The 60,948-nt window shown below is 47.6% G+C and overlaps 2 protein-coding genes across 4 annotated transcripts in view; both read right to left on the reverse strand.

The window, feature by feature from the left end:
• The window catches only part of Chaf1b (chromatin assembly factor 1 subunit B), a 16,993-nt gene extending 1,478 nt beyond the window's left edge, over nt 1–15,515 (reverse strand). Inside the window, exons 1-12 of the mRNA XM_005073801.4 lie at nt 15,434–15,515; nt 14,829–14,984; nt 13,944–14,076; nt 11,715–11,832; nt 10,777–10,880; nt 10,258–10,354; nt 8,536–8,620; nt 8,024–8,117; nt 4,587–4,656; nt 4,416–4,507; nt 3,344–3,506; nt 1,359–1,790 (exon numbers count right to left, since the gene is read on the reverse strand). Coding sequence (XP_005073858.2) covers nt 1,359–1,790; nt 3,344–3,506; nt 4,416–4,507; nt 4,587–4,656; nt 8,024–8,117; nt 8,536–8,620; nt 10,258–10,354; nt 10,777–10,880; nt 11,715–11,832; nt 13,944–14,076; nt 14,829–14,954 — 1,514 coding nt within the window. The 5' untranslated portion in view covers nt 14,955–14,984; nt 15,434–15,515. The remainder of the gene's footprint in view (nt 1–1,358; nt 1,791–3,343; nt 3,507–4,415; nt 4,508–4,586; nt 4,657–8,023; nt 8,118–8,535; nt 8,621–10,257; nt 10,355–10,776; nt 10,881–11,714; nt 11,833–13,943; nt 14,077–14,828; nt 14,985–15,433) is intronic.
• A 3,341-nt stretch (nt 15,516–18,856) lies between these two features.
• On the reverse strand, nt 18,857–57,277 carry Morc3 (MORC family CW-type zinc finger 3). 3 transcript variants are annotated; one of them, XM_040750436.1, is made up of 17 exons: nt 57,129–57,277; nt 49,128–49,200; nt 47,218–47,350; nt 46,345–46,559; nt 44,304–44,451; nt 42,270–42,417; nt 39,871–39,999; nt 39,175–39,294; nt 37,638–37,735; nt 34,268–34,372; nt 31,546–31,668; nt 31,363–31,437; nt 28,816–28,858; nt 26,736–26,899; nt 23,231–24,113; nt 21,414–21,571; nt 18,857–20,158 (listed from the first exon to the last, which is right to left on the reverse strand). In XM_040750436.1, the coding sequence occupies exons 1-17, from the start codon at nt 57,165–57,167 to the stop codon at nt 20,005–20,007; spliced, it is 2,808 nt and encodes a 935-aa protein (XP_040606370.1). In that variant the 5' UTR covers nt 57,168–57,277; the 3' UTR covers nt 18,857–20,004. The 3 variants fall into 3 exon arrangements, with proteins under 3 accessions (XP_040606370.1, XP_040606369.1, XP_040606371.1); XM_040750435.1 differs by having other exon boundaries at nt 28,816–28,861; XM_040750437.1 differs by lacking the exon at nt 49,128–49,200 and having other exon boundaries at nt 28,816–28,861; nt 57,129–57,249.
• Between the last annotated feature and the right edge of the window lie 3,671 nt (nt 57,278–60,948).

Raw genomic sequence — 60,948 nt, forward strand, 5'->3', positions numbered from 1 at the left:
GGCGGATCTCTGTGAGTTCAAGGCCAGCCTGGTCTACAGAGTGTGTTCCAGGGCAGCCAGGGCTATGAAGAGAAACCCTGTCTAGAAAAAAAACACATAATGTATCCCATGGGAACACACGGTTATAATGTGCTAATCAATGTATCCCATGGGGACACATGGTTATAATATGCTAATCCATGTATGTATGGGAACACACAGTTATAATGTGCTCAGCAAAATCAAGTAAGGGGTTGGGGACCGAGCTCACTTGGCAAGGTACTTGCCTAGCATGGACAGCGCCCTGGGGTCAGTCCCCAGCAGTACATAAACTAGACGACCCCAGCACTCAGGAGGTCAGGACAGGAAGACTGCGGAAAGTTCCAGGCTAGCTTAGGCTCCATGAGACCGTGTTTCCATGTTAAATAATTACAAGACTCGATGTTTACGAAGGAGCGTGCCTACAATGGTATGGAGAGCCTAATTCAAAGGCCGTGTAGAGGGTCCGTGGTGACGGGAGGGAGGCCCAGGGGTCACTGTCAGGTCACTGAGGGTGCCCTGGAGGGGGACACTGGTTCCTTCTTTCCTGTCCTACCCTCCCAGCCTCTGTGAGGAGCCTCCTTTCCTACCACCCTGTAGGACGCAGGCCCAGAGCAAAGAGACAAGAGACTGTGCACCGACGCCACGGAACCCATGGACCAGGCTTCCCTCCCTTCAGCGTGGCCGTTTCTGGCATTCGGTCAGTGTGGGAAAGCTCCCTGATGCTGCGCTCCCTGGTGCCACTGAGCAGGCCTGAGGTGAAGAGGACACTCCCTGTCCTCGTAGGCTTATAACCCGAGGGGCGCAAACCCCTGCTAGAGAACGCTACCGGGGTCGGGGGTCACAAGGCCAGGACGACAGAGGACACATTCAAATGGGTCTCAACAAGATTCTAGTGTCATCAGGAGGAGTGGGTATCCAGGGCTTCCCCAGGAAGCAGGCACGAGACCTCCAAGGGCAGAAACGCAATAGCAGAGTCGGGAGACTTAGAGGAAAAGACCCAGGCAAGCCACCCAGCACACAAGGCAGGTGGAGAGAGACAGGCCACCCAGCACACAAGGCAGGTGGAGACAGACACACCCAGCACACAAGGCAGGTGGAGACAGACAGGCCACCCAGCACACACGTAGCAGGTGGAGACAGGCCACCCAGCACACACCGCAGGTGGAGACAGACAGGCCACCCAGCACACACACCGCATGTGGTACCAGGGGCAGAATCTAGGCTTTACCCCTGGGTAGGAAACACAGATCTGGAAGGAGGGTGGTGGCACCTTCAGCATTTGCTGTGCTGGGGCTCATTTCACAACGACACTTTCTTATTCTGCCACATGCTCTTACCGGGGAGTTGTCTTGCCCCAGGACTGCAGCGTGTTCAGTGTGACCCTCCGAGGTTGGGGGGCTTTTGTGTTCTGACTAGCAGGCTGCAGGGTCTTCTCCTCGGGAGGCCGTGGCAGGGAGCTTTTGCCAGCGGGGGTGGCTGAGGGACTGTCCTTGACGGCAGGCGGGGCTGCAGACTGTGTTGTCGGTGACGGGGTGGCACAGGGACTGTTGGGGTCTTGGGGTCTGCAGGTGGGGGTTCCTTCGACCGATCTGGATCCTGGCGAAGACCCCTGGTGTGTCTGGCTCTTGGTTTTTTTTGCTGTGTCGGGAGTTCTTATGTTCAAAACTGGCTTCTCTTTCAAAGCTATGCCAAGTTCACCCTTCTCAAAGGTCACAAACGAGCAATAACCATCCGTGGAGGAGATGGCCAAGAAGGTCCCGTCACTGGACCTGTGTTCCCAGAACAAGGAAGAAGTCGGTTACTGGCATCTACAAACCACACTCACGCTTGCACGACCAGGTAGCTAGAGCCAATCACAAGCTGTGTTTGTTTGAAGGCAACAGTCAGAGCAACGGCACAACAGCCGTTGTGAACAAGCTCTTTGGGCTTGTAGCGTCCTTTCCCAAGCCCATCTCAGTCTCCGAAGCCACCCAGATCTATGCACCCTCCTATCAACTTCACCTGGATAAATGTGAGGTGATCTCGTCTTTTCCCAACATAAAGAATTAAGTTAGGGCCAGCGAGACAGCCTAGTCAGTATAGGTGCTTGCTGGTCAAGCTTGAAGACCCAGCTCAGTTCCTGGAAGCTGTGTGAGGTGGCAGAGGAAGCCGACTCTACAAAGATGTCCCCTGACCTCCATATGTGCGACACGGCACACACCCCACCCCACACTAAATAAAACAATTATATAGAGAAATTCAGAGAAAAGCAAAGGCCCTACAGAGATAGTTCGGTTGGTAGAGTCCTTGCCCAGTGTGTCCAAGGCCCTGGGTTCAGTACCAAGCATGAACCGGGCTTGTGGATAGACTCGTCCCAGGGAGCTGGGTGGGAGGGATCAGGATTTCCAGTTCCTCCTCAGGCACAGGGTAGAGTTGAGGCCTCCCTAAGCTACATGACGCTGGGGGCGGGGGCAAGACACAAGGGTGAGCGGCCAGCCTCACTAGAGTAGAGAGAGTCCAAGGGTGAGCAGCCAGCCTCACTAGAGTAGAGAGAGTTCAAGGGTGAGCGGTCAGCTTCCCTAGAGTAGAGAGAGTCCAAGAGTGAGCGGCCAGCCTCACTAGAGTAGAGAGAGTCCAAGGGTGAGCGGCCAGCCTCGCTAGAGTAGAGAGAGTTCAAGGGTGAGCGGTCAGCCTCCCTAGAGTAGAGAGAGTCCAAGGGTGAGCGGCCAGCCTCGCTAGAGTAGAGAGAGTTCAAGGGTGAGCGGCCAGCCTCCCTAGAGTAGAGAGCCCAAGGCAATGAGGCTGGCCGAGACCTTCGGGTCAGAGTAAGGGCAGCGTCAGTGACACTGGCAGGTGAGGTCTTTGACCAACAAGTCCCCGGGGCTTCCCCTCAGCTTCTGGGAATCTGACTGACCCCACAGGGCTGTGTGCGAGGCGTCAGAACTCACTGCTGGGCAGAGAGACAGCTCGTCAGGACCGAGTATTTGTGTGCAAATCCCATGGGCTGAGTTCAGGTCCCTAGAACCCACGTGGAAGGACAGAACGGACTCCTGCAAGTTGTCCTCTGACGTTCACACGCATGGCACAGGTACGTACACACACACACAGACACACACATGCACAGACACACATACAAACACATACACACACACACACACACACGCGCACGCGCACGCGCGCGCAACAAAAATGGCTCCCATTTTAATACACGGTCTTTCACAGGAACTGGTGAACAAGACCAAGTTGGAGATATGTGGAGACAAAAGAGCCCCGGGCTCAGAGGTCCGTTGAGTGGAACAGAGGCGGCTGCCTCCTCCACACCCCGCGCCTGTTAGCTACTCACCAGGAGATGTCACTCAGTGTGTGGTAATGGATGTTAGACACATAGCCAAACGGGAAAGGCTGCTGCGTGTCATACAGCATCACAGAGTCTTCCGAGGCCACGGCGAACACCATACGGTAGGGCAGGCTCACCAGCTCGGGGCTGGGCTCCTCTGACGCTCTCTCTGTAGGGAGAGGACACGCTGGCTGAAGGCACAGAAACCGAGCTCCCAGGGGAGAGGACCAGTCCTCCCCCCTGGATTTGGAAGGATACACGCCGTGTCACTGAAAGCTAGTTGACTATAAGCTGTGCAGAAGATTTTAGTTCCTGGGCTGGCAAGATGGATCAGCGGGTAAAGGCAGCTGCTACCAAGCCTGCCAAGGTGCGTTCCATCCCCAGGACCTAAGACCTCAAAAAGCCAAATAACAACAAAAATCCTAGTGGAAGAGCGGAATGAAACTAGTTAGTACTAATGTATTCCTTTTTGTTGTTGTTGTTTTCCGAGACAGGGTTTCTCTCTGTAGCTTTGGAGCCTGTCCTGGAGCTCACTACGCTGGCCTCCAACTCACAAGTATCTGCCTGCCTCTGGGATTAAAGGTGTGCGCCGCCACCACCCGACTAGTACTGACGTATTCTTAATGTTGCTGTAGATGAGAAAGTGTATTCTGGACGAGGAAAAAGGCATACTTTGCATTAAAGGACACTACAAAGGAGTATGCATATATCCAAAAAGATATGGGACGGACTCTTGATGTCTTCATGGCAAACGTAAACGGTGAAGAGATGAGACACACCCTGATTTAAACATTTCATTATACACACACTGAAACATCCTAAGAGATGAGCCCTGATTTATTAAACATTGCATAAAAACACACTGAAACATCCTAAGACACACGCCCTAATTTAAACACATTATTATACCCACACTGAAACACCACAGGATGCCCCCAGAAGGACATCACTTCTACATGTAAAATGAACAAAATTACGAATCTAAGTCATTCCACACAGCTTTCTCCACAAGACAACCATCAAGTCCCCCTCCAGGGAGAAAGCACTCGCGCCCGGCACGATGTGGTTCTGATGGTACCTGTTTCTGCCACCGGCCTCAACTCAAAGTAGATGGGACAGCAGCGGACAGCAAGAGTCGCTTTCCCGGGGCACGGAAGGTGGGCGATGGGCCTGCAAGGTGGAGCACAGGTTAGCAACGGGCCCTGCTGCTCGGCCAGGGCAAGACTGGGGCCCTTGTTCAGCTGCGTACCTCTTCAGGTGTTTTCTGGAGAACACATACGTTGTGTTTGCCACGTTTTCACCGGATTCCACACACCCAGCTGCGGAGCAGGGGGGACGGAGCGGGGGAGGGAAGAGACATGGTTATACTGCTTCCCAGCAAAAGATCCCAACCCCTCCAGGCCGGCTTGCAAATACCCCCCCCACCCCCTCCACCCCCGTGGTAAACTGACGATACTTCGGTGACAGAAACAAACACAAATGTTCCTGCCGTCTGGTTCCCCTGTGCTCCAGGGTCACCTCTGCCAGAGGCCCCGGGACCTGGGAGCCCGAGGCAGGAAGAGTTGAGTGGTGAAACCCTGCAGAGGCAGGTGCAGCTGACGGAGCCCACACGACCCTGCTGCCAGCTCCGCCTAAGAGCCCCCAGGTCTGTTCCCAGCGTTCAGACTGTGGCTGTTTCTCCAGACCCACCCTGGGTTGTCTAGAGACCCAGCCCACGCTTTGACCTGCAGCCTCCCGCAGAACCTCAATGTCACGTGGTGTAGAACACACATGCTCGCCATCTGACATGCAACCAGCCATTCTAGAACTGTGAGGGAGGGCATTAACTCTTGTTTTTGGGCTTAGCCCTGCCCACCTCTCTCCACCCCGCTGTGACAAACCAACGCTTGCTCTGTCTCCCTGGGCACAAGTAACCGTCCATGACAGCGCAGGCACACACACTCCCACAGGTGGTCTTTCCAGGGCATTTGTTATAAGAAACAAAAAATTACACTCGCCCTGTCAACAACTCCTAAGTCAGCATATGGGGCACTAAGCCTTTTTTGGTCACACCACAATATTTACTAGTAGAAAACTACTCTCCTCTGTTGAGAGCTACTGATTTGGGGGCTTTAGATTTTTTTGGTTTGGGGGGAGGGTTGGTTGCCTTTACTTGCTTTGTTTTGGTATGTTTGTCTGAGGCAGGGTCTCGTGCATCCCAGGCTGGTCTCGAACTCACTATATAGCCAAGGATGACCTTGAATTCCTGGTTCTCCCACCTTCCAACACCCAGTGTTGCATTACAGCCAAGGGCCACCACATGTGGCTGACATACACGCCTAGAAATTCCTATGCATCTCCTTACTTAGGAATTGGGTCTCAGATGTGAGACATAGGGGCTGGGTGGCGTTACTGTTACCAGACTGCATTCGAAACACACTAACAAGCCCAGCAATATCCTGGCAGCAGTAATGGCAGCTGTTACTTTTTTCAATCTGAAGACAATAGCAACATCTAAATGTCTGGACAGCTCAATTCTGCATCTGCTGTCCTGGGCATCAGAACCTGTTCTTGGATGCAGTCTGTCCCCTTCCTTCATTACTCATCTGTTTATGGTGCTAAGGGCTGACCTCAGAGCCTCACATTAGGCGAGCACTTGCCCAATGAGTTACATCCGGTTCTATAGGGCTTTCTTCTTTAGTGTTTTGTGTTTTTGCCAATTGAGAAGAACACTGCACACTGGATACACTTTATCAAAAGCACCAGATGTCACTTCATCATGTGTCCACTGACACCTTTACCATATGAAAGCTATAGAGCCAGGCCTGGCGGTGCACACCTATAAACCCAGCAATCGGGAAACAGAGAGGGGAGGGTCAGAGATTCAGGATGGGAAACAGAGAGGGGAGGGTCAGAGATTCAAGATGGGAAACAGAGAGGGGAGGGTCAGAGATTCAGGATGGGAAACAGAGAGGGGAGGGTCAGAGATTCAAGATGGGGAAACAGAGAGGGAGGGTCAGAGATTCAAGATGGGGAAACAGAGAGGGAGGGTCAGAGATTCAAGATGGGGAAACAGAGAGGGAGGGTCAGAGATTCAGGATGGGAAACAGAGAGGGGAGGGTCAGAGATTCAGGATGGGAAACAGAGAGGGAGGGTCAGAGATTCAAGATGGGGAAACAGAGAGGGAGGGTCAGAGATTCAAGATGGGAAACAGAGAGGGAAGGTCAGAGATTCAAGATGGGGAAACAGAGAGGGAAGGTCAGAGATTCAAGATGGGAAACAGAGAGGGAAGGTCAGAGATTCAAGATGGGAAACAGAGAGGGAAGGTCAGAGATTCAAGATGGGAAACAGAGAGGGAAGGTCAGAGATTCAAGATGGGAAACAGAGAGGGGAGGGTCAGAGATTCAAGATGGGAAACAGAGAGGGAAGGTCAGAGATTCAAGATGGGAAACAGAGAGGGGAGGGTCAGAGATTCAAGATGGGAAACAGAGAGGGAAGGTCAGAGATTCAAGATGGGAAACAGAGAGGGAGGGTCAGAGATTCAAGATGGGAAACAGAGAGGGAGGGTCAGAGATTCAAGATGGGAAACAGAGAGGGAGGGTCAGAGATTCAAGATGGGAAACAGAGAGGGAGGGTCAGAGATTCAAGATGGGAAACAGAGAGGGAGGGTCAGAGATTCAAGGTCATTCTTGGCTACATAACAAGTCCAGGGCTAACCCGTGCTAATAAGCAAGACCATGAACAACACAGAGCAAACAAAACAAGTTCTGGGCTGGAGGTACAGCTCAGTTGGTAGAATGCTTGCCTAGCATGCTTGAGGTCCTGGGTTCAAGTCCTGTCTAGACCAGGTGTGTTAGTGCATGCATGAGGTCCTGGGTTCAAGCACTGTCTAGACCAGGCGTGTTAGTGCATGCATGAGGTCCTGGGTTCAAGTCCTGTTTAGACCAGGTGTGTTAGTGCATGCATGCCATCCAGCACCTGGGGGTGGGGAAAGGAAGGTGGAGTTCTAGGTCATCCACACACACACACACACACACACACACACACACACACACACACACACACACACAGAGAGAGAGAGAGAGCGAATTCCAGGTGTGTTAGTGCATGCATGCCATCCCAGCACCTGGGGGTGGGGAAAGGAAGGTGGAGTTCTAGGTCATCCCCAGACAGACAGACAGACAGACAGACAGACACACACACACACACACACACACACACACACACACACAGAGCGAATTCCAGGTCTGCCTGGGGTGAGTGAATAAATAGACAAAAATTAGATGGAAGGGAATATTTAAGTACTAAGACTCTTCTAAGCAAAATTTGTCTTGGAGGAGATACCACTCCAAGCTTTCAACTCCCAAACTTTTTTTTTTTTTTTGGTTTTTAGAGACAGGGTTTCTCTGTATTGTTTTGGAACCTGTCCTGGAACTCTCTTTGTAGACCAGGCTGGTCTCGAACTCACTGAGATCCGCCTGCCTCTGCCTCCCGGGTGCTGGGATTAAAGGTGTGCGCCATCACCGGCCAGCATCAACTCCCTAACTTCTGTGAACATCAAAACCATCGCATCATCCAAGGGCCAAGGTGACTGTGTCTGATGTTCCAGGGTGCGGACAAGAACCACGTGTGAGCTCTGCTCACGCTCGCCAGGGCTGAAAAGTGTCACAAATGGGAATGCAGATGTTCCCGTGTTACCACACACACCTGGAGTGAGAAGCAACGATCCGTCTGGAGTAAAACTGAGTCTGCGGAAGAATGACTTCATGCTGTCATCGTGAAACATCCGGAAACTTCTTGCCTGTGTACACAGAGCCTGGAGTCATTCCAAACCATCTCGCCCTCCGTGAAGGCTCACCACTTAGAACACCCATCAGGAATAACTACCAGGAAGACAGATTTAAATCATTCATAAGACCTGGTCGGCCAATAAGGCAGTCCAAGAGGAAGCCTCATTAGTTTGTTTATGAACTTGTGGGTCTGCAAGGGATAGGAGTTCCCAGACCTCAAAGTACTGTGAAAAGGGAATGGCGAAATATTTTATACTAGGTTGGCAAAATGGCTCAGGGGGTGAACGGCACTTTTGGTCAAGCCTGTTGACCTGAAATGCTCCCCCAAGATCCACACAGTGGCCTGAGAGATCTGACTGCTGACCTCCACAGGCACATTGTGACGTGTGCCCACGCACGGATGAAATTATAATGAAAAGTCCTTCCTACCTCTCCTTCAGACCCTGGTCCAGACAGCATCTTTGAAACGTTGAAAGCCACACGCTTCTTCTGGGTGTTATAGACCCGCAGCACCCTGGAGAAAGAGAAGTCTGAGTGTCACCCGACGCAGGGCCAACAGCCTGTCTGTGCACGCCACACGCTTCAGCAGAACGGATCTCACACAGTAGCAGCCTACTGCCAGACTTTCACGCTGCGCGGCTTCAGCAGAACCGCATGGACCACCAGACTTCACTGAGGATCCGGAAAGGAAGCTCCTAAGCATGCACCTAATGCGACGCAGATTTATTTTCACTTCATCTCCCCCCCTTGCTTCTCACTGGATAAAACAACTCTGCTCCTCACACGAGGAGGTTCTAATTTCTGAGCCATGATGTTTGGCCCAATGCCAACGCGTATGACTACAGTAACTCACATGTGCAATTCCTGCACATGGAAGGTGAGGCAGGGGGATCGCCGTGAGTTTAAAGCCTGCCTTGGTTACAGAGTAAGACATCGGGAGGCTGAGGCAGAAGGATCTGTAAGGCATGGCTGTGCTCCCCTCGCCCTCTAAAAGGGCAAGGATGGAAACGCCAGAGAATGAATCTTGCTCCCAAGTCACATTGTTCCCACTGACCAAGCCGTTCTCTCTCACGTGCCTCAAGGAGACCCTGGGAGATGCGTGGCCGTCAGGACCGTCTACAAACCCTAACGCTTGCACAGTGTTCTTATTCCAGGGCCACATTAAACTCAGCTTTTAAATTAAAAGCAGTTGAGGACCGGGGATGGAGTTCCATCATCAGTGTTAGCCCAGCCTGCCTGACGCCTGTGTCCCCTCCCCAGCACGTCATAACCCAGGGCATGGTGGAGCCGGCTGAAATCCCGCACTCGGGAGGCAGAGGCAAGAAACTTGAAGTTCAAAGACAGCCTGGGCTACGTAGAAAGTTTGAGGACAGTCTGGGCTACACGAAACATTGTCTCAAAACAACAACAAAAAACAGGTAAGGGCTGAGAGCTGGCCCAGCGGATAAGAGCACCGGCCGCTCTTGCACAGGATCTAGGTTCAATTCCCAGCACCCACACGGTGGCTCACAACCACCTGTAACTCCAGTTTCAGAGGGTTTGACTTCTGTGGGCACGCATGTGGTCAAACATTCACACACATAAAATAAATAAACCAAAAAATATATATACATATACATGTCACTACAGTAGCAAACTATGATCAGAAGTATAGTGTGGGGTGTTTGGCCTAGCACCAACAAAGGTTCTGTAAAAAAAAAAAAGTGAAACGAACATCCCAATCCACCCACTACCTTTATTAGTTTGTCTCCTTGAAATCAAGCGTGATTCAGTTTGTTTGACGCTTAAAAAGCTCTTTCTAACGGGGTGGAGAGACGGCTCGGTGACTAGGACTCCAGTTTGTTCCCAGCACTGACGACTCACAGATGTTTGTAACCCGAGTTTCAGGGGATCCAATGCCCTCTTCTGGCCTCTGAGAGCGCCAGGCACCCGCATGGCGCATGGACACACATACAGGCAAACACACGAGCTCTTCCTACATCGATTCACCCATCCAATGGTGACTCACTGGTGTCAGCGCTGCGTAAGGCACCTGGCCTAACTGGTCTCTAATTCCTGTCTTGTCAGAATGAGCAAAACGAGAGCAAAAGAGCCAAAACCGGACTGTCAGTCCCCTCAGCAAGGCTGCGATAAGATATCCCTGTTACACACCTGTCGCAACTCAAGGTCGCAATATATTGACCCAAAGGGTCCCAGGTAACTCCTTGCACGTAACTTTTATGCTCATTGAAGATGGAGATCTTCTGTCCTACAGAGAAGCACACAAGAACATTATCAAGACTACAGAGAAGCACCTGCGTGAAAGGACACTTCCCCACCATCGTACATACACATACACGTATACATACATACATGCCTAATTCTAATAAAACAAATATTGCTGACCTTTGCCGACATCCTATATGATACTAACAAATATAACCGCTCACCTCTGCTGACATTCTATATGATAACCATGTTTTCTAATTCTAATAAATATATCGCTCACCTCTGCCGACATCCCATATGATAACTGTGTTATCTAATTCTAACAAATATATCATTCACCTCTGCCGACATCCCATATGATAACTGTGTTATCTAATTCTAACAAATATATCATTCACCTCTGCTGACATCTCATATGATAACCGTGTTATCTAATTCTAATGAAACAAACGTATCACTCACCTTTGCCGACATCCCATACGATAACTGTGTTATCCACAGAGGCAGAGGCCATCAGAGTCCCATCATTTGCCCAGCAAATGTCACACACATCTTCTAAGTGGCCCCTAGAGCCCAAAGGCAGAAGAAATAACGTTATTACTGCAAAAGAGGAAAGCTGTCCACAAGTTCGTAGTCCGGGACCATGCATTCAAATGAGATGCTGGAAATCCTCAGTGGATCTGTGTGGACCCTGGTTATAAACAGGGTTTTCAAGGTTATCTGTATCTAAAATAGTCAAAGGGCCTCACAGGCCCACGTGGGTAATCTCAGCACTGGGAACTTGGGGGCAAAAGGATGGAATTCAAGGCTAGCTTGGGCTACAGAGCTAGTCTGCCTGGCTCAAAAATGATTTCTTTTTTTAAACCGAGGAAAATCTCATATTAGAAAGAAAAATATTTTTTATCTGTTTTTATCCTTTATTATCTTATAAAGAAGGCAAAAGTTTTAAGTTAGGCACATGGACTTTTTTGTTGTTTTCCAAGACAGGAAATATAGCGCTGTGTACAGCGCTGGTTGTCCTGAAACTCACTCTGCGGGACAGGCTGGCCTTGAACTCAGGGATCTGCCTGCCTCTGCCTAACAGTGTGCGCCACCACCGCTGTGCAGACACATGAACTAAAGCATTTGGGGTATGAAGAAGAGCCACTCCAGCTGGAACTGGAGCGCCCTTGCCGCTCTCCCAGAGGGATCAGACTTGACTCTTGGCACCGAGAGCACCACGGTATCCCTGTGCCTCCGGCTCTGAGGTGCCTCTTCTGACCTCTGCGGGTGCCCTCAAGACACAATGGCACGCACTCTCACTCATACACATAAATAACCACAAATTATAAAAGGTAACCCAGGTGTATCTTCAATATAGAAAAAACAAACCAGTCCCCCTGGCGGTCCCTCCTCCTCACCTCAGGGTTTTTATCACAGTCCAGTTCTCCTTGTTCATCTGAGCCTCATCCTCATCCTGAAAGGCGATCGGCTCCGGCTCCTTGTTATCATTCATCTTCCACAAGAGAACCACAGCATCTGCGGAACGAATCACACGGTATGAGCAAGGCCTGCCCGCGCTCTCCTTCGCCTCTGGAGTTTCAGGGTGTTTTGTAAGGTTTATGTTGCTCAGGGGACACTCTAGCCATGAATACCAGTCACTTCTAAGAATACGGACAGACTGAATGACAGTGTGGACCTGTAATCCAGCCTTGGGGAGTCTGTGTCAGGGAGACCAGACTTTCAAGGGCTAGCCTCGGCTACATGGTGAGTTTAAAGCTAGCCCGGGCTACATGAGACCCTATCGCAGAAGAACACAAGGAATTTGGGCAAGGAAAACACAAAGAATTTGAACAGGACAAGTAAATTTGCCTTCTTCACTGAAACAGAACAAAAACGAAACCAGTTCATGATAGACCCAGTCTAGGGTCATATAACATACGGGTTCTCTGGGCCAGCAAAATACCACTACAAAGTAGCTGACTGCACGGAGCAACCAGAGAAACAACTTACAGACAGCTGAGGAGGAGGAGGGAAGGCCAGGGCCTACAGATCATGCCTGTGGAGGGGTCATCTTGCTGCGTACCCATCTCACAGGGCCCTTACGAAGCATTTACAACACGGTGGCCTGGGCAGGGCAAGCCACTCATGGCTGCCACCCATTCATGCCATTATGGACACGTTAAGAAACCTTAGCTTGACATTAGCAATGGCCTGAGCCTGATGATTTCTCCCATGCTGACCATACGCTGCGATCCGTCTGGCATGCCCGGGAAGGAGAGTGAATGAGCGAGCAGGAAACAAAAGACAGCTCACTCGAAGCCACCTGGTGTCCCAGCTGCACAAGCTGGAGATGAGGTGGGCCTGGAAAGATCAACACTCTCCATGATGGTGACAAGAGGGAGGCTTCGGTCCTCGAGGCTAAGGGACTTTGTAAATGGGGAACCGTCCGGGGTCACTTCATAGGAGACAGCCTGCAGCCTCCTCAACGATGCCCTACTTACCACTTTCCTATAAATGTGTGTATGCATGGACACCGTATGCATGCACACCGTATGCATGGACACTGTATGCATGGATACTATATGCATGTTCACTGTATGCATGGACACTGTATGCATGCACACCGTATGCATGGACACTGTATGCATGGATACTATATGCATGTTCACTGTATGCATGGACACTGTATGCATGTTCACTGTATGCATGTTCACTGTATGCATGCACACCGTATGCATGCACACTGTATGCATGCACACCGTATGCATGTTCACTGTATGCATGGACACTGTATGCATGGATACTATATGCATGGACACTGTATGCATGTTCACTGTATGCATGTTCACTGTATGCATGCACACCGTATGCATGCACACCGTATGCATGTTCACTGTATGCATGTTCACTGTATGCATGGATACTATATGCATGTTCACTGTATGCATGGACACTGTATGCATGGACACCGTATGCATGCACACCGTATGCATGTTCACTGTAAGCATGTTCACAGACACTCACACACCACACCTTCTGGGTATTATCACACAGAATCCAAGCATTCCTCTTTTTCCAAACAAAATCTATGATTCGTCCTACTTTGTGCTGTCCTCTAGAGTATTTAGCAGTGTGTGGTGTAAAGCAGACTTTTTCTGTATTCCTTTTTCTCATTACAGCAGTCAGACAACACAAATCAATCTGCCGCAAACAGCCACAAATTATGGGAAGGTCACATAGAGGTGTAGGGCCCACGCCAAACACCATAAACAGGCCCAGCACCATCCCAGGGACAGTGACAGAACTGTGCCAGCTTTTCCGACCACGCCCGACCACCCTGAGGGGGACAAATGGAGAAGGGAGCTATTTTCGGACATATCTTCTGAGTTTAGTGCTGTCTCCTCCATCTTCGCACTGATACACTCCAAAAAAAAAAAAAAAAGTGAATTAAATGAAAGGCATACAGGGAGGGTTGATGACACCCGAAATGGAAGACTCAACCTGCTCGGATCTCCTTATTTGACTTTCTTTCTGTGACAAAATCTTGCTATGTATCCCAGCTGGCTCTTCAGTCCATGTCACCCAGAGCTCAAATGTCACCATCAGACAGGAGATGCCCAAGAGTCGGGTTGCCGGACAATACTCACCGTCACCTCCAGACGCTAAGATCTCCCCAGACGGAGAAAAACGCACAACATTGACAGCTTTGGTGTGCCGAGCCAGGTTGGAGAGAAATTCCACGATGGCTTTCCCATCTGGACCCCTCTCCACCTTCCAGATCTGTTGACAGCAAAATATTCACTAGACAAAGACAGTAGACACCCCTATCTCCCTCCCATTAGACACTATCTGTCTTCCGGTAGAAAAAAAAATGCAATTTTCTTTTTGAAAGGTTGCAAATTGAAGGAACTGTTAGCAAAAATGTACAGCAGCAGTCCCAGGACCTGTGACTTTCCCTTCCAGTTCTTTCTAGAGAAAACAAACGGGCACAGTCCAGGAACTATTCTCAGTATTTTTGAGACAAAGGTCTCACCTAGGCCAGGCTGGCCTCAGACTCACTATGGCTGAGGATAATCTCCAACTTGGGAACCCTCCATCCTGTACCTCACAGGTGCAGGAGTACATGCCTGCCCCAGAGTTCTCAGTGCTTTAAGATAACTGGCAACCCGTTAGTAACAAAGCGGAGGATGTTAATTAAGAAAGCCAGTATCGCCGGGCGTTGGTGGCGCACGCCTTTAATCCCAGCACTCGGGAGGCAGAGGCAAGCGGATCTCTGTGAGTTCGAGACCAGCCTGGACTACCAAGCGAGTTCCAGGACAGCCTCCAAAGCCACAGAGAAACCCTGTCTCGAAAAACCAAAAAAAAAAAAAAAAAGCCAGTATCTCCAGCATTCCTTGCTTTTTACCCCAGGCCTGAGAATTTAGCCTTCTGGGCAAACGGACTGGCGGTGCTGGCTTCGGTTTCAAACGAAGGAATGGAAGCCCTGGACCCCACACAGCCCTTCCCCGTGTCCTCCCCTCCTGCCCCTTTACCCTGACGGCGGTGTCCACCCCGCCGGACGCCAGCCTGTGGATCTTCCAGGCTGCCGCATGCTGGAAGTCCAGGCTGTACACCGGCTCCTTGTTGTGCCAGGCGATCTCACACGTGATCAATTTCATCCTCCCGAGTCTCCGCCGGGCAAAGGGAGGCTGGAAACGTGAGCAAAGAGTTGAACGGCGGCGCTCCCGGAACAGCCAGGGCGAGCCCGGTAAGCTGCGGTGCAACGCAAGCTGCGAGCGACGCGGACGCCGTCTGCAAAGCCCCGGCTGCAGCGCCTCACAGTGACTCCCGCCGCTTCACTTTCCGGAAGAGCAAGAAACCGAGCACCCGAGGGGGGCTAGCGCGAGCCGGGGTCCTGGGACCGGGAACGGGGCAGTCACCCTGGGGAGCGGCCTCCCGGGAGCGGCGCCAGTGGCGAGGGGCGCGGGGTCGGGCCTGGCGGGAGGCGCGCGGGTCCCGGTCCCGGTGGGGACTGCGGCCTGGGACGGACCGGCCTCCGCCCGCGCCCGCGCCGCGATCCCGCCCCCGCGGCCCCGGCGAGCATCTGCAGCCCGACCCGGCCCGGAGGCGCGGAAACCCGGGATCGGCCGGAACCTACCTGCAGAGACGCGGTCCTCACGGAGCCGCCACCGCCCGCGGATTCCCGCGCGCCGGAGACCACGCCTCCCGGAGGGCGGGGCCGCGGCCGCTCCTCCTCCGAGTAGGCGGGGCAGTCTCGAGGCAAAGGTTCTGGCTGGGCGGGGTGGGGGGGGCCTGGGCGCCCCTCCTCCTCGTGGGCGGGGCTGTCGCGACCCGGCGGCTTCCGGTGGGCGAGTCTCTGGGCGCCCCTCCTTCCCGTGGGCGGGGCTGTCGAGGCCCTTGGCTCCTGCTGGGCGGGACCCGGAATTCTGCCCCCGCCTCCGGAGCCCAGGCTGGTCCTCTCTTGGGGTGCTAACCCCACCGTTCCGAAAGTGTTTTTCCAGGCTTCTGCCCGCGGGGAATTTACCGCCCGGAAGAAAAGCAGGGCTAGAGACGCGGTCCAGCCTACCGTGCAGGGTCCCATCACCAACCGGATCCTGACTGTGATCCGCAGCACTCGGGGGGGACCCAAAACTCAAGGTTATCCTCAGCTACATTGAGAGTTCCTGGTCAGCCTGGACTACTTAAGGCTATAAACAGAAACAAAATATAACACTTACAGGACAGATGGGAAACTGGGACTCATCCACAGTACCAAATAGCATCCACCCACGTACTGAGTATTTGACAGCGGTCACTCCACACCAAAGATCCCAGAACGGAAAGTGTTTCCCGCCCTCTCCTAGCTATGGTGCCTGGCTTAGTTGTTATGATACTGATCCCAGCATTCAAGAGGCTGAGGCAAGAAGACGACCAGGAAGGAGTCCAGGAGTCGCCTGACGACCTGCCAAGTTTGAGGCCAGCCTGGACTACGAGAACGTGAGTAGAAAATCAAGTTATAACTCCCATTCGGATTATTTAATGGCTAGCTAATTCATCCTCTGTGACCTTCTCAATAATTTCACATATTTTTAAATAGCAAGACTCTTGTCTCCTACGGTCCTTGACTCCTTATAGGACAGCATATGAAAAATTACATTTTTATAAAGAATTAAGTTCAAGACCTGGAGGGATGACTCAGCAGGTCATTTTTTTTTTTTTTTTTTGATCATTGGTGTGTCTGTGTGAGGGTGTCAGAGGACCTGGAGCTACAGTTACAGACAGGAGTGAACCACTATGTGGGTGCTGGGGTTTGAACCGTGCTCTTACCCACTGACCCCCATCCATCTCTCCAACCCTGCAGATCCATCTTTGAAGCACATGCTGCTAGACAGAGGGCCAGGGTTCAGTTTCCAGCACCCACATGGTGGTTTACAGCCATCTTTAATTCCAGATGATCCACCACCCTCTTCTGACCTCCAAGGGCACCAGCTGTATGTATGGTGGACATACATACATAACATACATACATACATACATACATACATACATACATACAAGCAAAACTCATACACATAAAATTTAGAAATCTAAAAATCATAATCAACCTCAGACAGAATAGTATTTACATTTTCAGGTTTTAGTTTTGTTTTTGGATACCGGGTCTCTTGTATCCCTACACACAATCCTCCTGCCTCCACCTCCAGAGTGCTGGGATTACAGGTGCGTACCACCTGCCCTGGCTGGTTTATGCTGGGAATCAAACCCAGGGCCTCGTGCTTGCAACCTGAGCTGAACTACACCCCAGCCCAAAGTTACACCTTTAACACTAGAAATACAGAATATGTTTTACAACAAAGAAAAATACACAAGGCAGGAAGGACCAGCAGTAGAAACTCAACTATCCATTCTTTTTGGTTTATTTGTTTTTTGTAGCCCTGACTGTCCTGGAACACTCTCTGTAGACCAGGCTGGCCTCAAACTCCCAGAGATTTGACTGCGTCTGCCTAAGTGCTGGGATTAAATGGTTGGCCACCACTGCCCGGCATCCAACTCTCCATTCTTGATGCTAGGTGTGGAAACTATGTGACAGAAAGTTACATCATCTTAATCTGATTATTCAAACTACCGAAATATTTCTGTGTCATTTTGCCTGAGAATTCATTTGGCAGCATCAGCAAATCCAAGCCATTTTTATTCAGTTTTTGACATGAGACACATGGCATCCTGGTTTGCACTTGAGGAATATATTCTTAGAGTTGTCTAAAGGCTCCACTTACTATCAGGAACCCAGGACTCTGAAAATCCAGAGTTCATCAATTTTTGAGTCCTCATGGTGAAGTGGTTTCTCAGCTGCCATTTCTGCAAATATACCTGTGGCTCCAGAAATCTCAGTGTCATTCTGCTTGAGAATGCATTGAGTAGCATCAGTGAATCCAAGTCATTTTTATCTATCCAATTTTTTGATCAAATCGAATCTATTTTGATGATATCCATAGCTTTTTTCTCTTGTAGAAACAAAAGCAAAACCCCTTCCCCAACATAACAGTCTTGAACAGGCCTGGAGCGGTCAAGGACCGAAGTGTGAATGTCAAGACCTCTGAGCTCATGGGGCGGTGTCACAGAGGAGCTAGGCCACAGGACTCTGAAGTCCAACAAGGGCACAGGGATACACACATGCCACACCACGTCTACCCTGCGTCATGCTCATGCTCACCCACTCTGCAGCCTCAGCTGACTGAAGTGGGTGGTTTGTGAAGACTGTATTGTTGCGGCTGGCTTCCTTGGTCTCTGTGCTGTCCATTGCTCGTCAATCGGGGAGATCGTTCGTCTAACCCCACGCACCCATGCATGTCTCTGGCTCCACCTTTCAGCCCCTTCTGTAAAAGGGTGAAAGCTGTGAAGACACTTCAGAGAGCCAGTTTTACAAGCAGATCACCTCAGGGATTCTATGATTTCTCATGAAGCCACCTCGAGGCCATATAAAATACATTTTCAAGGGCAGCCAACCAAATGAGAGATGGCATCTTTCAAGGACCCTTGTGTACCACACTCAAACACTCACAGAGCTTCCATGACTGACTAAGTCAAGCAAGATGAATGGTTCACACAAGAGCTCTCATTTTGAACTGGAATGTGTGGTTCAGTGGTACAGCACAGGGCCCCAGGTTCACCCCCAGGACCCTAGAAAACACTGTCTTTCTTCTTCTTCTTTTTTTTTTGGTTTTCTGAGACAGGGTTTTTCTGTATTGCTTTGGAGGTTGTCCTGGCACTCACTCTGTAGACCAGGCTGACCTCAAACTCACAGAGATCCACCTGCCCCTGCCTCACGAGTGCTGGGATTAAAGGCGTGTGGGCCACCAACACACGGCCTGTCTTTCTTCTTGAGCACATAACTCACCCCCAAGAGCAATGGGCCTGGCCTTACTGAAGGGAAAGTCAACTGAGGAACCAGTGGGTATGTGTTTAAATATCTGAAGTTAAACTGACTTCTTCAAAAACACCTGTGAGGATATGTCATTATATATACTTAGCACAACTGAAGAGAAAATCAGCTTGACACCAAAAATAACTATCACCTTTATCAAATAAAAACAAAAACTTCATTTATTTGGCAATTTCCAGATGATAATATACATAAAGATTCAATGTTGTATACAACAGATATGTAACTAACCACACACACAAAATGAATATGTACTGAATTTTCAGAAACAAAAATTAAAATAAATAGCAACAATAAAACTTTGGGAAAAAATAACACATTTTAGTTGTGGAAAATATGATTCTTAATTATATACAGATACATATGTAATAAAAAGGCCATCTCCTCTTTCAGATTGCACAAGACTGGGACCAGTAAAAGCATATCTTACAGCATGTGACACTATAATCCCAGAGCTGTTTGTGATTAACTCCAGGATGAAAACACTTACATTCATAATATAGTAGAAGATGTGCAGCGCTGCTTGAGAGAGAGTCCATTCTCAGATCACACTGACCTGCAGTAACCCTACAAAGGCTATACAGGAAATTTCACAAAAAGAAATCTCAGATAATTATTGTGCCCACTTCATCCAATGGCCAAAAATGGGCTTCAGAGTAAACATGGTTGTCACTGGATAGTTTTAACACTTTAAGGATCTTTTCTTTGTCCTGGAGAACACTTTTTACTTAATGACTAGCAGTCTCAGCACAAGAAAAAGCCAGGTGAGAAGAAGCTAGCTTTGGCTTCCCTCTGTCCTATGAGCAGAGCTACTGCAGAGACAGAAGCTTAAGAGAAAAGCTCTGACCCTAGTTCCCTTGGAAGCAGACCTCAGCAGGAGCGTCACTACATTATTGAAAACCTTACTCACGCTCATTTAAAAGAAACAACAGTAGCAACATATCCATTTACATTATGGCACAGCCCTCGATTTTGAGAAAAATACATTTTAGGGAGCCAGAAAAATTGCACAAACCGTAGGAACAACCTGAAAACTTCCTGGTGAAAAACACCAGTCTCCAGGGCAATAAAAAAATACGTGTGGGCTCAGTACAAATATTTACACTCAGACAGAAGCTACGGTAGCATTAAACTGCTCGACCCCAGCCAGTCACAGGTTATGTCACAAGTGTCCACACAACTGGACACCAGAATGCATAGACGACAGTAACGATCCGCTTCTTCAGTCTGCTGCCTGCTACACTCCACTGACGCTGTGGAAGCTCCCGCCACCACACGCCTCCACCTTAACTGCTGCTGATCTCACTCATCTGCTCCACTACTTGTCCCAGAATCTCGTCCACAACGTCAACATCATAGTTAACTTGCTGAAGGTCCAGGTCAGGCACGATCATGGCAAGCAGCTGTCCTACATTGACTCGAAGAGAGCGAAGCTTGAGGCTGCAAATACAATAGTGACCCATTAGCAGTGTATTGCAATATAATATAAATGACTTCTCTTAAGGGACTTAAAAATTAAAAGTGAAAATGCAAAAAGTCTCTGTAGAATGATACAGACTAAAAAGAAAAGTACAACCTCCCTCAAAAACTGAGTTCAATAACCAACTGATTCATCAGATGGTCGGCTAATGCAAGTATAATATCTCATAAGCTGGTGGCTCGAGACGCCTGGACCAGAAAAACACACATGTTAGATGTTTCCAGTCTGCTGTCACCTAGGAAGACAGCACTATGCTAGTGAGAACACTGAGAACTGACACACTGAGCTCTCAATTCACATCCCTTGGAAGAAAATCTGAATTGCTCCTTAATTGTGGTAGGCTTAACTGTCAAACTGGTACAGCCTAGTCATCTGAGAGAAGCTGTAACAGCTCAAGATGGTCTGTCAGTGTGTCTAAAGTCCACGCGTCAGGATAGAAGACAGCATCAGCCGTCAGCCTCGCTGCCTGTCTCTAGCTCCTGCTGACCCCCTCTATGCTATGAAGGGTTACAACCTGGAAGCATAACCCAGACAAACCCTTACTCCCCGAGTTACTCTTGGCCACAGAAGCCAATTGAGATAGGGCAGTAGCTGACTTATTGCTCCGACTTGCAGCTCGTACAGAGGACCCAGGCTCAGTCCCCAGCACCTATGTAGTAAATAGCTGAGACCCTGTGTCACAAAGATCAAAACTGGCCACCACCACAAAATCTAAACAAACGCCCAAACCTCAACACACAGCTCTTTCTCGGGCAGGGTAATTATCCATTGTTATCTCAGTGCTAACAGTGTGTCCTGGCCACTTTATTTATTTACTAATTTTGGTTTTACGAGACAGGGTTTCTCTGTATTGTTTTGGAGGCTGTTGGACCAGCCCGGCCAGCCCAGCCTGCCTCTGCCTCCCGAGAGCTGGGATTAAAGGTGTGCGCTACCACCGCCACTTTATTTAATAGAGACCTATATCATGGTCATGATGAAATTCACCCAGGTCTCAAAACATTCAGCCAGTTCTCATTTTTTACCCAAGTAACCCAAACCATTTTTTACCCCCTAATTTAGCAACTTGAAGCAATGTCCCTTCCCTTCACCTTCCCCATCAGCTCTGCAGGGACTACAATCCTGTCAGTGACTTCAGAGAACAGTGCCTACTGAGCATGTGAGAATGAACGTAATGCGTGTGCTCACAACACCGGCTTGCAAAAAAAGCTTCAATACCTTTCTCCATCCACGTAATTGACGGCTTCGTCAGCATTGCTTGAAGTTGAAACATCGGCTCCTGCCTGTTGACTTGTAGATTTCAACTGCTCAATTTCAGTTTTGAGTTCTTCACACTGAGAATGAACATGTGACTTCTGTATTTCTAATAAATTAACCTGACAAAAAATAAATTTTAAGCATAGAATTTTAAAAATACAGTCCAAGTGTAAGTGTGTAAGCTAAGAAAAGAACATCCTGATAAACTTACCAGCTGCTGAAGCACCAGACCCCCCCCCCCCCAGCAAGGCTGTCCTTTTTCTCTCAGGAAACCATCACTGAGCTACATCCCAACCTCAGCAGCCTTCCTTCCACTGAACAAGTCTCATTTGCTTAGATTGTATAGTGAGGAAGAGTTTTCCATTTCACACGCTCTAAGTGGACCCTGGAGCAGTGAACCAGCAAGACACTGCTGCTGTCGTTTAGAATGGCTCTCATTTCATTCACGTACTATCACTAAAGTCACAACAAAAGCTTCTATTATTACTGCCTTATGTCTTATCACTCAACACAAGACAACCTATCATTCAGAATGCATGGAGGGCTGGTAAAGATGGCTCAGTGGTTAAGAGCACTGGCTGCTCTTCCACAGGATTCCAAACTAGCTGCAGTTTCCATTCCAGGGGAACCCATACCCTCCATGGGCACCAGGCACCCACAAGGTACAGACATGCATGCAGGGGAAACACCTACACACATACAGTAATAAAACTAAAAACCAAACTCTACACTGGATGTGTCTGTCGGCACACCCCTGTAAATGCAGCATTTAGGAGGCAGAGACAGGCAGATCTCTCTGAGTTTGTGGCCAGCCTGGTCTACACATCGAGTTCCAGGACAACCAGGGCTACATAGTAAGACCTTATCTTAAAAATAAAATACTTTGCAAATACTTTGAAGTAGGACATATGCACAGACTGCCTTTACTATCCTGGGAGATAATGTTTTTCTTTTTCCTTAGAAAACCCCCTCAATAACCCATTTTCCAGGTATCAATTAGCCTGGCAGAATATAAACTCTCTTCCTGTAGCCTGGAAGACACAAGTGCAATTGGCTGAACCTGAGGAGCCGTCTCAGATCATACTGAGAAGTAAACCAACAATGTACAAGGAGCCTATCTGTGTCTCAACTGCAGAGTTGCCCCCTTATTCGGACGTTACTATGTCACCTGCACTCAGTGGCTTCCTCCATAAAGCGAGGGCACTACTGCTACCTCCCAAGTTGTTGAAAGGTGTATTGCTTTTACACGCCAAGTTCTGACTATACTAACTCATTCAATATAGGACATTCACCACGCCTAGCCGTTGCCCTGTTTACTAGTACTCTTAAAATTTTTTGGGGGGTGGGAGGATGGGCAGCCAAGGAGGGGAGACATGGTCTTATGTAGCCCAGGCTAGCTTATGTAGTAGCAAGGATGACCTAAAACTCCTGATCTTCGTCTCCAAACTGCAAGTGCAATACACAGGTATTTACCCGACACCTGGTCTAGGATGCAGACTCATGTGTTTATACACTGGTTTACTTAACTGTTTACTGGTGTGTGCGTGTGGAGGCCTGAGGCAGATACCTGGCGTCTTCCTTGCTCACTGACTCTGCTCTCGTTTACTGAGGCAGCATCTCCTGATGACCCCAGAGAAGCCGCCACACCCACAGGGCTTTCATGTAGATGGTAGGATCTCAACTTCAGTCCCCATGCTTATAAGGCAAGTTTATTAACAAACACAATTCCAATCACACAGTGGCGACCGCATGCTGGAGGGAGTCCACGGGCAGCTCACCTCACTTTTATACTGGTCCCTCTCCACAATGCACTTGTCCAGCTGTCTGAACACGTCGTCGAGCTGCACGGCCATCTCGTCCATCTCCCTTCTGCTCTCGCCCGCGGAGCACTGGCTGCACTCGGTCTTCACGTGCTGCAGGGCGCTGCACTGCTTCTTGAGCCTCTCTATCTCCTCCAGGGCTTGCTGATACCGAGACCCGGCGTGGTCAGGGCTTTCACATTTACCATTCACACTTTCAAGTAGGAACACGGCATCCGTCTCAGTAGACTGGTGGCAAGTCTCCTTCTTAACGCACTTGTCATTCATCTCTAATAGCCTCTGCTGTAAGACTTTCATCTGGTCACAGTACACGTGACACTGTCTCTTGTAATCGTCTCTCTCCTGCGTGACTGACAGCAGCTCCCTTCTTAGTTCCTGTAACTGGCGGCCAGCATCGTCTGCTGACCTATCCAAGGTGTCCTGCACCTTCGCCTCTGCATCCACGCAGGAGGGCAGTGCCACTCTGTCCCTCGTGGCGCCCATCTCGCTGTCAACACTTTCCTCCTTTTTAACAACTAAGCCTGGTGCTTCAGTCTGAGTGGAGACAGCGGTGCCCTGGTCACCCCGAGAGGGAGCCATGCTTGCTGAACTGGTCTGGGCACAAGGTTCAGGACGGCTGCCGCCAAGTTCAACCTGAACACCACTTTGTTCAGTGCGGCCCTGCTCTGACTTCACTTCAATGTCGTGATCGACTGCAGGTTTGGGGGTGCTATTCTCTTCTAAAATGATGACATCTTCATCATCATCGTTTTTGTAAGATGGATTTTCAAATGGAGCATTACTTGGTCTCTGAATTTTTGCATTCACAAATGATGAACGAGTAGGAAGTCTCCGTTTCAGGCTGGAAGAAATTGTGTACACAAATGTAAGTTTGTAGAACACAGGCATGACAGAACACCACTTTTCTTGTCGCTGTGACACAAACTAAGACAAAAGCAACTGAATGACGGAAGGGCTCATCTGGCTCACGGCTGAGGACACAGTTCATCACGGCAAGGAAAGCGTGGCAGCAGTTCGATAGAGATGGAAATGTACCGTGGGGTGTGTGTGTGTGTGTGATGCTCACACCTTGTCAGAACAGGCGGCAAGTAGGGCCAGCCACACACCCTCAAATCTATTCCCTAGTGAGGTACAACTTCTTCAGTTTCAGTCTTCTAAAACAGCCCCACCAAGGACCAAGTACTCAAACACATTCAACTTGAATGACTTTGAGGTCATTATCCTAACAAAGGTACTGTAACAACTCTAATTATCTTAAGAATCAAATAAATGCCCAGTTTGACCTTTTCATTTTTTTTCTTTCTTCAAGACAAGGTCTTCCTGTGAATCAGTCTTGGCTGTCCTCAGAGACCCACCTGCCTCTGCATCTCGAATGCTGGGATTAAAGGTGTTTGACACCACACCCAGCTGACCATTGAGATCTCTTCACCTGTGGACTCCCATCACTATAATAAATATAAGCCCCAAACACAACGCCAACCACCCAGAGTCCTCCCAGAAACTGTAAGGGAATGGTAATGACATTTTCATGTGATCATTTTTCCCAACAGCAATCAAAGGCTACTCTGATTCCAGACTCCTTGAAACTGATGTATTCAGAAGGAATGTAGTTCCTCGTTTAAAATTGGGAATGAGCTTGGCAGTCAGTAATGACCTGGGGCCAGGAGGTTAGGGGGCTGTGGATCCTGAGTGTCTAATGCTTCCCACTGTACAGGGTTATGGCCATCAGTGCTCAGGCTGCTGTGAGCTAACCCTGTATGTGTTCCCCTTATGTAACCCTGCTAGACTAGCTTCCTGCTTTCCCTTTCAGGAAAGTCTGTGCATGAGATGCTGTCCTGAGCCATGTGCTTGCTTGGATAAGACACAGTTTGTGCACGACCTCCTGACCTCAGCTTCCCGATCTTCCTCACCTTCTCATCTGCTGCTACCTGCACTGAGGACCTCACCACTGAGGGTGACCTGCTGGCCCAAGTCAACACAAAATGATTCCCCAAAATTAGAAATTGTCTTCAGGCTGGGGAGATAGCTTAGGAGGTAAGAGTACTTGTTTAAGAATGAGGACCCAATGCTGGGCGGTGGTGGCACGTCTTTAATCCCTGCACTTGGGAGGCAGAGGCAGATACATCTTTTGTGAGTTTGAGGCTAGCCAGGACTATTACACAGAGAGACCCTGTCTTGAAAAACAAAACAAAAAGAAAGGGAGGGAGAAAGGAAAAGAAGGAGGGACAGAGGGAGGGAAGGAGAAGGGGAGGAAGGGAAGGGAGGACCTGAGTCCACATCCCCAGTATCCATGGGGAAAGCAGAGCAGGTTCTGCAACCCAGCACTGGAGGGTGGAGACAGACCAGGAACTGATCTAGTATCACACTGACACTGTGATAGTTAACACCAACCTGACAGGCTCTTGGATCACCTAGGAAACAGTCTCCAGGAATACCTATGAGAATTACTAGTCAAGTTCAATGACTGGGAAGTTACCTAGCAGTGAGAGGCTGTCCCCTGGGCTGTGTAAAATAGAATGCTCACTGAGCAATGCATTTACTGCATTCCTGGCCTGACCTTACATGCCATGTGACCATATGCAACAAGTTCCCACTACCACCGCTCCCTGACAGTGGGCTGAGCCACACAGTAACCCTTCCCCTGCCTGCATTCAATAGGCTCAGAGTCCCTGGGACGACACAGGTGGTTGAGAGCCGGGCACCCTCACTGGGTCCAAATGGGCAGATAGTGCTGAGCCACCTCTCTAACCCTTAGGTGGCTTTCATCAGTGTTGTGTGACAAGGACAGGATCAGTAACTGAGACAGACACTTGATAAAGGCAATGATTTTATACTATCTGCTGTTAATAGGCCCCCAGACCTTAGCACAACTGACACCATGCAACTCAGCACAGCGGCCCCAACACCTGTCAAAACAGGAGCAAAAGGCCTAATCCATCAGAGACTAGGTCCACAGCTCCGGGGTCTACCGTAGTTCTGCGTCTTGCTAACTATACTTGCTAAGTGAAGTGTAGCAACCAGGGTGCCTTGTGCCTGACAGGAAAGTGCTCCCACAATTAAACTATAGCCCTAGGTCTCCCATGCTACTTGCTTTGAGAATTCTCTGTAGCTCCAAGGAGACCTTGAACTAATAAACTTAGTTACCCAAGGAGCTGGGATTATAGGCCCCTGCCAACAACCCAGCAAACCACACAATACATTACACACACCCCCAAGTGCACATAAAATCTTGTTTTTACCCCCAAACAAGAGTCTTACATAAGCTGGTCTTGAACTCTCCATAAATAAACATGAACTTCCTGAGAGCTGTGATTACCAGTATGTGCTATTACAACTGTCAGCTAACGGTTTTTAGCTAACTTAAATGTAGTTGAAGAAGGCAAGAAGCATCCTTGAGGCTTTTCACATTCATAGCTGCCATTTGTCAGGGTGGCACCACTGCCACAGAAGAGTCACCACTCACCTGCTGCTCTCCGGTTCAGACTGAGGTGAAACAATGTGGTTACTTAAAAGCCTTGTTGTGAAAGGAGTCCCAACCTCTGAAAGATGTGGTCTTGGAACACTATCCTTCACAGGGGAAAAGCTCCGACTTGAAACACCCGTTGGATACAGTAACTCAGGACTGATCTGTTGGTGGGGAAAAAAGCATCTTAAAGGAACTATTTTACTGTAACTGTTATCAAACATAAGATACAATCTATTTTCCTTTTACCCCAGAAGATACTGAGAATTGTCCTAAGCATGTGGATTTTTTTAACAGAAGGACTGTAATGCCATACATACATATATATGCACACGCGCGCGCACACACACACACACACACACACACACACACACACACACACACACACGTATGCCTTCACGCCAGAAGAGGGCACCAGATCTCATTACAGCTGGTTGTGAACCACCATTGGAATTGAACTCAGGACCTCTAGAAGAGCTGTCTCTCCAGCCTCACGTATGAATTTCTTTTGCTAATGAGAAATGGGTAAATGGATCAGTGATCTAATAAGCCTTTCACGCAGGTAACATGGTTTGTACGTGCACATGTTTGGTTGTGTGTGCATGCGTGCACCTGTTGACTCAAGCTTGTAAAGCGAGAGGTCACTGTTGGCCGTCTTCCTCACTTACTCTCCACTTCATGTTTTGACATAGGGTCTCACTGAACCTATGGCAAACCAAGAAGCCTGCCCATTTGGTTGGAATTGCTGGCCAAAAACCTGGGATGCACCTGTCTCAGCTTTCCAAGCACTAGGGCTGCAAACACTCACTGCAAGCAGTTTATATGGGGGGTGGAGTGGGGGTGGGAAGGGGGTGGTACCGAGCCTCCGCTCCTCTTGCTTATATTCTATGCCCTTGGTCAACGGAGCCATCTCCAGACTCCAGTATGACATTATTAAAGGGGATGAATAAAACAAACATGCAAGACAGACTGTAAGTGGATCACAAAGGCAAAAGAGATTTACTATGCTATGAACCTAATAACCACATGACTTAGAAAATGAAAAAATATTTGAGAAACTGGAATGAAAGTGAAAATAATCATAAAGATAGCACTTTCAAAACCAAAAGTAATCCCACTGTTCTTTCTCCCACAGCCCTGGACTCCCCTTAACACCACACTGGAGAGCACTGCAATGCAATTACAAGTAAACATATACCACCCCCAAGGCAGAGCAAAACTTCCTGCCCAAGAAATACTTACATTCAGCCAAAGTATCCCACTCACCCTACTCACAGCTTATCAAAGTGCCTGGTCTCCACCTCAAGACTCCCAGGAAAGCCTGCCCTCCCTCCCACAGCTCTCTAATGATAACTCTTTTAATCCAATCCTAGCTGTCCATACAAATAGCTCCCAGGGTGAAGAGTATTAGCGGCTCTTGCAGAGGGTGCTGGTCCAATTCCCAGCACCCACACTGCAACTTGCAACTTACAACTGTAAAACTCCAGTTCCAAGGGATCCAACATCCTCACACAAACATACATACAGGAAAAACACCAATGCACATAAAAAACTAAGAGAAATCAAAAGTGAAGAAAAAAAGAAAAAGAAAACTGAGTCTCTCTGGTACACCAACCACGGACACGCCCCTCCCCTTCAAGTGGGATGCTGAGTAGTCAGCCTGATGTGACTGACAGTAACTCCTCTCCTCCTAGCCCACTGGTCCTCACAGCACTCCCACCACGTCTTCGCTCGTGTTCCCTGAACTCTGGGGGACAGGTACAATATCCATGTCCCATTTATGGTTGTGCACCCCACAGAAATTTTTTCTCTTCATTTCAGCAATTTTGCATTTCTGAAAAGATTCGTAAAAGGCTGCCTTACCTCAACAATACCCGCTAAATATTAATCAGACAGTCTAGAGAAGTTGTTAGGCTAGGAAGACGTGGGAAAAGAGCCAAGAATAGGTAACAAGAAAAGAGTGTGAATTCAACAAGTTCCTTTCAATTGGTTATAAAAGTCCAAAACTTTAGAATTCAGCACAGATTAAACCAAGTACTTGTAAAAATCAAGACAGACATAAAATAGAAGGATCCATTACCCGAGGGACCACATCCAGTTGTTTGATCCTGTATTTCTCCTTGCTGCTTGAAAAGAAAGATGAAAAATGAACATCTTGATATTTACAATCAGACAAACATATACACAGAAGGACATCCCCCATCATCTCCTCTTTCCTGTCTAAATAAAAAGGTTTTAACTTTAGCATAGTAAAATATATAACAAGGCAGTTATTAAGCAAGAACTATAACTACAATATTTAGTCCATTAACATTTAGCAAGATTTAAAGAAAATATCTATCCTATTTTTGTGAGTTTAAAGTCTTATACATAGCTTATCTTTTATCATAACTAAGGAAAACTATAACCATAACTATGTTTCTTTAACTCCAGCAAAGACCACAGAAGGATAATATATAAACTCTAGAATTGACAGAGACATCTTGCTGCCTAGACAGTCACCCAAAGTTCCTCTGTAACATTGGGGCATCCATCTTCATCCTACAGGCCGTAGTGTGTCTGGCAGACTTCTAAGCAAAACAGGAAATTTTAAACTGTCCATCTGCATTGGCTGTTTGTCAGTCATTTTTCTGTGTCCTGCAGAATGCCTGGAAGACTCTTCCATGAAGCAGGAACCCTTTAGGACTGTCCATCTTGTTTTGTAAGTTCAGCAGTCACTTTCCTGTGGGTCCTGTATGTTCAGGTTATATAGCAACAAACAGTCCAGGCAAGAGCAGTTTCTTGCCCAAATGGCTAATCTTGCCATGTTGAAAGTAAACTCCATAACGAATGTCTTTGATGCCCATCTTCCTCTCAGACATAATTGGTGTGCCAGGAGTAGTAGTGTCTCACTATTATGAAAAATCCTAAACCATTTAAATGCCATATATTCTGTAGGTCTTTGAAAGGTTTGAAGAATATCTAAATATCTTAAATACATCTCTGTATATCTAAAAAAAACCTAATTTAACTATAAGTTTTGACTATTATAGATAACTATCTATAATCTGTACTTAATTACATATTTCATTTTTAAAGAGTTGTATAAACAATATTTGTATCAATAAATGAAAATCTATACCAATACAAAGCATTCAAAGTACTCCTTTTTTCCCTTTAGAAACCAATTAGCTGTAATCATTGACATTTATAAGCAACCCCATTTAAGTGAAAACAAAAATTTATAAAACAATATTTGGGAATTTGGGCATCACTCGTTCCAAACTGCTTCCTTCTGGTTGGGGGCACTGTCCATACCCTGGGGATCATGACAAAACACAGAAACCTGGCCAGGTCCTTGTTTCTGTAGTCTGCATGGCTACATCACCTCAGCTGTTTTAGATGTTGGATCACATGGCAACTCACTACTCTCGACTACATTTCCCAGAATGCTCCTCGACTCCTAGTCCCACCTATCTTGCTTCCCTATTGGCCAACAGCGCTTTCTTTATCAACCAATGAGGCAACATATACACAGAAGGACTTCTGCCATCACCCCGGTAATCAGATTGATGGAGGTCAAGATCATGATGGAGAAATCTACAGAGACAGCTGAACCAAGTTCATGGAAACTCATGACCTCTAGATCTCCAACTGTGGAGGGACTCCAGGGGCCTGAAGTAGGTATATGGGAGACAGTTGTGAAGCTTGAACTAGCTGAGGAGTCCCTGTCAGTAGGACCCAGATACAAACCTGGTACCTGAGCTACCTTATTGTAGCCCATTCCTTATGGTGAGATGCCATGCTCAGTGGCAGCAGGACCATGCTACAATCCTGGACACAAGCCAGCTGGTTGGAGTCCATTCCCTGTGGTGGGATGCCATGCTCTGCCTTAGTGCATGGGAGAGGGACCAGGCCCTGCCCCAACCTAATGAGTCAGACTATGCTGACTCCTCATGGGAGCCCTTACCCTGAGGAGGAGTGGACTGGGGGTGGGTTGAGTGGGAAGCGAGGGGGGACGGAAGGAGGGGTAGGAGGGAGAACTGTGGAACTTTGAAAAAAACTTAATGTGCCTTGCCTGGCCAAGTCAAAAGCACCCCTCCTGCGGTTAGCACAGGACTGTGCTGTCTACATGCAGACCTCACCCGTGTTAGGTGTGGATGTCTGCCTGCATGCGTGTCTGTGTGCCACCTGTGAGCATGATTAAAGGAGTCACAAAGGATGCTGGTCCTCTGAGAATGGAGTTTCAGGTGGCTATAAGCTCCCACATGGATGCTAAGAGTCAACTCTGGGCACTCAGAGAACAGGTTTTTATTCTCTGAGCCGTCTCTCTGGACCCAGGCCCATCAACTTCTCACTATTAATATACACGCCGGCTTTTCTGTCAAGACACAGGCTTGTAACAGGAGTCTTTCTACACAGCTCATCTAATACAGCTCCGAAGACCAAATTCTTGTTAGCAAATGTGTGCGGTTAGGACAGCAATCGATGCAGGTCAGGAAGCACGGGTCCCATGGCACAGGCTGACACAGGTGGCACTGCTGTGCTTGCTACAGCCTTCCCTCACGCCTGTGCTGCTCAGACGGCACCACTGTGGAAACATTATTGATCTGAGGATCCTGCCTTACCACACTCGTACAACACTCACGTCTTTTTGTAGGTTTTTTCATAAGTGGGATGTACCAAATCCTCATCTTCAGGTTCTTCAGGAACTTCACAATTTCTAGACAAAAAAAAAAAAAAAAAAAAAAATATCATACAAGAACGACACATAACCAGTCTAACAGTACTTTCTGCCTTTCCAGAAAGGGCGCTACCAACTATATGGTACCTGAACTGTGGGTCGGGATTATTGTAGCAATACCATTTTTCTGGAAGTTGATCTATTCCATCTGGTAATTTTCGCCACTTTAGACAAGCATCACACTGAACCCATGTCTGATCAGGACGCTTCCTTTAACAAAACAAGAACAAAATATTAAAATGGAATTATGGTCTCAAGTATTTATTTTCTACATCGCTTCCACATAAAATATCTGCTTATTTCCAATCTTGAAAACTGCCTGATAAAACTATTTAATGTATAATTAAGTTTTTAAATGTTGGCAACTTTCAAGTTAAGGCCACATAAAAATGTCTTCTTTAATCCCAGGCCTTGGAGGCAGAAGGAAGGATGTATGTTATGTTCTAAGCCACCCAGGGCTATAGTGAGGTCCTGCCTTGAGGGGGGGGGAGGAGAGATGGGAGATGAGAGTGGAGACAGGGGAGAGAAGAGAGGAGAGGAAAGAGAGGAGAGGGAAGACAGAGGAGAGAGGGGAGAGAAGAGGAGGGGGACAGAGAGGAGTGGGGTGGTAGTGCACACTTTAAATTCCAGCACTTGGTGGGAGGCAGAGGAAGGCAGATCTGGGTCTACAAAGTTCCAGGACAGCCAGGGCTACACAGAGAAAGCTTGTCTTGAAAGAAGAGGGAGGAAATGAGGAAGAATTGGGGGGCTGCCCTAGGAAGAGGTGTATACAGCCAGCTGGAGAGGTAACTCGTTGGGTATGAGTACTTGCTTCTGTCTAGAGGACCAAGGTATGATATTTTGATTATGATGTGGAACAAATAAAGCTTGCCTGAAGATTAGAGTGCAAAGCTAGCCACACTAGTCAGCCATGGAAGCCGGGTGGTGCTGGTGGACCTCTTTAATCCAGCACTATAGAGGAATATGGGGGGGAGGGGAGACAGGAGTACAGGGTATTCAGTCTCAGTCATGCTGAGGACAGGATCACCCCAACCTTGGTAGAGAAGAACTCTCCAGTGGCTGGCTGCTTTGCTTCTCTGGTCTTCAGCTTGAACCCCAATATAACTGTCTCTGGGTTTTTATTTTTTTTTATTTTTTTGGTTTTTCGAGACAGGGTTTCCTGTGGCTTTGGAGGCTGTCCTGGAAATCGCTTGGTAGTCCAGGCTGGTCTCGAACTTACAGAGACCCGCCTGCCTCTGCCTCCCAAGTGCTGGTATTAAAGGCGTGCGTCACTAACGCCCGGCCTGTCTCTGGGTTTTTATTATTCATGCTACAGCAACTTACAATCATCTGTGACCCCACTCCCAGGGCATCTGGCAGCCAGGTGGACACCAGACATTCCACACATATAAGCAAAACACCCATACATTTAGGGGAAAAAAAATCTGAAGACTCATTTTATAGAAGATTTTCTCTTTGTCTGAGACAGGGTTTTAACTCTAGATTGACTTCAAACTATGTAAACCAGGGTTGCCTCGACTCAAGAGATCCCCTTCCCTCAGCCTCCTGAGTACTGAAATTAAAGTTGTATGTCACCACACCAGCTGGCTTCAAATTGTTCACGCTCTAGTCTCTGCCCCGAGTGCTGGATGACATGTGTATCTGACTCACCTAAGACTTTGTGTATGTGTGTGCACGTGTGCTTGTGGAGGCTAGACTTCTTCCTTTAGTAACACCACCCACCCTACTTTCGGAGGCAGTTCTCCTGCTGGCCATGTAGGCCAGGACTCCAAGTGCATGTCCCCATGCCCAGCTATTTCACCTGGGCTCTAGGATCGCACTCAGAACGTCCGACGCCAGCAGTTTGTCTAAGCGTGTGCGCTCTCTCTCCTTACCAACAACTTCTCACTGCAGTTTTTAAACAGTGGGCATGAGTGCACACCTGTCGTGCCAGCACTCGGGAGGCAAAGGCAGAGCAGTCTGCATTCAGAGCCAGAGTGAGCTCAGGAGTCCTTGCTGCAAGCCACAAGAGCTGCACTATTGACCAGTGGCATGCTTGCCCAGCAGCGGGCCTGGGTTAAGACCATTGGCTGCTCTTCCAGAGGACCGGAGTTCAATTCTCAGCACCCACAGGGTGGCTCACAACCATCTCTGATAAGATCTGGTGCCCTCTTCTGGTGTGCAAGGATATATGCAGGCATAACACTGAATACGTAATAAATAAATTAAAATCTTTAAAAAAATTTCAAATGGACTCCATGTTTACAAAGTTAAGAAATAAAACTCACCTAATAGCCCTTGTTCCGTAAGATCACTGGTAACATTCCAAATCCTGGCCAAATTCTCCACGCTTCCAAAGGCACAGGCACACACCCTGGTTTCTGGTGCCCATCACTGCACAGAGACTTTACTCACTGCTCAGCTGCAGTGATCATCAGCCTGTGCTCCGTGTACTAACGAGGCATCACAGGCACGGCACTGTACACTTCTTTTTATGCTTTTAAAACTTATTCTACTATTCTATTTCATATGTATCAGAGTTTTTGCCTGCATGTGTGTCTATGCACCACAGGAATGCCTGGTGCCAGAGGCCAGACAAGAAATGTAGGATTTGCCAGGACTGAATTAAGACTGTTGCCGAGCCACCAGGTACACGGATGGATGGATGGTGGGTGGGTGGATGGACGGATGACAAGTTGAGATAAAAGACATCAACAGACACCAACTCACTGTGGTGGAGTGTGTGGATTTACTTTCTCGTATGAGCCCTAAGAGTGTGGAAAGTCACAAAAGCATGTCATCTTTGAATGACTTAGCATGCAGTACTTACTGTATGTCTTCGACTGGCAAACTTAGAGGGTACTCTGCATTTTTTTTCACTTTCATTTCATTCCAGTAATCATTCAGCTTTTCTCCTAATGCTAGTATTGTAAGCCTTAAAAAACAAATCATAACATTAATTCAAGAAAAAAAAACCAGAATCAACTCAAGATCAACTTTTAAACTGTAAATGGGCTCAGCAGTCTGCTATTCCACAAGATCTGGCTCAATTCTCTGCACCCACATGGCAGCTCACAAGTGCCTGTGACTCCAGTTTCAAGGGATCTGACACTTTCACAGACATACATGCAGGCAATAAATAAATAAATAAATAAATAAAGCCCACACATACACATGAAATAAAAATAAGAAACTAAATGCCAGGACTTCCCATATAGATGCTCAAAATAAATAAATGTAAAACAAAACAAACTTAATCCATCATCTCTCGGAATACAGCCCCTTTGGTTTTAATAGTATTTGCTACTATTATAGATCATTAGCAATAACAGGTTCATATAACCTCCGTTTCACAATGTGCCTGGATTTATTATCAAGGCTATGTACTTTCATAATAGCTTCTAAAGAGTTTGTCGGACTGATAACACATCTTCCTTAAATATTTGGATTTAATAATTAACATTTTCTGTGAAAATTAGTCCTGCTACCCTCTTAATGTTTCTTTTTAATTTGTTGGAACCCTGTGGTCTTTTTTGGAGATGGACCCGCATTCTTAAGTTTTTATTACACTCACTGACTTGTGTGTGCATATGTGTGCATGCGTGTGTGTTGGGTATATGTGCCATGATGCCCTTTAGAGGTCAGACAACTTGGAGGAGTTTGTTCTCTCCGGCTACCATGAGGATCCCAGAAATCCAACTCAGTCACCAGTAGGCATGGCAGCAAGTGCTCTTCCTAGCCAAACACCCCTTGGGGCCTCATTCTTTAGTTCTCTTGCCTTGCTCTCTTAAACACTAGGATTACAGGTATCTATCACTACACAGTCCATCATTTCTCACTTTGACAATTTACACTCTCATATTTGCTCCTGTCCCTTCTGGATGCTTATATACAAACTGTTGTCTGGTATGTCCTCTGTAAGAGTGTTGTTTTCTGGCTCCAAATCCAGTCCAAGACAGCACACTGTTCTCACTTTATTCTGAAGCATGTTTGTCTTCCCTGCTACTGAGGCTTTAACTAAAACTTTTTTTTTGTTTTTTTGTTTTTACGAGACAGGGTTTCTCTGTATTGTTTTGGAGGCTGTCAGTCCAGCCCGGCCTCGAACTCACAGAGATCCGCCTGCCTCTGCCTCCCGAGTGCTGGGATTAAAGGCGTGCACCACCACTGCCCGCCTTAACTAAGACTTCTTGTGTGAAGGCAAGTGCTCCCAGAGAAGCCTCACCTGTACCCAGCAGGGATGAGAGCAATACATACTATAGCAGCCCAGCTCAAGAGGACTCAGGAGGAAACAATATTACAACTGGGCTAGAGACCATTCTTTTACTATTTTGGCCAAGAATCTGGGTGCTTTTGGCCCTTGTCCTAAGAATATGCCTGAGGCTAAATTGAAAAGCTTCAGACTAATTTTTTTGGCAGGGGAGATTTCAAGACAGTCTAATATTGTTGACATGGTTACTAGTGACTATTTTGTTTGTTTGAGACAGGTGCTCTGTGTCTCTCTGGCTGTCTTAAAAATCATTATGTAGACCAGGCTGGCCTGGAACTCACAGAAATCTGCTCATGCTGGGGCTGTAGATGTGTGTTACCGTGCTCAGCTTAGCAATTAATTCTTAGGCAGATACTACCCAGCTAAACTTCCAACTTGAAAAAAGAAAAGGCCTAGGAACTGTCTGTTCCTAAAGAGAAGCAACAAAGTAAAACTTATGCAAGTGAATTCCAAGGAGGGGCCAGGCTCCGAGCCAAGCAGGAAGCAGAGGCAATGGGAGTAAAGACTTCCTCCTTAGTTAAGGAGAGCTGCCGAGACCAGATGTGTTGCAGGGAAGTCCCTGTATGTAGGCCAGAAAAGGACACTGTGTGAAGCTGTTAAAGTGAAGCCTAAATTATGCTGGAGAATCCAGGATGCTAGAGGTGCCAGATCTGGGATGTCTGCCACAGAGAGCTGCAGACAGGGTGTGGAGCCAGCCCAAGAAAGAGAAAAGTGTATTGCACTCAACAAAGCCTCTAATACCAGTGGAGGCAAAAGGATCTCTTGTGTTTGAGGACAGCCTGGTCTACATAGCAAGCTCCAGGACAGCAGAGGCTACAGAGAGACACTATCTCAGAAACAAACAAAAAACAAAACAAAACAAAAACAGCTAAAAGAGAAAAGCTATCTAAGCCTTTCAACATCAGACATAGTGATAGGACTTGGAGTTTGCCAAGATGGATTCTGATTTTGTTTTGGTCCAGTATTTATTTCCTCTCTGTGCCCTTACTCCTTGCTTTTGGGATGATAATGCACATCTGTGGAAGAACACAACTTGCTTTTTCTTATTTTCCAGGGGTTTTTAACAGACTGTCTTGAGTATCTGACCATTTCAAGATGGACTGCATAGACTTTGCATTATAGCTATGACCCTGTCTACCCTACCTGGGGGAGAAGTGGACTGTGGCGGAATGAATGAGAAAGGCCATCACAGGCTCGTGTGTTTGAATACTTGGTCTCCAAGTTAGTAGGACTATTTGGGAGGGAGGAGAAGACGTGGCCTTGGAGAAGGTGTCACTGGTGGGTGGGCTGAGGTTTCAAACCTCACACCATCTCCCAGTTAGCTTTCTTCTCTGCCTTATGCTATGCCCATGCTCCCAGTCTGGTCATGGATTTAACCTCTCAACTGTACATGCTTTCTTTTATGTTGCCTTGGTCATAGTGTCTTATCACAGCAATAAAAAAAAAAATCCAGAAAGAAACTGTGCGGGGCTGGAGATGGTTCTGTGGATAAGAGAGCTCACTCCTCTTGCAGATGACCTGAGTTTGGTTCGCAGCACCAAACTCAGATGGCTCACATCTCCTATAATCTCCTATAATCTATAACTTCAGCTCCAGGGGTCCAACACCCTCTTTTGCACTCTGTGGACATTAGCATGCAGATGTGCAGAGATCCACATAGACACATAAAAATATACATACTTAGGAAATAAAAGAGAGAGAAACTCTACATTATAGAACTTCAAAACTTTGAGTGACTCTGTCATCTATCCCACTATGATCAAAACATATAATTCTGGTTTTCTCAATGTGATATATTGCCTGAGAGTCACAGAAAATAGAGCAATTCCCTACCCATGTCAAATATGTCCTCTGGCTAAAGGGGTGACTATCCCAGCCATCTATCTCACTAACACATTTCCTCCGACTGTCAGTAAATAAATAGGCAACATACCTGTACTCATTAGTGTAGTCAAAATCTTGCTTATTATGAGTTGGCTTAAGGAAATTACATTCTATAATTCCAACCACTCCAACACCCATGTTGTTTGCCTGAAATATAGTGAAACAGCATTTCAGAAGTAGTGCATGAAGCTCACTATACTCTTCAACAAAGATTTACATTGCAAACTTTAATATGACTCCCCTCAAGTTTCCTGGTAAGTGCCTAGTGTTCTTAATCAGTTAACCCCTAGACACACTGCAGTTCTCAGGCAAGCCCATTACTGGCAGGCGTCTATTTAGACGAGAACTATGTGCGCACTGACACACGCACGGGAGAGGACCACACACTTTCACAAGCAAACACCGTCTGAGTACGGTCCTGCTGCACTGACAGCCAGCGGTTCCTCAAGCTGCCCGCTCTAACCCAATGGACAACACCCCTGCAGCTCACGCCTCCTTCACACCCTGGCGTAAGCAGCAGTCTAAACAAATCCCCGCTACTACGCTGTGCAGAACATAGCAGCATTCTACAAGGAACTTAGAATAATTTGAAAAGAAAACAAAAACCAAAATACTTGGGGGTGGGGGGGGAGAAAGAAAACACATCTAATTTAAAACCCTCTAAGAGTTCCTTATTTAAATCAAACAAACCTTTATTTAACAGGACCATTTATGCTCATACTTATCATCCAATACCTAGGAAATACAGAAACTCTAATGTATGTAGTACAAAGTACAAGGTGGGTTATTACTAGCAACCTAAACTAGATATTACAACAATGAAAGTTACTTAAAGGGGCAGCAATTCCAGGGCCAGAAAAATGGTCAGAGAACAGGGCCCTGCTACCAAGCCTTACCTGCAGCCCCACGAGGGAGGAGGGTAGTTTTAACCTATCAGTTACTATTTGTCAGGCTGGTTCCATAAGCACTTATAAAAATAGCCAAGTTAAAACAACAAACACCAATCAAATTCATTCCAGTAAAAAAAAAAAAAAATCATGTGACCCACATGCAAATGCAGCCAAGAGACTCGCATCCACGGAAGGTGTCAACACTGGCACAGTTTGAGACCGGCCTGAGTATATAGTGAGATGGTCCCCAAACAAAAACAAGACAAAACACCAAACCCTGCCTCCAAACAACTCAGCACAGAGATACACTTCTGTGTCTGAGAACCACACTTCCCATTAAGTCTTGGGCAAACTACTTACCAGTCCCCAGTTCTAACTCTAGAGTGAAATCAATCCTCTGTCTGTCCTGTCCTTTAGGACAGAGTACTGAGAACCAAATGACAAGTGAATGCAGCAAACACCAGTTAACGCTGCCTCAGAAGACAGAACCAGCCAGGGGGGTGTACACTTGGGAGGCAGAAGCCAGTGGATCTTTGTGAGTTCAGGGCCAGCCTGGCCTACATAATGAAGTCCAGGATAGCCAGGGATACACAGAGGACGCTGTGTCAAAAAACACCCCTTCCCACCTCCAAAAAAGACTGAGCAAAAACTGTATTATTCTTTTGCTAAAAACATTTTTTCAAATATAAACCTTACCTTTAATTGACATCCCACTTTTTCATAAGCCTTAATGAGTCTATTTTTGTGATACATCATTATCCCATAGTGATCTTTATTCCTGCAGTTGAATCCAAAAGTAATTCTCACTGTTCTAGTCTTAAAATATTAAGGAAAATTCTGGGTACAACAGTCAATTCCCTTCCAATGACTCTTTCTGTATTACTAGTAAATCCCACCATACAGGGGCTGGGTGGGCAGGTCTTCACCATGGAATGCAGGTTTGACTCTCAGCATCTACATGGCAGCTTACAACCATCTCAGTCCCAGGGGATCTCATACCCTACCAGCCTCCTTGGGCACCACGCACCCACATGATACAGATACACATGTAGGCAAAACACTCATACATATAAAATAAACATATGTATTAAAAATAAGTCCCAAAGCACATGCAGAAAGCAAACCTGGAGATAGAATTCCTATGGGGAGGATGGGCCAGAAGGAACAGCGGATAAGGACTCTGGCCATTAAGCTTGACAAACTGACTTTAATCCCTGGGACTCACATGGTGAAAAGGACAGACTCCTGCGAGTTGTCCTCTGATCTCCACACACCCACTCATGTACATACAAATGAATGCGATTTTTAAAACTATGACAGGAATAAAAAGGGTAATGACAAATGACATTGAATATTTCACTATGTTTACACAGCATTACACATAAAGGATACTAAAAATTTAGGTCGGTACACGTCCCGTTCAATGTAGGCAAGACTCTTTGAAACCAGCTGTGTCTTCACTTTCTGACCGCGCAGGATGATCTGCATTCTTGGCTTTAGGTAGAGAATGCTGCAGTAAGCCTGGAAGAGACAGCAAAGCCTGTCCTTACTAAAGAGTTACTCACAGACTTACTCATTCACTATTACTCAGATAGGAGCTTCAAAAGAAAGCGCTTCCTTTGGTAACAAACAACCTAATTCCTCAATAAAGTAATTTAGACTACAGAAGTGGGGTGCAGTTAGTGGTAAAGGTATGCACTTACCACGTATGAGGCCCTGGGTTCAATCTCAAGTATCAAGCAATGACAACACAAAATTACACTAGTTTTTTGATTTTAAGAGACAGTTTTTTTTTGAGCCCGGGTCTCCAAACAGCACAGAGAACTCTGCATGCAGCCTCCCCATGCAGTCACGGCAGGTGTGCACCTCCAACACTCAGCCAACAGGAGGATCTCCAGTTTGCGGCTGCATTGTAAGACAGGGTTCTCTGTGTAGCCCTGGCTGTCCTGGAACTCACTCTGCATACCAGGCGGGCCTTGAACTCACAGAGATCCACCTGCCTCTGCCTCCCAAGTGTTCGGATTAAAGTAGCCAGTCTAGGCTACCCAGAAAGATCTTACCCGAGAAAAACAAAGATAACTTTAGAAAACTAAACAACAACTTCTCACGCTAAGACATGTTCTGTCTCCCCATCACTATGAGAACCTCGGAAGGAAATGAGTTGAGTAATTCAGAGGACAGATCACAGACTCAGCATAAAGTCAAGTCTGAACATTTCTTACTTTTCCCTGGCTCCTGATTTCAAGAGCATGGTATGATGTCCTTTCTAAACCCACTCACGGTCTCCGTCAACACTGCATTGCCAACTGTCTGCTCTCACTGGCTGGATCTGTTTCATTCACACTTAAAAGCAGTGACACATCCCAGTAACAGGACAGAGTAAGAAATAGTATACGTTTGCTATTATGATTACTCAGAGCTCAGAAAATGTACATTATCAAACTTGTGAATGTCAGATTCTTGGCTTTGAGATATGTAATGACTTCAGCACACAAAGCATAAAATTCATATCTCATTCAAATGAAGAAACAATGACCACATCACCAACATCACAGTACTGCAATCTGTGTATGTACACAATGTGATGCTCATATAGTCAACTGCACAGACCTGAGAATCACCATGGAGACAAATCTCTGGGAGTGGCTGTCAGGATTTTCTAGATGAGGTTAACTGAGGGGGGAAGAGCCACCTTAAAGGTAGGGAGCACCACTCCCTGGATTGAGGTCTCAAACTACATAGAAAGGAGAAAGTTGGCTCAGCAAAAGCATTCCTGATTTTGTCTTCTCTGGTGACACAATGTGACCACTAGCTCTCTGTCTCTTCTGTCACACCTTCCTCAAAACTAAAACTAAAATAAACTAAAATAAAACCATCCTTCTTAAAGCGTTTCTGTTGGGTATTGTCACAGTGAGACAAGGAATTAATACATTTAATCTTAAAACATAACTGAAGTCAAAATCTCAAGAGATACTTACAATGTTATGATTGTATATTATCTCATCAATTTGCTTTAGAAGACAAATCATATCGGGTGTGTATCCTACAACATTGTAGTTCTAAAACACTGAATTGGGTGTTCCATGACTTCAACTAATCATTATGGTAGATGCTGGATCTCCATGACTCTGGCAATGGTGTGTGATCTGGGAGGAGTTGCAGTGAGAGTCCATAGAGGATGGTGTACCAGAGGCCTTGAATCAGACAGATGACTCATTGCAAAGAACATTTTGTGGGTGGGGCTTTTGGACGAAAAGATATACTATGTGACACTCTGCAGCACCCAACACCACTAGGATGAATACAAACATGTTGGAAAGAAAGAAAAGCATAGTGGTTTGCTGGTTTATTCAAATAAACTAAGTGCAGAGCGGAAAAGCAAAAGCTGTGTGATGTCTTCAAAATTAAAACAAGACTTCCCTAACCCTGCTTTCTCTGAGACTGTGTCTCATGTAACCCAGCCTACAGGCAAGGATAACCTTGAACTCCTGACCCTTTGGCCTCCACCTCCCCTGTTCTAGGATTACAGGCATGTACCATCAAGTCCAGTTTATGGGGTACTAAGGGCCAAATCCAGGGCCTTGTGCATGCCAGGCAAGTACTTATCAACTAAGCACATACCAACCCATCTATTAAAATAAGGCTATCATAGCACAAAAACAAAACAACCAGTATCCAAATGAGTAGTTTAGTACCTTGATTCATGCCTTAACCCACATCCAGTAGAGACAACCAAAAGCCAGTGAACAGTTCAGTGCCTCCTGACTGCTCATTTCCATATGAGGACATACCCGTAGGGAGTAGTCACTCTCAGGGGCAATCTGGTCCATCCTTTCTTGTTTCTTGTACCCTTTCTTCCCTGCAGTCTCATCTAAATCCTCAGGAATTCTGATGTCATACTTATCCTTTTCAAAATCAAATTCTGTTGCATTTTTGTAACTGTAAGAAAAGAATTTAGAAAGAAGCAGAATTTAACTTCATACTAACTGGTAAGAAAACAATGAATAAATAAACAAACAAGCAAATAGTAGGTCAGGGTTTAGGGGGTAAGTACAAAATAATCCCGATAAAGAAAAAGCACCAGGACTCAGGGAAATCACACCACCCAGGAGCTGCTGACAGGACAGAACATGGTACAGTAGCTCAGGAGAAAGCCTGACAATTCAGAAACCGTGTCCCTGCGCAGCCCCAGAGACATCTGCATCTATGTTTACAGCGGTGTCTCTGGGTGCCAGGCTACACACACACACACACACACACACACACACACACACACACACACACACACACACACACACGCTTTTGACCAGGTGAGGCTGTAAACAATGGACCTGAGCTAACAATGGCGTGCGTGTGAGGCAGCAAAGGACTGTGCTGATGAATGAAAAGAGGGCAGACACCTGCAGGGGCCCAAGGGCTTCACACCCAGTTACCCTATGCTACTTTATGAAAGACACGATCAAGCAAAGGTCAAGGTCAGAGGCTGCCGGGACTCAGAAGCACAGCACAGAGGAAGCCATGTGTGGCCATAGCACACTCCGGGTGCTGTGCTGAGCTAAGTGCCTGACGCTTTACTACACCGATGACAATGCCATGGCACTACTAACATTTAGAGAAAACTGTAAGGGGACACGAGAGCCAGACTGCACATGAAAAACAGAGAGCTTGACTGAAAGAAGAGTAACTGGGAAGAGGGACAGGAAGGAGATTCAGAGTATCAGAAAAGCAAATCCTAAAATGCTTTAGGTTTTGCTACTTGTGTTTTATTTCTATGGTTCAGTGCATTGCAGACGTCCTTTTATTAAGAGTTAAAGCTCTTAATTGTAAAGGATTGGGTCCAAAGACTAGGAAGCACTAACTTTAATACTTAAAATTTACTGTGTGTGTGTGTGTGTGTGTGTGTGTGTGTGTGTGTGAGAGAGAGAGAGAGAGAGAGAGAGAGAGAGAGAGAGAGAGAGAGAGAGAGAGAGAGGAGAGAGAGAGAGAGAGAGAGAGAGAGAGAGAGAGAGAGAGAGAGAGAGAGAGAGAGAGAGAGAGAGAGAGAGAGAGAGAGAGAGAGAGAGAGAGAGAGAGAGAGAACATTTGTGTAGAGATTAAAGAACAACTTTAGTGAGCTCACTCACTTTTCCAATAGATCTGCGGACCTGAACTCGTGTTGTCAGGCCTGGCTATAAGCTTACCTTTACCCACTGAGCTATCTCACAAACTCAAGAACTATAAATCTTCAGCAAGGCAAAAATTTCATCTATAGTACTTACTAGATGGTTAACTCACGCGATCTAAATCTGGCAAGCTATTCTTCCTAGCTAGTATTTCATCTTTATTCCCCCCCCCCCTTTTTTTTAGGTAGTTTTTGTTTTCAAGCCTAGGAATGAAATAATAGAGACATAGTACTTTTGGAAACTGAATGATAGCACGAGAAACTTTTTAGAGCAATTTGAAAGTAACTCTTAAGTCAAAGTGGGCTCAATTAAATATCCTTAGAAAACACAAAATATGGGGCTGGAGAGATGGCTTAGACGTTAAAAGCACTGACTGCTCTTCTAGAGGTCCTGAGTTCAATTCTCAGCAACCACATGATGGCTCACAACCATCTGTAATGACATCTGGTGCCCTCTTCGGCCTGCAGGCATACACACAGACAGAACACTGGATACATAATAGAGAATCTAAGAAAAGAAAACAGAAAGGAACCCACAAATCGGGCAGTACACAACGCATGCCTTTCCATGCACTTCTAGTCTGTGTCACGAGGGTGGACAGTGAACCAGTTGTGCCGTGGACGCTACTCCCATGGTCAACGGCCAGCAGAGGTCTACATTTACCTTCTGAGGTTCCAAATGATGATCCTTGTCCCCTTCTTACCCATGATAGCATCAAGTTCCGCCAGTAATTTCTGTTCCGTAGAAAACAGAGAATGCTCCAGAATTGCTGTTAGGCTTGCTTTTGATTCTGCTAAATTAATCATCTGACGTACGTCCTTAGTTAAGGATTGAAATCAACAAATTTTACACCAGTATAATACAGAAGCCAACTTTAATAAACGCAAGAGAAGCCAATCCCTAAATTATTTCTAACCCCAAAGAAAACCAATGTGATTTCAAATCAAAACAAGGAAAGACGGAGAGTGAGCTCGCCGCAGGGTTCAGTGGCACCACCTATGCCCCACTAAGCGAGGCTAAGGAAGGAGGATGGGCTCAAGGCAGCTCACCTCAACTCTGAAAGGGGGAAAGAGCAAACTCATTATTTCTAACTAACTCAGTGATTCATGTCAACGAATTCCCAAAATCATTTCACTATTAGAGAAACTTTCAAGTCAGGTCAACAGCCTTTCTTATTAACACACAATAAGGAACTACAAGGTAGGCAAGGGGATTCATGCCTGTAATCCCTGCTGTGTAAGAGGCTGAGGCCAGGTATCTTCTACCACACACTGAAGCGCCGTCTAAGAAAAGCTATGGAGTAGAGTAAGCTTGTAACTATGGTCCTACAGAGCACACCCAGGTCCTCACACCAGATCAGTACTCTACTACTAAACTTCGTCTGCAGCCCTGGAAACAATGAACACAACTCTATACCTTTAATCCCAACACTCAGGAAGTGGAGGGAGGAGCAGGCTGTGATTTTTCCATACAAGTCAGGGGTTACCAAGTGAGAACTTGTTTCAAACCAACCAACCAACCAACCAACCATCCAACCAACCACCCACCCACCCACCCACCCACCTACCCACCCACAACCACAACCTCATTATGTTGAAGATTTCCATGGCAAATTTCCAGTAAAGAAAAAATAAACCCTGAGCTTCAGGCACAGGATAAAGGAAGTATATACAGACATGGCATGGAATACATGTTTAAAAAAAACAAGAATGGGCTGGGTGGTTGTAGAATAAGCTTTTAATCTCAGCACTTGGGAGGTGGAGGCAAACAGATCTCCGTGAGTTCCAGACCAGACTGGTCTACAGAGCAAATTCCAAGACAGGCTCCAAAGCCACAGAGAAAACCTGTCTTGAAAAACAAAACAAAACCCAACAAACAAAACAAAGCCAACAACTAGAATCTGTGGGCTGGAGAGTTAGTTCAGTGGTTATGGGCACTTGTTGCTCTTGTAGAGAGTTTGATTCCCTACATGGCAGCTCACAGCCATTTAAAATGCAGTGCCAGGGGAACCAACACCCTCCTCTGACCTCTGCAGATAACCACAAATGCATATGGTGCATATCCATAATGTAGACAAAACGCCACACACATAAGATGATTTTAAAAACAACAACAAAATTCTGGATGGGTGTACTGGCTGGTTTTGTGTCAACTTGACACAAGCTGGAGTCAGAGAGGAAGGAGTCTCAGCTGAGGAAATGCCTCCATGAGATCCAGCGGTAAGGCGTTCTCATTTAGTGATCAATGGTGCCCTCCCTAGGCAGGTGGTCCTGAGAGCTATAAGAAAGCAGGCTGAGCAAGGCATGAGAAACAAGCCAGCAAGACCCTCCACGGCCTCTGCATTAGGCCCTGCCTCCAGGATGTGGCCCTGTTTGAGTTTGTCCTTACTCCCTTCAATAATGAACAGCAATAAGGAAGTGTAAACCAAATACACCCCTTCCTCCCCAGCTTACTTTGGTCATGGTGTTTAGTCACAGCAATAGAAACCCTCACTAGGACAATAGGTATGGTGCTGTGCACTCTTAACTCCAGCTTTTGGTTGGACGGGATGGAATATCAGTAGTTTGGAGGCAAGTCTGGCTGACACGGAGGGACCCTCTCTAAAACCAAAGAAAGAGCAAGAAAGACTTGAGGACGATAAAGAGGAGTGTTCCAGACTTTTTGAAGTTTCTCTGCAGCATTCATTGCACAATCGGAAGGATATGGTGTCTGTTGAATGTGACGATAGGGACAACAACATGCTCCGCCTTTATGACTTCCAGGTAGGTCTGAGACAAGAATCCCACACTCATGGTTTCTCCATTTTTGGTAAAAACGATTGCATCTTTGCCCAGTCTCATAGAACCTGACTTGAAGCCATTCCCATACAATCCAACCGGGACATGACCATTCACGGTGACTTTGTCACTGAAGCCGAAGCTAAAAAGAAAAGGAAGATAAACAACAAATACTCATTCTTTCATTTTGAAAAATTCAGTAAGTATAAAGCCCCTTTAAAATTGAACGACTGTAATACCAAGTAAAAACCTTACAACACTATAGGCCTACAAACCTTTAGGAGGTTTCAGGCCACAGAGCGCTTCCTCTACCCATCTTCTCTTGTGGCCTGATTAATGATGGGTCAACTGACTTTCTGCAGCACAGGGAACATTCAGAGACAACAGAAGGCCTCTGCTTCTCAGTCCTCCCTTGCTCTGTGCTGTTCACGTTAGTGCCCCGTGCACACTGCTTACTGACTCAGCCTGAGACCACACGAATTATTTTATGTCTCCTCATTCTCTCAGTCTCTTTAAAAACAACTCCTCGTCTCTCACAGTAAATCCTATTAGAAACACAAGGTAAAAACAGCTACTATCTGTGTGCTACAACCCTAAAGGGATGCTGGAGTTTTAGGTAAGGCAGACATGGGGAAAGAGTGAGGAACATGGTGGGATTGCCTAATACTCTAGCTATAGAAACTAAGGAAACCTAATCACATGCATTTCACGTTTCAAAAACAAAAATGGACACGAAACAGTATTTTGCACGACACACATTAAAGAATCATTTTCTGAAGTCTAACGCGTTTCTTACACACCTTAGCATTTTATGTAACTTATCTGCAGTCATCCCGCTCCCATTATCAGTGAAAGTCAAGCATATTCGGTCATTGATCACTGTTTTATCAATCCAGATCTGTTTGGCGTTCACGTCAGGGTCATAAGCATTATCTGGAAGACAAAGGGTTTTGAGAAATTCTGAGTCTTCAATTTAAAGAAGCCATTCATTAGAACAATGCTGTAACAAGCAACAGAATACACTACTCCTTTAAGAGCTCTAACTGTTAGGCATTCCTAAGGTTTGTAAATACAAAACTAAACTGCCTCCATTGCCCGGCCCTTCACACCACACAGGAATGAAGCCTGGCAGCCACTGCACTCAAGAGGGGAACACCACTACTCACATGGATGGCTGGAACCAGCCTGTCTGTCTATCATAAGGGACTGAGAATTGGGTGTCAAAGAGCACCGGGGTGCACCCAAAGCTAAGCAGCAGCTCAGAACGAGAAGGCAGGACCCTTCTCCTAAGCTACACACACACATACGGAGACTTAGCTCTTCCAAGATCCAGCACTGTGATTCGTGTGATGTTTCTTTCTATCTTACAACTCCATCACTGTGCACTCCCACTTTAAACCTTTAATGTCTTGTTTATATACTCATTTCTCAGAGCAGGCACAATAAAGGACTGTTAAAAATGAAAACTATTTACCTTATCAGTAATAAAATCAATCTGTGACTTATCCAAGATCCATCTGAATAGCCCCTAAGTGAAATACACTTTGAAGTATTTATTAGAAACAATGGCTTTCTGGATTTTGGGACCCTTTCCCTCATACTGGCTTGCCTTATCCAGCTTTCATACAGGGAAGTGCCTAGTCTCACTGCCACTTGATATGCCATGTCTGGTTGAAACCCATGGGAGGCCTAGCCTTTCCTGAACACAAACTGAGGGGTGGAGGGATGGGGGCTGGGAAGAAGGGAAGAATGTAAAAAAACAATAAAAATCATTAAAAACAAAACAAAAGAATGGCTTTTAAACTACCCTTCTATAAAGCGGCTTACAGTTAACCTTTTCCAACCACTTCAGGAAAGACAAAAGATACTCACAGTGCTGTAGCACATCCATTGTAGAGCTGGGAGAGGAAAATATGACCACCTGATGGCTTGTTGGCTCTGACTGTATAAAAACTTAGTATTCTACCAAAGGAAAGGGCTCCTGCAAGCTGGGAAGGGTGCTCTAGAGAGACTGAGGACCAAGACTTACTGTGAGTTCCAGACCAGCCTGGGCTGCTAGAGGGAGACCCTTCCTTAGTAAACCAAAATTCAGAACTCCCTCCTTCTCCCATGTCTCAGGTAGAACCTTCCTTTGATAAAGATCCCACTGTAAAATGTACAAAGAAACTCCCAAGAATAACATTTCTCCCTTTAAAACATAAGCCTAAATTGGAAAAACAAACAAACTATTCTTGGTTATGTAATTTCTTAAGAAGAAAGTCATAACCTCATAATGCAAATCTGAACACAACTTATATATTGTCTCATGCTCATTAAATAATTAAGGTATATTATATTCCTGGACCTCATCATTCTCTTAGAGGAAACAAGAAACTATCATATATTTAACATATTAATTCTAACACCTGAAAGAGGAATCCACTGTTACACACTGTGAAGCATAATTCCTATTTCTTACTTTCATAGTCAGTAAAAATATTTGCAATGTAAGTGCTTTGTAAACTTAGCAAATTAAGAACTAAAAGCTATGCAAACACTTAGGTAGCATAGGGAAGGTTGAGGAGTTATCCACCTGATACAAACCTAAGCAACAGTTAAGTCAGCTTTTACACTGATGTATTTCTAAAAGTATAGTTGTGTATTACTCTTCAGAAGTTATTAAATTATAATTACAATTAACATATAGCATATGAAATGTCAATTTACATACCTATTAATTCAGCAACTGCACTGAATGGCCAAGTATGACTAGTAGAATTTGTATGTAAAAACTTCGGGCAAAGCTGAAACAAATCAACAATTCATATAATTTAATGCAGCCCTTAATTATGAGCACAAGATCCAATATACGTTGTCTCTGTGTTAAACAAACGCTGAGACCAAATTTAAAAAAAACTTAATTGCTTGCTCCAATAAAACCCTAGAAAGCAGCTTCCTGGAAGATTAGGCCGGGGAAACAACTCTATAGCTTACACATCAAGACTTGTTTGGTTCCTTGTGTCCACAACGCCACAGCTTCCAAGATTCCCTTGTAAAACCTGTTTTTAAAAGACCCAGCTGAAACCCTAAAGCCTGACAGACATTATTTCCTAAACCTGCTACTTACTTTGAGACAGGATTTTGCCAAAAGGGTGTTTAGCTGCTAGTGTACTGAGTAGGTCTAACAACGTTCCTAAGCTTGCTGGAGCCCCCCACCCCCTTAGAGACTGAGTATGACACTCCTGAATTGGCTGCAGTGTCTATTCCAAGTTTACTGCAGTTGAACATTGGCCTGGTGCGTATCCATGACGTTTTCAAACAACAAACCACTGCATTTCCAAAGTTCTGCAGTGTGACTTCACTCTCGGTCACAGATATGAAAGGGAGACAATCAACCCTATGACACGGGAAATTAAAACCTTGAGCAATTTAAGCACATAGATGCACACATGTAATCAATTAGCTTAAGCACTTTTTTTTAAAGGCAGGGTCTGGGCAGGAGAGATGGCTCAGTTGTTAAGAGCACTCACTGCTCTTCCAAAGAACATGAGTTCAAGTCCCAGCACCCACATGGCAGCTCACAACTGTCTGATGCCATCTTCTGGCATACAGATGTACACGCAAAGTACCCATATAGATAAAAAATAAAATCGTTAGCTGGACATGCTGGTACACACCTTTAATCCCAGTACTCAAAAGGCAGAGGCAGGTGAATCTCTGTGAGTTTGAGGGCAGGTTGGTCTACAGAGAGAGTTCCAGGACAGCCAGAACTACACATACAAACTCTGGGGGTGGGGGGTAGGGCTGTGTATCCTAGGATACCTTCAACTCACCTTAAACTTCTGACCCTCTTTCCTCCACCACCCCAACACAAGAGGTTGGGGTGCAGCTCAATAGGCAGAGTGCTTACCTAACATGAATAAAGAAAGCCCTGGGCTTAACCCTCACCCTACGAAACCAAGAGTCTGTAATTCCATCACTTGGGAATCACTGTATCAGAAATTTAAGGTTATCCTTATCAACTTAAAGTTGGGAGGCCAGCATGGGCTGTTGGAGATCGGTCTCAAGAAAAATAGACAAATGAAAACCTAGGCAACGACAGACATCAGCTCCTTACAGAAACTGGTAGGGCAAGTTGTGGACTCCAAGGACAACCAAAACTAGGCAGATCCACAGCAGCAAGTCAGCAAGCAGCCTACACACAAACCCATTGTAAGGTGCCAAGGCTGTTCATTAGGAAAAGGCCTTTTCAAACAATGGTGCTGGGAAAACCAGATTTCTGTATCACAACACACAGGAACTAAGTCAAAATGGATCAAAATCTAACATAAGAGACAAAACTGTTTAGAGTTTAGAAGAAGGCAAGAGAAGAGCTTCGTGACATTAGATTTGGAAATTATTTCTTGAATATAACAAAAATGTATACAAATCAAAGTGTATCAAAAGGACACTGGCAACATAAAAACAAACAAACCCGCAGCTCTCACTCAAGGCTGAGAGGCAGGTACACACCCACGTCCAGGGTGGTGAGTTTGATAAAGTACTTATGAGAAGACACACAGCAAGGCCTTTGGCACACCAGGCTGTGGACAGTGAAGCAGGAGAAGCAGGGCTTCAGCCTCAGCTGCTCTGATGGCAGTCCTTGACCTCTGGTTGAATGGAAGCCAGGGATGATTTGTTCATCTCAAGTGATTTACCTAGTGGTCATAAAGATATTAATCCACAGGGGGCCATAAATGGCTATTAAGGGGTCAAAAAGGTGTCCTAAGGGAACTTGCTCTCCACACAAGGGATGTCAAGCTGCCTCTGCAGCCCCTGCTTCCTAGGAAATCTCACAACACAAGGAACAGTGAAAACCCTGGGGGCATACACTAGCAGCAGAGGACTTGCCCAACAGCTACAAGCATCCTCAGTTTTATCCACCCCCATTTCTTGAGTCAGGGGTTCTCTGTGTAGCCCTGGCTATCCTGGAACTCAATCTGTAGACCAGGCTGGCCTCCAACTTGATCCACCTGCCTCTGTCTCTGGAGTACTGGGACTAAGGATATATGCCACCACATCCAGCCCCCTCGGGTTTCATTTTAGCCCCCCCAAAAAAAGCAAAAACTAGAAGTTCAACTGACAGAATTCAACTGAGATTAAACCAGGTTAATCCCTGGAACCCACACGGGTCAGCTCCTAGTGCTCTGTAGCTCCAACCCTAAGCAAGTCAGTGCCCAATTTCTGGCTCCCAAGGGCACCTGCATGAACACATGCATACACACTCATTAAAAAACCAAAACAAAAACCTCAAGGGAAGCTAGGTGTGATGACACACAGCTTTAATCCCAGCACTTGGGAGGCAGAGATCTCTGTGAGTCAGAGGCCATCTTGGTCTACATAGCAAGTTCCAGGCCTGGTGAAGCTGTGGGCTATGTATTGAGGCCCTGTTTCAAATAGAGAAAGGAAATGAAGGTGTCAGGGATGTGAAGAAACTGCACCTTAGTGCTCTGTTGTATCAAAGCAGTCAGTAGTGGGCAATGGTAAAGACTGCCTGCAGTCTAGCCCGAAGACTGGCTCAGTCAATCCCTGGGACCACAGCGGAGCAGAGAAATGACTCAGAAAAACTGTCCTCTGACGGCCACGCAAACAAAACACAGTATGGTGGGTCCTCAAAAACTTAAAACACAATCCTGTATGGGTAACTCATCATTCAGAATGGAACTCTCCGCACACAAGAGACTAAGTGCCTTGTCCAAAGTTACACGGCCAATTACCTATGTCAGGATGAGGTCATGAGGGCAGGGCAGGTCCAGCCCATGCTGTCAGTCACTAGGCAAGCGCTCACTAAAGGAGTAAGTCCAAGACACTACCTAGTCAAGGACTCCCAACTGACAAATGCTGTGTGTGTCTGAACACAGCTGCAAAAGACTTCTATGCCCTTTAAAAAGTGTGAATGATCAGTATGTATATAGAAAAAGACAAAATATACATCAATGACTAACCATGGAAAATAAAAAGCTGCACAGAAAAGGCAATCACAGTACAATGGCAGGCATATCTGAAAATAAAAGAGCAAACCGACCCCAACAAAAGTCAGTAAATAAAAGCAGCAGCACGCATGCCAGCTGAACACACAGGACCTCTCGGGTGGAGAGAACGCGACAAACAAACAGCAACCAATGTCTGAGCATTTTACTTACAACTAAGAAAAATGAAAAAATTAATTTTTTCTCTGCACTCCACATTTGGATCTCAGACACCCTGAATGATTCTAAAATGTCTATCAAGTGTGTAAAGATAGCACAGTGAAGAAGGCTTCCCTAGCATGTCCAAGGCCTTGGATTGAGATGGGAGGGGAGTTGAGTATTCCTAAATAAAGCCTGAACATGTTAAGGTTGATAACTACAAAGTTCATTCACCTTTAGAGTCTCTCCTAATCCAAGTATCTCACAGCTGCAGGCAAAATAATGCGCATGGCATCCCCCAATAGAACTATGGAAACTAACATTTATTTCACACATCACAGAGTTTTCTTCAACCATATTGGGTGCCCATTTTTAGATCACAGACCATCCAAAAACAGGTGGCAGGCTGGATCCGGTTCATAAGCTACACTGTACTAAGTAGTCATGAACCAAAAGCAGACGGGAAAATCCTGAGGTTCCAAGAGCCTGTGCCAAATTAGGGCTCTAATCACTGCCACACCCAGTCAGCTAGTAACCCTGAACTTTGCCACAGTGCTAGGGATGAGTCCAGGGTCTCAACAACACGCTATTTGGCAACACTGCCAACTTTAAGGAATTTGGCTTGCTTGCTTCCTCATTGCACTACTGACTGGCCTGGCTCTCATCTATGCAGATGGAGAGTTCTCAGAGTGTTGCCTCTACCTCTTGAGTGCTTCGTTACAGGCGAAGGCCAAGCCTTGCTGTTTGTTAGTCTTTATGCATAGCATACAGGGGATGAAATCTAGAGTCTTGCCCTTGCCAGGCCAAGTGCTCTACCATTAAGGTATATATATCCCCAGTCCTCTTATATTTGGAGACAGGATGTCACTTAGTTGGCCTGGCTGGCCTTGAACCTGTGATCCTCCTGCCTCAGCCTCTTGAGTAACTAGAACTATAGAAACACACTACCAGGCCGGTATCAATTTAACCATGCTGTGTTGGGTGTGTGTGAGCATACATGAACGAGAAGCCAGAGACTGACAAGCGTGCTCACCTTATTCACCAGGGTCTTCCACTGAACCTGGACTCACTAGTCTAGACTGACTGGCCAGAGAACTCCACGCACCTCCCCGCGCACGCTGAGATTACAGACACTTCACTGGGGGGGACCTCATCTCTGGTCTTCATCTACCCTGAACTAAGCCACTCCCCTAGCCTTCAATTTTGAAGAGTCAGAGAATGCAGCATGTAAGGAGGTGGAAAGGTGGGAACTTGTCCCAGAACCAACTCAACACTCATTTACCCTTTCCACCTGATCACGACTGGGGTACACTTCAGGCTGCGGCTTATCTTTCTTATGAGGAAAAGGGTCAAGACACATGGTCCAAGCTGGCGCGGAACCTCCTGCCTCAGCCTTCTTAGTGCTGGGCTTATATGTAGCTGGGATTTTCTTTGGGCTCCCGAATAAAGTCATGGAGACTTATTAATTATGAGTGCCCAGCCCCAGGCGTGTCCACCAGTCTTTGGATTTACAATGTGTCTCTTCACCTGCACGCTGCCTCTCGGCTTTTACCTTTCTTTCCTTCTGTTACGCCCTACTTTCCCGCTCCTCCCTGACTGGCTGCTGGCCCCTGGCATCTCCCTGCATCTCCTTTTCTTCCTTCCTTCCTCAAGTCTAAATTCCTCCTCCTACTTATTCTCCCTGCTAGAAGTTCTGCCTATTCGTCCTCCCTTGCTACTGGCCGTCCACCATTTTAATAGAGCAATCAGGTGCTTTAGGCAGGCGAGGTAAAACAGCAACACACACGTGTCCACAGTGGAACAGACATTCCTTCCACAGCACTGTGCAACGCTGCCTGGTCACCCGGGTGAGACTCTTAAGGAAACAGAATGTGCACTTACTTTTGGTAGTGGGAAGGCACCTAGGGCCAAGCCCACCCGACTGTGTGCCATGACACCAGGGTTTATCCCTGACTCAGAACCGAGACTTCCGACACTGTGGCAGGATCACTACTGAGGTAACCGGTGTGATCGAAGCTCCCTGAAGCCTCCTCTGGACTCAGGACCCTGCATGTGTGTGGCTAACACTGCGACTGAGAAACGCAATGCGGTGAGACCGCCAACATTCTCTTGAGCTGTCTTTAGTGCCCTCCTCCCAAGTGCTGAACCTGGGCCTCACACAAGGCAGGCAGGCATAATGCCACTGACGTACAGTCCGAGGCCACTCTCCTGCCTGTTCTGATTAAGTTGTACAGGCTGGCCCTGAACTCACTCTGTAGCCCAGGCAGGCCTAATTTGTACTCCTCCTGCCTCAGCCTCCAGAGTAGATGGAACACAATCTGCACCACAAGGCCTGACTGGTCAGTGCCCTTAGAGCTAAGATCTCCAGTAGGTAGCCTCAGTGTGCTGTCAGGAACAGCAATGGACTCATCCACAACCTTTTTTTATTGTAGGATTTAGAAGCATCCATAGGATTAAAGATAACAGCAACAGAACACTTGCCTGTCAAACAGGAAGCGCCTTGTTGATTAACCCCTAACACACACTCACCCACCACCCCATTACTCAGGACAATCTATATCCCTGCTCCAGGACCTTGGCCACCCATAATTTACACGGAATGATTTCTTTTCTTCCTGTTTTATAAAAAGATTTATTTATTTTTAATGTATGAGCGCTCTAACTGCATGTAAACCTTTACGCCAGAAGAGGGCATCAGATCCCACTAGAGACGGTTGTGAGCCTCCATGTGGTTGCTGGGAGTCGAACTCAGGACTCTCAACAGCCAGTGCTCTTAAAGGCCGAGCCATCTCTCCAGTCCTGAGACAAAATAATTTCTATCATTTCCCTGGGAACAGGAACTCTTGGCTCTAGAGTGGCGAGCATTACTCTAACCACATTCACCCAGCTGGGGAGCAGAACTAAGAATGCTTAAACGCAGTGGAGAGAAGAGAATACGGTTACTCTCTTTTAACTACTACAGACCATTTCACTAAGCAAACTACATAACTAAAGGTCCTTGACCTGGAAGACGTAAGCAAGCCAAGCCGCATAAACCAGCACAATCTCTCTCTCAAAGGAAAGGGGATTAAGCAAGAATGGCCAAACTACGGGCCCTAGAGGAATGACTCGGTGATAGCCCTTATAGAGGACCAGGGTTCAGTTCCCAGCTCCCCACGGGGCAACTCACTCCCTCAGTAGGCCGAGGGATCGGAGTCCCCCTAATCCTCTAAGCACACAGGTGGATCACACACACACACACACACACACACACGCAAACCACTCACGCACATAAAATAAATAAATGCGGGAAAAATGGGCAAACCCAAACCGTATTAAAACACCACACGGGGGGGCACGGGAGGAAGGGAGGGAATGGGAGAGGGACCTGGAACTGACTTGTGAAGCAACCTTGATTCTTATCTAAATTTAAACTGGAAAATAAAATTAAAAAAAAAAAACACCACACACACACACACACACACACAAGACCAATGTGAGGGGTGCTCAACTCTGCAAACCAGGTCACCTTTCACGCACACCTGGGACTATCACACCTCCCACCCCAACATGAATGGGCGGGGAGCAGACGCATCCTTCGTGTGCCAGCCAGAACCTCTGGAAATCCCTACCGCTCGGCGATGAGGTGTAACACCGAGTGCCTACTATTATTACTATTATTATTATTATTACTTGTGGAGGCAGGGCTTCCCCGTGCCCCCTCCACAGTCCCGGAACTGGCCTGCCGGACACCCGAGCGCTGGGGACTACAGGTGGCCCCCGCCCGCCCCGCGCGGCCGGCTCGCTCGCAGCCCCAGCAGCCAGCCCCGGCCGCGGCTGAGGAAGTACTTTCTTTCCCCGCCCGGCTGCGGCGCCCCGGTGCCCGCGGAGGACGGAACTTTGCGGGCGCCGTCAGGTGAGGAGGCCACGCCCACGCCGTCTGGGACCCCAAAGTCTCAGTCAAGTCGTTCCTTCTGGGCGGACCACTCCCAACGGCGGCGGTCGCGGCTGCAAGCGGAGGCAGGGGCGAGCCGAGGGGAGCACGACAGGACCCTCGCCTCGGGCCTCGGTGTCCCCGTGCCGGGCAGGGCCGGGGGACAGAGGGGGGAGGACGCAGCCCAGCGGGCGCCGCAGCCCCGGCCGCCGCCACCCCCCACCCCACCCCGGGCCGATCCCATCCGATCCGATGCGATCCGGGCCGGGCGGCTCCGCAAGCTCCGCCGCCGCCGCCGCCGCCAAGCTCCGGAGCGGGCGGCTACGGCGAGCGAGGGCGCGGCCACGACGACAGCTGGCGGCGGCGGCGGAGCTTGCGGAGCCGGGCTGGGGCCGCAGCCTGGCCCGTCCGCCCGCCCGCTCGCGCACGGGTCGCCTCCCTCCCTCTCTCCCTCCCGGGCGCTCCTGAGAGCCGAGCGACATGGCGGCGGCTCTGCGGCCGCGCCGAGACCCCCCCCCCCGCTCCCCCACTCCCGGCCGCCGCGCCGGGCCCTCGAGTCGCCGCCGCCCACCGCCACCCGGCTCGCCAGCCCGCCCGCCCGCCCGCCCGCCCTCCTGGGAGCCGGCCCGCTCCTCCCCTCGCGGCTGCTCACCGCGCTGAGGCGGATCCCGCTGGGTGACTGCGCCGCCATCTTGAGAGAGCTACAAAGCCAGGACCGGCCTCGGCCGCGACCCGACTGGGAAGCTGAGGCCGCCGCGCGTGGGGAGGGGAGAAGCCCGGCGGTCACGCCCACTTCCGGGGCGGGGCGGCCCCGCCCGCTCACTTCCGCCCTCGGGCCAAAGCCCAAGCGGGCACCCCAGTAGGCGGGCTTGCTTGCCCGACTGGGGTCCGACCGGCTTGCGGGCGCATGCGTGCGTGGGGCGGGCGAGCGGGGCGGGCGCCCAGACGGCGCCTGGTGGCTGGACCTTGGAGGCTGAGGACGGGCGCGAAGAGCGGTGTGCGTGAGGCTCGCCCTGCACAGGTGCGAGCCCTGCCCGCTAGGAATGATGTTATTTGACAGAAAGCGGAGGAAACAACCTTGCCCTTTTGGGTTGGCCTGGGAAAACGATCGGCTCTTATCCTGGCAGGCACGGTGCACATGGAGATGTGAACCCGGGGTGTGTGTGTGTGTGTGTGTGTGTGTGTGTGTGTGTGTGTGTCGGTGCCGGTATCGCACTTGAGTCGGGTGTGGAAATGAATCAAGCACGGGCTGCCAGACGGTACGGGCAAAGACAGGGATGAAAGGTTTGCCAGAGCGTCTACTGCGACCTCATAAACAGTTTTAATGGGTTTTTCCTGCAACGGGATGATAGGTTTCTCCGGCGATGCAGTGAGCCGGATCAAGCCGAACTGAAAAAAAAAGAACAGGTTTTATTTGAGCAAAGCAACTCCCAGGTAAATGCTTCAGCCCCAGAAGTCACGTGTGGAGGATAAAAGGTCCAGCCAGACAAACACACCCTGGCCCCGAAACCAGTACCAAAGAAACACTCTGCCTCTGACCGGCTGAGTACGAAAACCAACCAATCTCAGCACAAAACCAACCAATCACTGAGCAGGAAAACCAATCCCAGCACAAAAGCAACCAATCCCTGAGCAGGAAAACAAACCTATCGCTGATCTTACCCAAATCAGGGATTGAAATCCGACCAATTCCCACCCTGATAATCTCCACCCCCCCCAGGGCCTGTTCAGTTGGCTGCTGCCTTTTTCCCACCCTGATGGAGGTAGCCACCCTTCCAGATTCTTCAGTCCCAAAAAGTCTCCTGAATGAGGTTTGGGTCGACAGAGTGGAGCAGAGCCGTAACACTTTGCCTGGGAAGCCTTTCCCTAGTGAAGCAGAGCTGTAACAACTTGGCTGGGAAAACCCACTGGTCACACTGGGGACACGCTCTCCTGGAGCACGGCTGTAAGCTACTGCGCTTAAGATGACTTCGTGGTGTCGCCTGGCTCCTTACTGCCGAGATCACCTGTCTGAGCTGCAGTGCTCACAATGCAGCCTTGCTAAAGCAGGCAGCTTATATACCCTGTAGTCGAGGGCGATGACAGTCCTCCACGAGCTGGGTTTTTGCCCAAGTATGGTCAAAAGCTGAGCACTGTAGGTGGGGTCTTGGGCAGCTGGCGGCTCCAGGGGAGGGGTGACTCAGCGGCCAAGAATGCGGAACTGGGCTTTTTGGCAGCTTTTCTCTGTAGGAGATTCTTTGAGAGGGCGGGGTTTGGGGGAGATAGGAATGGGGCTTTCCGGATCAAGCAGGAGTTAGCTGGAGATTCCAGTCCAACAATTTTATTAGTGAAAGTCCAAGTAGCACAGAAGTATGAAATTCTCCCAGCTCCTCTTCTGCAGATAAAGCAATAAACACTGCCTGCCTGCGCCCAGAAGAGGCCATCAGAGGCCCTGGAGCTGGAGTAACCGGTGATTTGCCAGCTGCCGTGTGGGGGTTGGGGACTAAAACCAGCCCTCTGGAAAAGCAGCCAGGGCTCTTAACCACTAGGGCATCTCTCCATTCACGGATTCTATTCATTTTAAGAATGTGGTATTCTTGTACCTAGTGAAGAATTGGATGGCCCTGGCTGTCCCTTGTCCCCATCCTAATCCTGCACTCCCATGGCAGCTCACCACTATGACGCCAGCTGTGGGAGAGCCAACACACATACCTGGCCTTCCGAGGTATGAGAGGTTCACAGGATCTAAACGAATACAAGTATTCATGCAGGCAAACATTCATACATATAAATAAAAAATGCATGTTTTTAAAATTACAAAAGTAAAAGGTTAATGTAGGACTGGGTATTATAGGCAGAGAAAGTCTGAGTACCTTCCCCAGCTGGGCCTCATCCAACAGAGCATCGGGGAGATAGAGGCAGGTGCTAAGAGAATGGGCTATAAAGGGCCATGGGTCTCCTTGCCCAAACTTTCTTTCTTTCTCTCAATGGTTGCCTTAGTTGAGGTTTTTATTCTAGTGTTGTGAAGAGACACCATGACCCTGGAAACTCTTATAAAGGAAACCATTTAACTGGGACTGGCTTACAGGTTCCAAGATTCAGACAATTGTCATCGTGCCGGAAGCATGCTGGCACACAGACAGACCTGGTGCAGGAGAAGTAGCTGAGAGTTCCACGTCAGCACTGGCGGGCAGCGGTGTGACCATCTGAGACACCATCAAAGCCCAGTCCCAGTGACACACTTCCTCCAACAGGACTATACCTCCTAGTAGCACCACTCCCTAGTGGCCTGTGGGGGCCGTTTTCATTCAAACCATCACGATAGTCCACGCCTATTCTTGGGAGGACTTTCCTTTCTTAATAAACTGAATCTCAGAACCTTCTCACACTGTCTTCCAAGCTCTGCCCCCTTCTGTCTGCCTGCCACGCAGCTCCCTTGAGGGATATGCCTGTTGGTATCCTGGGTATTATGCTGACCCCGCCCCCTGACAGCTGGCAGGGTCTGCACACCGGCATTCAGGCAGATACTGAGATAGCTCAAATGGCCCCGTGTTGCGTGGCTACTTCACACGTTGCGTGGTTGCGTAAGGACCCTGTATGCTTGTGCCGGCTTTCCCTCTTAAGCACGTGCCTTCCACCTGCTCGCCCCCTTCCACCTCTGTTCCCGGTTGGCCGACACCTACCCCTTCCTTTGCTCCCTTTCCCCAATAAAACCCACGGGGGTCATGTTGAGTTTTGTGGTTTGTGTTTCATCTGCCCGCAGCTGCAACAAAACCGCCACAATGCCTGCTTCTTCAGAGACAACTCAGGAAAGCCACTGGGCCAGGAAGATGGCTGAGTGGGTAAAGGCCCCAAACCTGACGAGTTAAGCTGTAGCCTGGGCCCCGTGGTGGAAGGAAAGAACTGACCCATGGGGGCTTGAATGAGAGTACCCCCCCCTTAGTTTCATATGTTTGAATGCGTGGTGTCCCCTCGGTGGAACTGTTTGGGAAGGATTAGGAGGTGTGGCCTTGTTGGAAGAGGCGTGTCACTGGGTGCGGGCAGGCTTTGAGGTTTCAAAAGTTCACACTACTTCCCACTTAGCTCTGTTTATCTGCCTCAAGCTTGTGCCCTGCCCTGCCTGCCTGCCTGTCTGTTGTCATGCTCCCTGACACGATGGCTATGAATTCGTGGTGCCTCTCCAGACAATGATGGCCAACAGAGTGTCAATCAGCATGGTATAAGAAAGACATCCCTGTCAGCCTGACTCAGCACCAGGAAGTCTATCTCAGACCATTTAAGCACAGCACAGTTTGGGGAAAAAGTTCCCTGGTGGTAATGAACTCAGTCCCGCACGACTAGTAAAGCTTAAGGCACGACCGCATCGAAACTCCTTGTAAGGTACCTATGACCTCTTCCATAAAGATCAGTTCAACTGATTGAGAAACAAAGCCGAGATAAGAGTCTAGGGAGGGCCGGGCGTTGGTGGTGCACACTTTTAGTCCCAGCACTCG

This window comes from Mesocricetus auratus, unplaced genomic scaffold (genome assembly GCF_017639785.1).
Source record: "Mesocricetus auratus isolate SY011 unplaced genomic scaffold, BCM_Maur_2.0 Super-Scaffold_100008, whole genome shotgun sequence".
In the NCBI taxonomy this organism is placed as follows: Eukaryota; Metazoa; Chordata; class Mammalia; order Rodentia; family Cricetidae; genus Mesocricetus; species Mesocricetus auratus.

What these genes read in the sequence shown, in the direction of transcription:
- Morc3 (XM_040750435.1), bottom strand. Translation starts at nt 57,167, where the DNA reads ATGGCGGCGCAGTCACCCAGCGGGATCCGCCTCAGCGCG. An exon ending in AGAGTGACTACTCCCTACGG is followed by an intron (nt 40,000 to 42,269) that starts GTATGTCCTCAT and finishes TGTCTCTTCCAG; the next exon opens with GCTTACTGCAGCATTCTCTA. An exon ending in AATTACGTGGATGGAGAAAG is followed by an intron (nt 20,159 to 21,413) that starts GTATTGAAGCTT and finishes TTGTATTTGCAG; the next exon opens with CCTCAAGCTTCGCTCTCTTC.